The sequence below is a fragment of the Quercus lobata genome, chromosome 4, assembly GCF_001633185.2.
Source record: "Quercus lobata isolate SW786 chromosome 4, ValleyOak3.0 Primary Assembly, whole genome shotgun sequence".
Lineage (NCBI taxonomy): Eukaryota > Viridiplantae > Streptophyta > Magnoliopsida > Fagales > Fagaceae > Quercus > Quercus lobata.
The window spans coordinates 13,751,174-13,806,472 of NC_044907.1; the positions used below are offsets into that span (position 1 = coordinate 13,751,174).

The 55,299-nt window shown below is 35.5% G+C and overlaps 6 protein-coding genes across 9 annotated transcripts; 2 read left to right on the top strand and 4 right to left on the bottom strand.

The window, feature by feature from the left end:
* Nucleotides 1-1,567: 1,567 nt before the first annotated feature.
* On the bottom strand, nt 1,568-9,513 carry LOC115986373. 2 transcript variants are annotated; one of them, XM_031109306.1, is made up of 7 exons: nt 8,977-9,513; nt 8,200-8,537; nt 6,593-6,745; nt 5,402-5,494; nt 3,899-3,957; nt 2,488-2,581; nt 1,568-2,123 (listed from the first exon to the last, which is right to left on the bottom strand). In XM_031109306.1, the coding sequence occupies exons 1-7, from the start codon at nt 9,449-9,451 to the stop codon at nt 1,905-1,907; spliced, it is 1,431 nt and encodes a 476-aa protein (XP_030965166.1). In that variant the 5' UTR covers nt 9,452-9,513; the 3' UTR covers nt 1,568-1,904. The 2 variants fall into 2 exon arrangements, with proteins under 2 accessions (XP_030965166.1, XP_030965167.1); XM_031109307.1 differs by lacking the exon at nt 1,568-2,123 and adding an exon at nt 4,212-4,303 and having other exon boundaries at nt 2,494-2,581.
* A 2,275-nt stretch (nt 9,514-11,788) lies between these two features.
* LOC115984637 lies at nt 11,789-12,991 on the top strand. Its single transcript, XM_031107661.1, has one exon. The coding sequence runs from the start codon at nt 11,789-11,791 to the stop codon at nt 12,989-12,991; it is 1,203 nt and encodes a 400-aa protein (XP_030963521.1).
* A 536-nt stretch (nt 12,992-13,527) lies between these two features.
* On the bottom strand, nt 13,528-17,367 carry LOC115986378 (xanthoxin dehydrogenase-like). The gene is made up of 2 exons (XM_031109314.1): nt 17,218-17,367; nt 13,528-14,749 (listed from the first exon to the last, which is right to left on the bottom strand). The coding sequence occupies exons 1-2, from the start codon at nt 17,259-17,261 to the stop codon at nt 13,951-13,953; spliced, it is 843 nt and encodes a 280-aa protein (XP_030965174.1). The 5' UTR covers nt 17,262-17,367; the 3' UTR covers nt 13,528-13,950.
* A 2,213-nt stretch (nt 17,368-19,580) lies between these two features.
* On the top strand, nt 19,581-26,536 carry LOC115986375 (chitinase domain-containing protein 1). 3 transcript variants are annotated; one of them, XM_031109308.1, is made up of 8 exons: nt 19,581-19,881; nt 20,111-20,184; nt 21,086-21,166; nt 21,531-21,615; nt 22,436-22,533; nt 24,128-24,215; nt 24,809-25,163; nt 26,035-26,536. In XM_031109308.1, the coding sequence occupies exons 1-8, from the start codon at nt 19,630-19,632 to the stop codon at nt 26,286-26,288; spliced, it is 1,287 nt and encodes a 428-aa protein (XP_030965168.1). In that variant the 5' UTR covers nt 19,581-19,629; the 3' UTR covers nt 26,289-26,536. The 3 variants fall into 3 exon arrangements, with proteins under 3 accessions (XP_030965168.1, XP_030965169.1, XP_030965170.1); XM_031109309.1 differs by lacking the exon at nt 21,086-21,166 and having other exon boundaries at nt 19,599-19,881; XM_031109310.1 differs by lacking the exons at nt 22,436-22,533; nt 24,128-24,215 and having other exon boundaries at nt 19,599-19,881.
* A 4,194-nt stretch (nt 26,537-30,730) lies between these two features.
* LOC115986376 (xanthoxin dehydrogenase-like) lies at nt 30,731-34,826 on the bottom strand. Its single transcript, XM_031109312.1, has 2 exons — nt 34,716-34,826; nt 30,731-31,764 (listed from the first exon to the last, which is right to left on the bottom strand). Exons 1-2 carry the CDS (start codon nt 34,757-34,759, stop codon nt 30,966-30,968), a joined length of 843 nt encoding a protein of 280 aa, XP_030965172.1. The 5' UTR covers nt 34,760-34,826; the 3' UTR covers nt 30,731-30,965.
* A 3,043-nt stretch (nt 34,827-37,869) lies between these two features.
* On the bottom strand, nt 37,870-41,141 carry LOC115986377 (xanthoxin dehydrogenase-like). Its single transcript, XM_031109313.1, has 2 exons — nt 41,021-41,141; nt 37,870-38,908 (listed from the first exon to the last, which is right to left on the bottom strand). The coding sequence occupies exons 1-2, from the start codon at nt 41,062-41,064 to the stop codon at nt 38,110-38,112; spliced, it is 843 nt and encodes a 280-aa protein (XP_030965173.1). The 5' UTR covers nt 41,065-41,141; the 3' UTR covers nt 37,870-38,109.
* Nucleotides 41,142-55,299: the final 14,158 nt, after the last annotated feature.

Here is a 55,299-nt window from a genome sequence, read left to right on the forward strand (position 1 = left end):
TATATTTTTTTGGTGAGTGTTATGTGTAGTAGGTATTGTCATTTTGTTTCTTGCATTTGTACCCCAAATCCCAGAAATTATGGATATGCTCTCTTTCTAAGATGAATAATAATATATTGTATCAGTTCCTGCATTCCTTTAGGACAAATTTCATATCCTATATTGGCTTAGTGAACCCATATAATCAGTGGAAAAAAGTAAGCAATTGGTATATACTGTAAGTGACTGGTGGAGGGGCTTAATATTATTCCAGTGCATCTTCTCTCTTAACAAATATCGATTTATTTGCACATTAGACAAAAGATAATGGTGGGGTTGAGTGTGATCAAAAGCATGGCACTGATTGCGCTGTAATGTAAAAAATCTTGGGAATGTTGAAGATCTGTTCAATTGTTACCATCCTTCAAGGCAGATTAGTACAGTTGGTGAGATTAGATGGCTTCCATTTTTATCCAGCATTCCCAAAAAAGTTTTAACTCCATTGATTCATTATTTTATATCATGATTAAGAGAGTAAGTACAAGTGCTTATCAACGCCCAAATGATTGACATAATTTTCCTAACTCATTCATCTACTCCTTGTTTTTAACTAATTACCAAAGGATATAATAATAAAAAATAGGCACAAGGTTCTGATGTTGCTAAAACACAATGACCTGCACCCAAATTAACATCATGATTTTTTTTTTTTTTTTAAATTATGGAAAGACTTTGCTTCTCATTCTTATTCAGAAGAAAAAAGGATTACATCTTAAGGACACGCATACTCAATGAGGCTGGGAGTTTCCTCCAACCAAACTAGAAAATCACCAATATATTTTGCAAATTTGACTAATTTGTATTTTTAAATAACACCTTAAAAATACAAATTAGTCAAATTCCTTGACAATCACTACTAATTTTGTCTATTCACTCTAATTTAACTTGAGAGCATTTTTTTTCTTAAATCATTTGAAATATTTGTTTAGTGGCATATATTGTAGTTTCTACAGGTGTGAACTAATTGGTGAGCAGTGAGCTCCTATTCATGTCAACACATGCGCATGCATGTATCATAATATAAGCTTGGTTAGAACTTAGAATATTGTTAGTACCTTGACAAAACCCACAACTTCTTTGCAATGTGCTCACGTGTCAAATTGTGAGTTCACAACTCTACCACTCACAACTTGCTACGTGGGCAAATTGTGATAAAAATTGGGAGTTTTGTTATAGTACTAGCATTATTCTTTGCTCAATTAAGTAATGATAAAGTAGGTGAATCGCTAATAGTTTTAAATGACATTTATAGAAGTAATTTAAAAATTGTAGCATAGATTAAATAACGGGGGAAAATAATTCACACGTGATTGCACCTAAACATAGGACAGAATAAAACATGAAAGTTGGATCAGTCAAATTGTGCTGCTCTTTGTGTAGACACTAGTCCATATTTTCACAAAAAGAAGACCCCCAAAGATATTTGATAAAGAGGAGCTTTTCAGTTTTCACGACCCATTAGCATTTTCTCTGATTCTAAAATTGGCATTAGATAGCTAACGGCCCAATTGTGTTCAAATGGTGAATGTCATGTTAATGATTCTTGACCCTTTTATTCAACCTGCATATTAGTTTACATAACACCATGCACACACAAATTTCTCATCCTTGTATGATCTAACTATACATGCCTCTTGATTACATGTAAATAGAATTCTTGGAAAAGCTTCTTTTTACTGAACCAGCCACATGACTAGTAATACTATAAACTAACATAATAGTTAGAGATATATACCATTCTTTTTTCCTCTATTTTTTTCGCGTAAAGGTTGGGGGGGGGGGGGGGGGTGTTAAGATATATACAGTTCCAAGAACAACGATTTTTAATCATTTCCTAGTTGTAGTTGTAAACTCTATCTTTGAATTTATATCCTCTTTTGTATGGCAATGAGCAGAATGGCAAAAATGGGAGAAACCAGAAAAATAATATATGGGAGAACTTGCCTCAGAGAACCCTCTTCAATCTCAGCTTCTTTAAGTTGGTAGTTGGATTTATTTTCAACAAACGCTTCAAAAAAATTCTGGTAACCTGTGTTCTTTAGATAAAAAGGACTGCTCGTTGTGACCTTCATCATCTCCATGGCCTGTTAGAGTTGTAATTTTCAGTTGAATTAAAAAAAAAAAAAAAAAAAAAAAAAAAAAAAAAGAGGTACACAAGAAAAGTAGGAAAGAAAAGTGTATTTATTTTAGGAGGAAAAAAAAAGTGATTTTATTTTGTAATGTGAAAGATCAATTCTAAAGAACCTGTAACACATAAGGAACTGGTGTTGGGAAAATAAATTTTGAAAACCATTAATTTGCGATGATTAGGAAAAGAAAATACCCACATAGCAAATAGCTATTTAGGCATTGAAATGCTGTCACTGTTCATGTTTGTTGAGGCTTCCCTGTTAGCTTTCACCCATAAACATAGACACTATATTATTCACACAACGAATTGGTGATTACCTGAAAGCTGAACACGAATTGTCTTGCTTTCTTGTTTACTTGAGCATTTGGGTGGGACTGAAGCTTTTCATACATTAATCGAGCCTCATTCGACCTGTCAACAATTTTTACAACTATTAACATCACTCAGCACTTTCCTTTGCTAGTCAAGAGGTTACAAACACAATCTAACATACATCATTACGTGAAATTTTTTCAACTCAAGCACAGAAAACTATTAGTAATTAGGCATAATAACTTTGATATATCCATTCAGGTATTACAATCAATGGTATGTAGCTTTCAGGAAAAACTATGTTGTAGTGATTTCTGTCAGGCTTGCAAATTAAATCTAACTTTCACAATTCTCAATCCTTTTTTTGTCATTGTAATTTAACAGCCATATGAACTCAAGAAGTATAATCCCATCTACCCTGACTTGGGTGGGACCAAAGTGATCAAAGTTTGACTAGGACTCTCTTAACAATTTAACTTATCCTTTTGTATTAGGCCATATAAATTAAGTCCTCCCATCTACTACACTTCTCTCATCTATATTTGCTTTTAAAAGTTTTGTTGTCTTTTTTTCATTTCTTTCTTCGCTATTCAATCTTAGTAAAAAATATTCACAAAACTAATTAATATAAATCACCATATGATGCTAACTTTTCTACTCTCATAACTGAACCTCCAAAAGTGCAGCAGCTGATTTTCAAAACTAGTAGTTCCTTTTTAACAAAGATACAAAAATAAGCCCCAAACCATCCTATTCAACATTGCAATTTCAAATACCTTATTCAATAAAAAAGTTTACAACAACTAGAGCAAAGCCTTGTCCATTAAACTTTTATTTTTTATTTTTGGATGCACCATTACAAACTTCACACCTAGCAAATATAGTTTAAATATTTTTACAAATCTCAATAACTCAGAATTTATTACAATGTTTGTAAGCTTGCAAATGATTCAAGGACAATGGAGTATAACACACTAGCTGAAACCTGAACCACAACTTATATGTGACAAATGACAATACTTATGTAGTCAAAAATTAACATGTGATGATGTTTGTCCGGTCAAAGATCAACCTAATTATTTTTTTAAAATTGCTTATAAATAAACCTACAAAATTTTGTGATGTACAGATAACAAAGAATTTTAATCAGTGCATTACATGTGTAAGATGGCATTAAATGCACGTCACAGTGAGAGATGAAGAGACCACAGTAATCCCAAAGATGGAAACAAACTTATAAGTTTGATAGAAGTTGCCTTAAAGACAAAATGATGACAAACATGTCTTTATTATGCATCAAAGGAACAACAGACTCATTCGATATTCAACGTAAAGCACAATGAACAAATTCAGTTTTATGGCATGTTAAGGGATGTCATAAGGGGCATCTAGTAAAATCTCAAAAGACATATATACCTACTGAGCGAGTCTTGACAAATAGACCATTGTATCGCAGCTAACCCATGAAGGTCACTCTGCAAGAATAACATGCATGAAACAAAGCACAAAATATTCAGATACTGTCACTCCTAGAGAAACCATTTCAAAAAGAGGGGGAAAAAACCAGATAGATAAAGGTTGTACAATAACCTCCAATAGATTAGTGTACTTGCAAATAAAGCTATATTTGATTTTTAAGTTGACATAAAATCATGCAGTAATTAATGAATCTTCCAAACCTCGAGGCAAAAATAGTTCACGTATATTAGAGATGAGTAAAGAAACCTTCCCTCTGGATGCAGAAGGGAGGATACAACTAGAGCTAGTAAATTGTAACTGGAAGTTCTTGATTCCCAGGAACACTTCTTTTCTTTCCTTTTTCTGGTTTGATATAAAAATGCATAAAGATATAGGAATAAAAAAAGGAGGAGACACCCCTAGAAGAAAAAAGAAACATGTAAAAAGACATAAAAGGAAGAGCAAACAAAAGCAATAGCTACAAATATAGAACTTAGCCACAGACATTTTCAACGTTCTATCACCAACACGACTCCCAAGTCCACCTCTTCATTATCACTATTAAAATCATCAGTGAAGCATAGAATCCTTTCTCAAGAGAAATCATTCATGTCCCCTAATCAAGTCAGACTACTTTCATGTGCAGCAATTGGCTTTCTGCTCAACTTCCCTAAAACAACACATTACAAAAATCCATTTTACAAAGATCCTGTGAAACCACCTAGCTTTGAGTTTCCTCTAATTTTCCCACAACAAGGATGTCTGCCAATCACGTCACCTATTTTACAAATGAAATAGATTCAAATTTGATTATGAGAATCAATTTCCTGATATCCTATCTCAATTCATATTTTGAGCATGTTCAATTATGGATAGTATATTTTTCTGGAGTGATGGTATATATACTAACCAATCATACAAAAAGTTCATGCAAAAATGATGTGACAGCATGCTTCACTCACCAATAGCACAAGAGGTGGATCATGTGTTACACAGATATATCTTGAAAATAGAGCTCCCAAATTATTTAGCACGAAAATTCAGTTAGATTTTTCTTTTAAGAAAAGAATTTCCCTATCTATAATGTCTTCAATATTGCAAAATTGGCTATGTAAACTGCCAATCCTGTTCTCCGCTCTAAATCATGAGCCTGGTAGAGTATACTTTTCATTAATCTTCAACGCCCATGGCACAACAAATCCTAACTCATCCTACCCATAAATGCTTCAACCATCCTAATTTCAGAGTAAATATGGTAGTTAACAACTTAACGTCAGTAATCCACTTTTATAAATAAATAAATACATAATCACAATAGCACTCAAATAGAAAATCTATAAATATGCCCCTTCTTATTTATGGCTTTCCATCTTAGGGAAAGGGATGGGGAGGGGAAAGAGAGAGAGGTGAGATCTCTTTTCAAGTACAAAAGCAGCTCAAACAGTTCAAACAATAAATTACCTTGAATGTTAACTTATCCATAACCTTTTCATAATAGGGCAATGCTTCCTTAAGCCTTCCAATATTCATTAATGAGTCCCCATCCTTCAATGCCTATAAACATGATAATGCATTATGGCTCTCAAAAATGAAAAGTGCAATAGAACATTAATTTACTGGCAGTTAAAGGAAAATAATAACAGAAACACAAGGGTCAAACTGAAAAACTAGTTTCCAGACCCAGTGAAAGTAACTTCTCTCTAACTGAAAGTTTCTATTTTCCAACCATATTGCAAAGCCAAACTTTATTGAAAATTGTAAATTATCCTATCCAAATTCTCTCCTTATTAGTTAAACCTTTTCCATATAAAATATTGGGACTTGACTTTTGTTCGTTTGCCTGCAATTTAAGCTTAAAATTTAAATCTTCAAACCCTCAACCCATCCCCACCCCCAAGAAAAAAAAAGGGAGGAAGGACGCGGGGAGGGGGTGAGGATTTTGGAGCCAATTCAGATCATTGGAAATTACACCCAAATAAGAAATGAACAGAGCATTTGGTAAGAATTATTAAATGCTGCCTCCACTACCATTGAGACCACCACCCGCGGATACCCTATGACAGCCCTTCATAGCCAATGCCATTTTTGCACCAGCTAAGCTACAAAACTTACCATTTAGCAGCAGCATTGCCACTGTTAAATACTAACACCAAGTTGTTAACTCATCTCACAAGCATCCCACTAACCATAACTACTTCAAATTAAATTTTAACAGTTGATCATTGCCAAGCACATCGATCACCATCATCGTGGTATTGTCCAATACCACTGCACACAACCCATTGTAATCACAAACTCCACCACTAACCAGCTTTAGCAAGTTGTAACGACCACGACAACCATTGACACTAACAAGTCATCACTCTCAAGTCTCAATACCCTATCCAAACCACCAAGGCCATCACTAAACCAGTCATCACTAAAATTTTAATTTAAACAACAATCATAATTTTAAATTCAATTCAAATACTGTGAAAATTTATAAATTGAATGATTTTCTTGGACTAAGACCTTAGATCATGACAAAAACATGATAAAGTCTAAGACCAATTTGAATTGCTTGATATAAATGCACTTATAGCATTTATTCAAGAACATATGTACAAGCTCATAAAAACATGTTAAGAAGATGATATTTTGATAGAAACATACCTCTTCACATTCAGATTTTAACTTTGGATCAATGTCTAAGCCCATTTCACTTCTGTAGGCAGCAAGTAACTGTCTTGTACGTGTTTCTTTAGCAGCTTTCTCTTCCGCTGTTTCAAGCACCTCCCCAGGGCGTATAACTCTTCCACCACCAAACTAACAAAGAACAGAAAGAAATCTCTAAGAAAAACACCTTTTGGTGCTCTTGTGACTTACACTAAAAAGCGGCATCCACTATGAAACAAATAACAATCCTCTATAATGAAATACATATTGCTTTAGGGAAAAAGATAATTGATGATTACTTAACAAATATATTTATAATTGTACTAACAAACCAACAGAGTTAAGTACAAGACGGATTGACTCGTTTGATGATACTGTAGAAAAACATCTTCTGAATGTTTCTGTACTCTGGTATTCAATGCCATGGTCAAATAAGATATAAGAGATAGGGTCTTCAATGTTATATGCTTGTAAAACTTTGAAAGTTACTTAGGAAGGAATTTTAAAAGAAAACAGAGAACACGATGCGACAAACATATATGATACACCTTTTCTAAAAATAACCAAGAGACCATTCTATCCTCCATTGTAAGATATAAGCATATGACTAGTGTCATATAATAATGCTTAAAGGGTGAAACTGAAGCTAGCATTTCTTCAATTATTTCAATATTTTAATTTAAAAAGGTGGAACCAAAGAGCTCCAACCTCTTCAACAAAAATGAAAATTCATGCCAGGAATTCGATTGATATATAGGCATGCAGAAGAATCCATCTTTCACTCATTTGTGTTTTTGCCTTGTTCCTGGATTCCTTGATATGTACCTATACACATACACAACATCAGGGGGAGACAAGTTCTTCAACAAAGATCAAAGATTTTTGTGGGCATTTCAATAGTTATAAAATCCTTTACAACAACCCATCTGATTGCTTTTTATGGGTGTAGTCTGTCCACGGACAAGTTTGACATGAATATAGACACAAGAATTTGTGCAGGCATTCTGATAGATATTGTCATCTACATCAATCAAGGATTTGTGCAGGCATTGACTCAGTTAATTGATTTCTTCAATGCTTGAAGAATGAATGCACATCATCTATGTAGCAAAAGTAGTTACCGTAAGGAATGTAATTTATAACTTCAGAGATCTAGCTGGTATCAGCACTCAGAGGCCAGCATTGAGATTAATGAGTAATTATAACATGTGTTAGATTCAAAAATTAAATATTTGATCAACATTGACAAGTTTGAAGCTTCAAAATAGTACAGAGCCCTAGCTGGTTCTCCATGTTGTCCTTTTCTTTCTTTCTTTCTTTCTTTTTTCGCTTGCTTTCTATGATTTCCATCTTGATTATACATGTCAGAAACTTGAATAAGAGATTCTAAACTAAGATAATTTACTATTTATAGCAAACCTTCAGAGTATATAATATGTTTTCTAACATAATATCATCACTTTAACAAATTACTAAACATAAGAGACTAAAATCCTCCAAGCCCACAAATTCAGAACATCAACGAAAAGCATGTACACCAAAACAATTGACAAAAACATATTAACTCACTACTCTATCATCAGTTCTCATAGCAATCACCATACCGTTTTTGAGATATTGTTGGGTCTAGGAAAGACTCCCCACGAAGAAACCTTTGGCTTGTAAAGACTTGAATCATCTTCCTGAGTCAGCTCAGGCTTCAATGAGGTTTTTTCTTCAAACTTTCTGGTATCCCCAACAATAATCTCCACCTCAGGCAAGTCCCCTTCCAGGAAAGGGTCTACAACAGGAGCCAGCCCAGGTGGCAATCCCCTGCTCCTCTTCTTATCCGCAAATTCCAGCCCGATAAAGTCAATGTTCGAAATTGACAGCTCCCCCTTCTTATTAACAGTTTTCTCCACAACCCCATTTCCCAGATTACCCCCATTTCCTCTCTTCAGTCCTAAAAATAAATGCACATAGCTAATTTAGCTCAAATCACTCAACCAAATATGTCATTTTTCATTGAACAACAATTCAAACTTGTAATCAGCCATCAATCATACAGATCATTAACACTCCATATGTTTTTCTTATTCTTTTTTTATTGCTACTCCATATGTTTACAAAGGTAATGAATAAAATATCAAACACATTACAACAACAAAAACCAAGCGTTATTCCCAAAAATTCAGTCTCTACTATGGATCCTCAGGGTCAGCTTTATTCTATCCAAAGTCATACTCTTTTGTTACTTCCTTAATGGACATGTCCTTTATCAAACACATAATATGATAAAAACAAAAACTACATACAACTAAATGTAGCACAGCCAATCAATTAGGAAAAAAAATTCTTGCATTCTATTTCTATCTCAAAACTTCAACTTCCCTAAACAATACCTGAAATTGTGTCACCCTCTCCACCACTCTTGCCACCACTCACAACCCCCTTATTCATTTTGTACTCTTTGGCCTTTTCCATTGCAACTTTAACCGAAACCGGCACTTCCTTAGTGCCACCACCAACACCTTCACCTTCTCCATTCCCAATTACAGTACTTCCACCAGAAACCTCAACTGGGTTCTGCTCAATATTCGAAACTGGTTTGGATTGCAGTGACTTCTTATACGACTTGGCCTTTTCGAATGCGAGCTTCACCGGGTCAACAGAAGCTGGCTCTGGTTCTGGAGTGGTTTCTGGTGAATTTGGTGATATGGGTTCTGAAGATTCGGCGTTGGATTGATTTGTAGAGGATGAGAGCTTGAATGGTTTGAATGAATTGGATTTGTTGAGATTTGTGGATGGAAAGAAAGTGGGTTTTGAAGGAGAGATGGTGTTGAGGGAAGAAAACCAAGAAGGTTGAAGAGAAGCCATGGGTTGGAGTATAGAAACTAATGAGTGTGTGTGTGTGTGTGTGTGTGTGTGTGTGTGTGAGAGGGCGAAAATGGGTAATTACCCATAAAAATCTAACTATTTAGTTAGTTGACGCTGTTTGGAAACATATTGGAATTCTAGCAACTCGAGTTTTAAAGGCTCGATTTTGGGCCTGTAAATCGACTCTTTGAGGCTCGATTTGCATGTTTTACTCGGGTCTGAGTTGGCATAATTTCCACGTGGCACCTACTTGTAAATCGAGTCTTAGAGACTCGATTTACATTTACAGTACAAAAAAAAAATTTTGCCTTTACACCTTCTCACCTCAACAACCACAAAACCACACCTTCTCACCTCAATATCCATTCTTCCTTCTCTGGGTTCTTCTCTCACCAGCACGGCCTGGGGTCGCACCCAGAAACAGGTTGCCTGCGACCCAGGCGCGCGACCCAGGTCGCAGGCGACCCGTCGCGCGACCCAGGTCGCGCGCGACCCAGGGTCGCAGGCGACCCAGGTCGCAGGCGACCCAGGCCGCGCGACCCCAGGCGCGCGACCCAGGCCTGGGGTCGCGCGGCCTGGGTTGCAGGCGACCTGTTTCTGGGTTTTTTTTTTAAACTTCTCTTTCTTCTCTTGGTGGTTTTGTTAGGATTGCTGTTGTTGCTGTGGTTTTGTGGTCGTTGAGGTGAGAAGGTGTAAAGGCAAAATTTTTTTTTTTTACTGTAAATGTAAATCGAGTCTCTAAAACTCGATTTACAAGTAGATGCCACGTGAAAATAATGCCAACTCAGACCCGAGTAAAACATGCAAATCGAGCCTCAAAGAGTCGATTTACAGGCCCAAAATCGAGCCTTTGAAACTCGAGTTGCTAAAATTTCAATATGTTTCCAAACAGCGTCAACTAACTAAATAGTTAGATTTTTATGGGTAATTACCCATTTTCGCCTGTGTGTGAGAGAGAGAGAGAGAGAGAAAGAGAGGAGAGTTGAGTGTTGGAAGTTGGAACCGAATGGGTCTGGTTTTTTAGTTACTGTCGGATAAGGTCCATGTTTTTTTGGTCTAACACATTTTTCTGCATTGGGCGGTTTTTATTTTTTTTTTTTTAGTGCTACTAGTTTAGGGCCTTGCTAAAATTTAGGATGTTTTCTTTTTATTCTTCTAAAAAAAACAAAAAAAAAAGGATGTTTTCTTTTTAATAAAAACAAAACAGATGAAAATTTTTAATCCATAATAAGAACAAAGTATGGGATTTGTATTTGTATTACTATTTTGAAAAAAAGAAAAATGATGTATAATTTCAAAATTAAATATAATCAAAACGTCCCGTCAATATTTAGGGTGATTCCAAATGATTCTTTCATGTAATAAGTTGGTGTGTATAGGATGAGAGACTATTTACATAGGAGAAAATAGTTAGATACTCAAAAAAGCTTAAAATGCCCTTGTTTCTCAACCCAAAAAGAATAAAAGAAGAAGACAAAATAAACAAAAATTAAATAAAAGGTTTACTAGAAAAAAAAAAAAAAATCTGAATTGAACACTTTCTCAAGAGTTGCCTGAATACAAAATTTTAATAAGTATGTTTGAGTTACTAGAGACAGAAACCTTCATTTAGAAATCTTTTGTCGTTGAATAAAAGATTTGAAATATAATTTTCATCTACACCAAAAATTTGATGTTTTAGCATGATAATAACGAGCAATTATGAAATAGGTTAGAACTATCTTTAAAAAAAAAAAAAAACAAAAAGATAGTTCCACGTATAATTAAAATTGGATCCAATTCACCTAATCGCCACAAAAGCAAAACCAACCATAAGAGAAATTCCATTCTCTGGGGTAGATGTGGGCATTGTTGCAGTTTATACTATTTCATAGGATAATATAGGTGGCTCAATGTAGAACTTACGTGCTGACTTTTTATCTGGTAGTTTACTACTGCTTTTTCTTTTGTTTATAGATTTCATAATTAATAATAAAAAAATTGCTCCAACTTGGATTTCATTGCCAAAAGTACTAAACAAAATAGCAATAATATTTATGCATTCAATTTGGCTATGTTGGCAAAGCAGGGATAGAGGATGTTGGAAAATCCCACATCGCTTATGGCGCGCATGTATAAAGCAAGGTATTTTCCCAATGGGGATGTTTTAAATGCAAGCATAGGCAACAACCCATCTTATGCTTGGAGAAGCATTCATAAGAGCATAGAGATTCTGCAAAAAGGAACAAGATGGAGAGTAGGAAATAGGAAGACAATCCATATATGGGATGATAGGTGGTTACCAACCCCAATGACTTATAAAGTCATTTCCCCAAGGAAAGATTTTGGAGATTTCCCATGGTATTGGCCTTGATTGATCGAGATACTAGAAGATGGAGAAAAGACATTCTTGATAGAGTCTTTCTTGGTTTTGAAGTGGAGAAAATCCTAAGCATCCCAATCCCTCACTGCCCACAGGAGGATCAACTAATATGGGTGGGAAATAAAAAAGGAATTTTCACGGTGAAAAGTGCTTATTTTTTGGCTAAGGAAGTTGTAGAAAAGTATGAAAGAGGTGAATCCTCAGTGGGAGATGTATGTGGCCCACTTTGGAAAAAGATGTGGCACTTAAACATTCCGGCCAAAGTGAGAGTTTTTGCTTGGAGACTTTGCATGAAGGCCATCCCATCTATGTTAAATATGAGTAATAGAGGAATTCAAGTGGATCCTACCTACCCTGTTTGTTGTGGGGAACCTGAGTCAACTGAGCATGCAATCATCTACTGTGGAGCTGCTAAAAGAGTGTGGAGCAAATGGGAAGAATGCCCAATCTGTTTGAATGATGCCAACATGGAGATTATGGACTTGGCCTTATGTTTGCTAGAAAAGGGAACACAGAGGGATTTGGAGATCTTTTTTGGTGTTGCTTGGATGATTTGGTATAATAGAAACCAAATTGTTCATGAAGGAAATGGTGTGTCTGAGGATCACATTTGGGAGACAGCAATCCAAATGATAATGGAGTTCAAAGGAATAAAGGGCTTGGAGTTAAATAGTCCTCAGAGAAGTGAGAAAGAATGGACTCCTCCTCCTGTGGGTTTCTTCAAAATAAATGTAGATGGGGTTGTTCCCTCTGTTGATGGCCATTCTGGAGTGGGTGTTGTAATTAGAGATTGGGAAAGAAAGGTGGTAGCAGCAAAAAGCCTTCCTCTATCGGGTCGAACAGCTGTGGAGGAAACAGAAGCAATAGCTATGGAACAAGGAATGATCTTAGCAAAAAACATGGGTTTGGAAAGAACCATTTTTGAAGGGGACTCATTGCAAAAAATTCAAGCTATTGAGGGTAAGGAAGTAAGAATTGTGATTGGCCACATTGTGAAAAGCTGTCTGCAAATTTTTCCAAGCTTCCAGGAGGCAAGAATCAGACATATTAGTAGGGAGGGCAACAAAATAGCCCACGAGCTTGCACAGCTTGCAAAACTTTCTGCTGAGGAACAGGTCTGGATTTCAAATTTACCGGTCTGGATTGAAGATATGGCAAGAGCTGAAGGAATGGTGTAATGTTTGCCTGTGTACCGTGGTCTATGTTGCTTTTTCTTTGTTTTTGTTATGCTCTGTTTCTCTGTAGCCTGTGCTCTGTTTTCTTCAGTGTATAATTCCTATTTGTTTATGAATGAAAGTATTCAGTTTGGTCTCAAAAAATAATATTTATTCCAGTTGAAACTTTGATACCAAATTTTACAATGAGTACAATTAATATTCTCTATTCCTATTAGGAAGTGTTATTAAATCAATACACATTCATATTCCGAAAAAATTATTAGTACCTGATATTATTTATTCTTTTGTAATTTTTTTTTTTTTTTTTTGAGAAGATTCTTTGTTTTATTTAAATTAATTTCATTAATAAATTCGTGTATTATTCATACATAGTGCTAGTTAACTTAAAATTCTTAAATTATGGTAGGAACTTAATTTAGTGATTTGCCTACCATTTTAGCCACCTTAGTTGCCACCAGAAAACTGCAATTTAACAATACTAGCCTCATGACACCAGCACCACAAAACCATTGTTACCCCTACCACCACAGCTGCCAATAATTCTAAGCAATTACAAACCACAGGAATTGCCACAATTTACTCAAATTGATCACCAATAAATAAAATAAATCGCCAATATCTTCAGTATCACCATCTTCTGTTCCTGTGCCAACCACTGCTTTCAAAGTCACTTCTACCGAAGACCCAAGCAACTTTTTCACAAGAACTAGTTTAGTTAGCTCCCAATTCTAAACATAAAATGACAACCAAAATATTTATAAAAATTCGTTGAATCCCATCATGGAATATCCTTTTATTACAATTTGCAGTGTCACAATCCATCTCGAATATTTAGTCTACAACAGATGAGATTCAAATCAAGCCTTTTACTACTTATTGACCTGCCACCAAGATTATCACACTTAACAAGCTTCCAACAGCTACTAAAACAGGGCGGCCAAATTCTTGAATGTTATGCATCATCTAAAGACCCTTAGTAAGTGATTTGAGCAAGTGAAGCCACCATCAACCATGAGATTAGCCCCACTGACATACCTTGCTTCATCACTTGCTAAGAAGAGCACAGAATTAGCAACATCATCAACTGTCAATTCCACCCCCTGCAAGTTAGCAATCTTCCCCATAAAAGCACGAAAACCCGCCATGGCATCCTCAGTTCTCTCCTCCTCAGGAAGGTGAGCTATAGCCAAGCCTGTAGCAACACCATAAGGAGAAACACAGTTGACACGTATCCCGTGTAGCCCCAGCTCAGCTGCAACATTCTTCGTTAGCCCTAACACAGCATGCTTAGACCCTGTATAAGGATGGGGACCTATGCCCCCAATGACACCTGCAACACTGCATATAGAAATTATTGAGCCCTTCTTTAGTGGAATCATAATCCGAGCTGCATGTTTCATTCCAAGAAAGACTCCCTTCACATTTACATCAAAGATCTTCTCAAACTCTGATATGTCTGCATTGCGGATATCAGGACATGGTGAGCCCGATAACCCAGCATTGTTGACCATGATGTCAAGTGTACCAAATTTACTGACTGTGAAGTCAACTGCCCGGCAAACATCATCTTCTTTAGAGACATCACAATGGAAATAACAAGTGTTTGGTTCACCACCAAGGGTATCACTGACATTCTGGCCAAGCTTGTCCTGTACATCAACTATACAAACCTTTGCACCATGTTTATGGAATAGGCGCACAATGCTCTCTCCAATACCAGTGGCTCCACCTGTGACCAATGCCACTTTCCCCAGTAATCTGAGGAGGGGGAAAGGCACAACGAAGATATTATGTTATATATCTTAATCCAATATAATATGTTTGAATCTATGAATTTAACTATAAATAGCACAGATCAAGCTTCTGGTCTGAGTTAAAGACTCAGAATTCTCTCAAAACTAAAAGGTATAAAACAAATCATAGCTATAAAAGGGAATCAATTCTAGGGAATGTACTTCACTGACTCGATTTCTAGAAAAAAAAAAACTTGGATTTTCTAAAAAAATGAGTATTCTGAGATGAGTGGATCCTTCATATTTAGGACATCATTAAGTTGATTTATTAATATGCAAAAAAAAAACACACGCACACACATTTTGAGAACATCATCAAATAAAGATCTAACTTTCCATGATCCTTGTGGTATCTACCCATTTTCTTGACAGCTAAATTCTAGAGCATTATTATTGTCTTGCTATGACAATCTTGATTTTAAATTGATAGGCAGCCTAGGTTTGTCTGAAACTCTCGTCTTTTAAAAAGGTACACATCCTGCTTTACTTCAACTTCATATTTCTAGTCCATTTCTGTGTGAGTTTCACTAGGTTCCAAGATGTGTGATACACCATAGTTGAGACACCTAGAAGCCTTTGATAAGATTCAAACATTTCCTACTATTTCCCACAATTAAACCTAATGTAAGTGTCCTTAATTCCTCTAAAAAGAAGCTTCCCAAAAGAAAAATCCATCAAGTTTCCTTTTTCCTTTGACCATCAAACCTCATTAAAACTTTAAAGCATAGCCAACCAAACCTATCCATGATGCTTAGCTCACCTACATCAACTGCAGCAAACCCTAATCTCTAATTTAATGAGCCATCCTGCAGAAGTGGACTTGGGAGCAGGCTCATAATCTCTCATGTTTGATAAAATAATAAATGACAAGTTCTGGTACTTGGCTACCTTTTATAAAATTATTTATGATCAATGACCTTGAGTATTATGTGGTCAAGACAGAATCACATTACCTTTTTGTTCTTTTATCTTGCAAATGTGTAAGTTTTCTTCTGTCCAACAAGCACAAGATTAATTATGCTTACCCACACATGGTTTGGGATGAGTTTGATTTGCCAAATTGTGGTTTCAAAGGTTACACTTTATCCACCTCAAAAATTTTGCAGCCCAAATTGTTTAAATAAAAGAATGCCATGAAACAAAATAGCAACTATATTATAATCAGAATACAATAAATTTATATATCAAATGCAAATACAAATAAACCTCAGGTGAGTGAAGTGCAATATGTTAATCCTTAGGTTGGTAATTCAAATTCAACCTAATTCATTGGTAGATGAAGTTACACTACTTTCAAAGAACTATTCTGCTAAGTGCTAACCTGGTTGGGTGTTATTTAAACCTTATCTAGAAGAAATCTTAATGAGATATGCGCCACTCGCCCTATTTAGTCTTCAACAAATTCAGTAAAACGCACTGGTCATAAATTTAGTGAATTGTAGTAAAAGATCTTCCAAGATTAGATGCCAAGGAAATTGCTGTATACAATTGGATGCAAATTTGGCAGTAACTGTAACATTTGAGAGCAATGAACAATAAAACTACAACAAAAAGCAAGCCTCACTCCCAAAATTTTGAGTTCAGCTATGAATCCTCAACGAATGTAAATTTTGAATAAGAATAAGAATACCATAACACTTACACATACCAAAACAAAAAAGTTTGGTAAAACTTGGGTCAATCGGACAGAGTATGCATATCTACATACATATATGTTATAAAGGAACTTGATTTTAGTTGTGTCCTTTAATGCAGCTGTGTCCTTCTATTAGCAGTATCAATAGCAATGTACTTAGTTTAGTTGTGTCCTTTACTTCTTGTTCTTTTGTGTGGGTTAGAAGATCCTGTAATGCAGCTGAACATGTTGCAGCAAAATATGCCTTAGGTTCTAGTTTGTCTTTTTGTTTCTATAAGGATGATCCGTACAGATTCAGGCACAAAATTGAGCATTTGGACAAGTCCTATTTTGGCCTAAATCAAGCATTTGGAAAAAAAAAAAAAAAAAAATCAGAAATAAACACAGAGGACAGTATATCACTATATTCTCAGTCTTCCATTTAAAACTACAAATTTCATAAAGCCTAGTTTGAGTTAAACTCAAGGTCTAAGCTACGGATTCAATCAAAACTGTCATGTTAGAGAAAGGGTACTGAACCTACAGAAATGATAGGTATTTCCACCATTGGATTTAGTAAAAACTCAGATCTTAAACCATAACAAAGATAAAAAGCCCATGTTCAGTTTGATAGTTAAAAGCAAAAGATATAGTCAGAAACTGAACAAAACAATAAAGAAAAAGAATTGGCATCTTATTAATTTGTACAATATAGCTCAGAACCACAAAAGCAGAACAGTCAGAGAGAACAGCACAATAAAGTTTGAAGCATGAAGTACAATAGAAAGGTTTGATGTGTTGTGGACTTGTGGGTTTACCTTTGGCTTGGAAGTGAAGACTCACCCGAGTTGGCTGTGGACATGACTCAATTCTGTCTCTCTCTCTCTCAGTTTCTTTTTCCTATTTCCTTCAATACACAGGCATTCTCTAGCCATTTATGGTTAGCTCTCGTCTTAATAATTGAAAGACATACCTTTATGACTTTCTCAAACACATCTAATCTTTCTTTCTTTTTTTTGATAAAAAACACATCTAATCTAATCTAGTCTAATCTAATACTACTATATATACAATTAAAGCTATTCTGCCACGTAGGAAAAAAAACCATCTAAAAATCTGTCACACTTACAATTAAAATGCGAAACGTTATACTGTTTCAGCAACACAAACACTTTAAATACGTTCAGAAGCCTTGATTAGGTGATAATAGAGAAAGAGACAAAGTTTGTAGGAACTAAACACAAACCAGGAAAATAAATTTCACCCCATTGTTTCAATATTCGTTTTAAATGCCCTTCGACCTGACTTTTTGTTTGTTCATGCTGTTTTGCTCATGGCTTAAACGCTGCCCCCATCTCATGTCAGCCAAACCCATCACCTCTTCTCACTTTTCCCTCTCTGTTCATAGTCTCTGCCGCCTCAACTCTTGGCCTCTAAAGCTTGGTACGTTTTTAATCTGTGTTTTTTGTAATAGCTGCTGATAATGAATGTTGCATTAATAGAACCGATAAAATTTAGGTGGTTAGAAAATCTGCAATCAACATTCTGACAAAAGGGTATGTGTATACCTCTGTTTTTCTGCTTTTGGTATCACATGAATGGACAGCTTTTTGGGTTCTTAAGAATCTTTTTTCCCATTGGGTTTTCTCCAACATGCATGTTTATTTTTTCTTGATTACTGATACTATGCAGGGAATATTAGTTCTTGGGGTGTGCCTCTCTTTTGTTTTTCATGAGCATGATACTGTGATCTTTCTCATTGTTGTGCCATTAGCTGAGAAGATCATTTCTTTTCTTTACGAAATGTTTGAGTTGAATTTTATGGACAATTTATTGATTCGCTAAAGATATTGCATTGGGGTCAGGTTCTATCTGCAGATAGCCACTTGAAATTTGAATGATGGGAATATGAGTTGAATGATGGGAATATGAGTTGTTTCTCCTCTTGGAAGCCCATTTAGTAGGTGAGGAGGAAGTTTGGCTAGGATGGTGTATTGTAACAGTAGATGGTGAACAGTTTGTGGGATGTCATGATTAGTGTTGGGCTATTGGGGAAAATCACTTTTGGAACTTCAAAAAGCTTTAAGCAGTGGTTTTTTTTTTAAGTCCCAGCAAGTGGTGGTTATTAATATCATCTTTTCTATAAATAGGATTAAGCTTCACTTTGTTATCCCTTTACCCTTTTTAAACTTACGATTTTCTATCTTAAATGGGGTTATAGGTTTTCTTCTCTATAATCAAACTTGCAGTCTTAGATAGGAAATGAAAGTTTTGAGAATCAGGTCCAACATATGCAAGAACCCAAATTAAGGCTTGTTCTAAACTTTCTTATGCAATTTTCAAATTTAATATGGTCTTTTATTTGAAGATATGAGAGTTGATACTTTTAACCAATATATTAGTTTTCCAAGTGCCACCATATTCATTTGCCATTCACCAATTATCATAATCTTAGTTTGCTTATTGGCTATTGCAGTATGAGGACATAATATCTTCTAGATTCACTCTATTGGGCCTATATTCATTAATTAATTTGAAGAAGTTTTTCGTCCATTTTCCGTATCATTACCATTGTATCCTTGCACATAATGATAATGATTTGAACCTTTTTTACTAATCTCATGTAAAAATGATTGTTCAAAGTGCCTGTGTGTAAATACTTTTGGAGTCACAATTAGTTAGTAGATGTCATAGACTTAATTTTAAGAAGTCACCATACTAAGAGCAGTTATATGTTTATACCATGTAATAATTCTTTTGTCTTCTAAAATTATTAGTACTTATCAGGGCAAATAATAAGGAAACTCTTTTAGTAACGCATTAATGTAACCTAAGTTGTTTGTTATCATTTTCAAGTTATAGTATCTTTAAGTAAACTAAATAGTTCTCATAAAAAAAAAAATAGTTTTAATATTTATTTAAGACTAAAATGCAAAACTGATACTTGAGTTTTTTTAGATTTTATTTCAATTCTCTAACTTTATTTTTATTTATTTCAATCCTTTAACTTTTAAATTTATTTAACAAAGACTTTTTCATCAACTTTTGTTATATATTGTGGTTAATTTTTTAATTTTTTAAATTTTTTTCAAATTTATTAAATTAAAAAAGTTAATTAATAATTAAAAAATATTTTCTAGATTTTTTTTTTCAAAAAATTTTAACATAAGTTTACAGAAAAACCTTAATCGAATAATAAACACGTTTGCTGCCTCGGTGTGGTGAGGCAAATGGGGAAGAAGCGAGACCGCCGAGTCACACCGAGTTCGAATAAAGGAGGAGAGCAGCGAGTCGAACTCGGCGACTCGGCCTCGTCGAATCGCAGGCTCGCCATTATCTTCGTCCTCTTCTTCGTCGTATCTCCCGCCATTTCCGTACTCGTATACCGTATAAAATACGCCGCGACCACGAACCCTCCGGACTCCTACGTATTCCAACGAGGCCTCGTTAAAGCCGACGTCGATTTCCAAGAAATCCTCGCTGTGAGTACTACTGTACTAAGCAATGTTTGGTTCCTCAGAAAATTTTAGAAAGCAAACTCTTTTTTTCCTGGATTTTAGTGATTTAGGTTTTGAGTTCTTCTTTTCCTGGATTTTTTCTCAGCAACCAAACAGAGTCTGCTTCAATTTTTGTTGTGAAAGAGAGAAAATTTTAGATTCTTGTTCATAAAAAGTATGTATCTATTTTTTTAATGTTATATATGAAATTCAGGAGAATTCAAAGGTTTCGGAGAACACGTCGCACTGGCATTATACGTATCCTGTACTGGCCTACATTACTCCATGGTATTACTCATTGCTCTGTTTTGTCATTTTCATAGTTTGGGATGAAAATGATATGTGAAATTTCATGTAATTGTGCCTTTGTTTTCATTTCCCTATGGTGTCATTCATAGCAGGAACTAGGAGTCAAGTGAGTGTTCTAGAGTTTGATTTAGGACACTTCACTTTTTTTTGGATTTAGGGAAAAGAAAAGAAAAAAAAGAAGGCAAATTACAACTTATCCAGTTGTAGTTAAAATTTGAGTTGCCTATTAGTTTGAAATTTGACACTTTGTCCTCCTGAGGTTTGACCGAAATTCAAATTGCCTATTTGTGATTTGAAATCCCATGATGCAAGTATTTCGCTTGATTTTATTTTTTTTAATCTTATTTGATCTTGTATTTTTATGCTTTTTGTGTTTTTGGAGGTGAGAGTCTTAAAAGTGGAATAAAATTACATATTTAGCCACCTTTTTAACAAATGTGGGTTATGGAACTCTAATTGAGCTATCCTTAGGCGGATAAAGTGTCAAATTTCAAACCATATGTAGACAACTTAAATTTCAACCAAACCACAGGTGGGTAAAGAGATTATAGTTTTAGTTTTATATATAGTGCGCGGCTTTGTTTTCAATGCATCACTAGAAATGGGGGGTGGATTTGAGTTGGGGGGAACAAAAAAGAGGTAGATGAGGACCAAAAATAACGTTAGTAGAAGTAGTTAAAAGAACATGTTAAATAAGGAAGTAACGGATACTATGATTTCGGATGGAATTGAATGGAGGAAAAGAATACATGTGGCTGACCTGACTAATCTTGTTGAGGATTTTTTTTTTTTTTTTTTTTTTTGGGTTGAATGTCGTTGTTGTTGTTTGTCTGTTTATTTTTTTTTTTATATTGAAACTTAGTGTTGTGGAGCTGTGCAGGAACTCTAAGGGCTATGAAATAGCAAAAAGGTTTAATTCCAAGTTTACACATTTATCACCTGTCTGGTATGATTTGAAGAGGTAAGCTCCCAAATTTTAAATTTTGGCCAAGTGATGAAAGTGGGTTGTTGGCAATCTTGTTAGAGCCACTCTGTTGGTCATGATAGAATTGTCGGCTAAATACAATTAAAAATGAACCAACTTGTGTGTGTGAGATTATTTTTTGTTTTCTGGGCGGGGGGTGGTTGCTTTGGGTTTGATTGTCCCTGACATCATTATTGTAGGTAAACTTATCCAAAAAGGGGAAAAAGAATCACATATGTAGGTGGAGCAGTATCTTCTAAATCCTCGTGGATATTTAAGATGTTCGTGCTTTATTAAACTTAAGAACTGCTTATTCTATCACATTGTTGTATGAGTTTCTTTTCATTCTTTTTGTTGCCAGCCAAGGGGCGGGATTAATACTTGAGGGGAGACATAATGCTGATGTAGGATGGATCTCAGAGCTTAGAAGGTCAGGAGATGCTTGGGTATGGCAAATAAATTCTTTTTTTTAATTTTTAATTTTATTTTATTTTTGGTTTAGGCCCTTTCTTCCTTCAGGAAATTGACAACTAAATAGGTTTGATAATTTGATGACAACACATTGCACATGTCTTGACAATGAGCTCTATATCAAATGGCATCACCCCCTATGTGAATGGGGTGAAGGGTCAGGTTTTGGGTTAGCATCCATTGGACTTTAGCTTACCAATCCAAGAAAGAAGTCTGCATGTGTCTTTTGTCCAATTTATTTGCTATATAATTCAGTTGAGAGGTTATTCGAATATTGAAGTTGCAATAATTACAAATGATAAATGAATTTGGTGAAGTGTGTTATAAAATGAGAGAGGCTCCTTTACTTATATAAAAAAAAGGGAGAGACTTCTTTGAGAGATTGTTAACCATGCAAAAACGGAGTTGTTGATCAGTTTTAAAATAACATAGTCCATCGTACATATATAAAAAAATTGGTAGAATTTTCCTCCAAACTGTTTCAGAGGTAAATTCCACCAACCTATTACTTGATGATTTAAATGACCATACACATGTACTTTGATCACATAAGTCACTAACTTATCTATATGAGGCTATCAAATAAATCACATGAATAAAATAACACTTGGTTTAATTTTGTCACATAATGGGTTGGAGAAGATTGCTCCAAAACTAATTTGGAGGAATATTTTCTTTTAAAAAAATTGAGCCACACGCACTTATTATAAAAAAATGAGCCACACTTGTTGATAATCTTCTGAAAACCTAGATTAATTGTCTAATCATTATTAATGATATATCCTTGGGATATAGGTTTTACCCAGAGTTGTTCTGGAAGCATTTCCTGTAGAATTGCTCACGAGGAAGAAGCAAAGGGATAAAGCTATTAAACTTATTGTAACAGAGTGCAAGTAAGCCTCTATTTCATACATTTCTGGATACTTTTAAGCATATTAACCCATGTTCTAATGAAAAATGATTCATTTTCTGCATGTGAGAAAGGAATGCTTTGTTTCGTTTTGATTCATCTTAAGTTTGATTCACTCCTTTTTTTTTACTGTTACCTCTGGCTTCCTTCTTTTAAAAAAAAATCAGTTTTAGTTCTCATTTTCAGCTTATTGATTATCAGATGTGAGAACAGGGTACTTGGGTCCTCGAGGACGAGAAGAATTTTGTACTATTGCAAACATACACATTAAAACTAGCATGGTATAGAGTTGGGTTCAGAAGTATTCAATTGAACCCTATTCCAATCTGTGCACATGTTTTGTGTCGTTCCTTTTTTGGCATGACTCAATCAATGCATGCATTTAAGAAAATGAATCATAAGTCTATAAATACCTCAACAACAACAATAAAGCCTCAATCCCAAAATTTTAGGTTTGGCTATGGATCTTTAACAACTAATTGGGATCAGCCATATGCATTCTTCTCTACCTTTCTATCTTATCTAAAATCACACACTCTTAATCTCATATCCTATATTTCCTTGTATTTCCAATTTTCCATCTCAACATTCTCATTTCAGCTAAATTCATCCTAAGTGACAAAAATTAAAAAAGGGTGAGGGCACTGCAAACGGGGTGGTTGAATTGGGGTTAATATCTATTAGTCTTATCTGAAAGTAAGCATATAAAAAACTATATATGGGTATTTAGAATCAGACATGGCTGAACTTAATAAAACAAAAGCTAGAAAATTAACTCTATATGGGTTTCATGTAGCTGGAGAGGTCATTTTTGAAGCTGAAAATATGGTCATTTTGGAGAGTTTCTTCCTCATGCTTACTTTCATTTCTATAAACGGAATAGAATGGTTGCATGTTTGGTTGTTAAAGAGCATTCTTTTAGTGACATTAAGAACTCTTTTCTACTCAAATTGTATGCTTGGATGACAGAGTCATATCCCTCTATAGTTGATCGCTTTCTGGACTTCATCGATAATATATGTGTTAATTTGGCATCTTTTTCTTTAATTTTATTTGCCTTTGCTTCTGTTTTGTTATTTTTTCTCTTTTCTTGTAAATATTGCTTCAGTGTTTTGGGTGACATCCTTATAATGATTTATTTATGTGAAGAAAGGGAGTGGAGAATGTGATTAACTTGTTCATACCTAGGGCAGGGTGTTTAATGAATTATTTATGTGAAGAAAGGGAGATCCATTGTGCAGTTTCAATGATTTAGGTGGCCAATGGCAGTCTACTGAAATTTGAAATGAATATTTTTAGCCTACATTCAAATCCCCATGCACAAGCGCATGTGTGACAAAGTGAACGAGAGAGTTGCGTCTTACTCCTGTACTTTTGATAGGGTTCATTTATATTCGTGGAGAATGTGATTAACTTGTATATACCTAGGGCAGGGTGTTTATTGTAAATAATTTCTGTAGTTTGTGCCTGTGATTGGGTGAAGGATTTTCTTTTTCTTTTTTTAAAATAAAATAAAAAGAACTTTGTTATTTATTTATTTATTTTTATTTTTTTTGTGTGGATTTTCTTATATTTAGGGATATGGGATATGATGGTATTGTGCTAGAAGCTTGGTCAAGGTGGGCAGCTTATGGTATCTTGCATGATCCAGAAATGCGTAATTTGGTACATTTCAAACTTTCTGCTCCTTATGTAATAATTTTTCTTTAAGGTAACATACTTTTATGCTTCTTTGGTTTCAATTTCTAAAATTTTTGGTACTAATCTTCAAAATAGTTTATGGACTCCTTGATTGTTTCAATAATTATTCAAGTTGTTTTTAATCTCTATTTTCAGCAGAAAATTGAAAGCAATAAACAATAAAATATTACTTAAAAAAATTTTCTGTCATTGTGTTGCATTGCCTGTTGATTCCTCTCATCCCTCCCCCCCAATGCAGGAAGAGAAAATTGTTTTTGGGGTGAGTTTCTCTTTTTGTCTTGGACCCAGCATTCAAACCTTTCACCATTTCAAGTATATGAGATTTAATGTTTTTTGGGTCTAAGTATTGGGATTTCTCTGTAACTTAAAGATATGAATACGCCTGCTTCACAGATAGATTTGAAGTCTTTTTGTTGTATGGATCTTTGAGCATATATCTTTTCTCAAATTACCTCTCTCAATTGCAGTGAATCAGTAATGTTGTTTGCTGGACATGGAAATATTTTGTTTAACTTTTTGCTCTTTACTGAGGGATCCTTCTTATTTTGCAAGCCTAGGCACTACAGTTCATAAAACAGCTTGGACATGCACTACATTCTTTGAGCTCAGCAAGGAATGATAAGCAACAGTTGCAGTTGGTCTTTGTTATAGGTCCACCGCATTCAGACAAGCTCCAAAAGCATGATTTTGGCCCAGAAGATCTTCAGAGCTTGAGCAATGCTGTAGATGGATTCTCACTAATGACCTATGACTTTTCAAGTCCTCAAAATCCAGGTCCTAATGCACCTCTGAAGTGGATTCGTTCCACACTACAGCTAATCCTTCGTCCCACTGGCAATAGCGCTCAGGGCCCTGCCCACAAGATATTTCTTGGCATCAATTTCTATGGAAATGATTTTGTCCTAGCAGAAGGTATTTCTTTTGTTCTTGCTTCTTTTCCATTTTTTTTACTTGATGGTTTTAGAGGAGCTACTCATTTTCTGTTGCACTTGTTTCTTTATTACTTTTTAGTCTTTCGTAAGTCAAAATAATTTTATTCATGAGAGAAAATAGTTCAAATCACTCTTAAAGAATTACAATATAAAAATTGAATGATCTTTTGAAAAAAAAAGGGGATTCTGTCCAAGGTAGCCATCTAGTCATACAAAGATCTCAACGAAAACCAAAAAAAAAAAAAGGATGGCATGATGAGGACATTTAACACTGTCAAAGTTCTACTTTTCCTCTTGCCAAATTGTCCAATCTATTTTGATTGGTAAGTTACACATTCTGTGGCTCTTGAACTCATGACCTTGCTTATACAGGAGGAGGAAGTGCTATCTGTGTTAGAGCTCATTGGCCAAATTGTTTACAATACACATAAAAGAATAATCTTCGAGATTTTAACTCCAATTTAGAGAAAATCTTCCTTGCCAACCATCCTACACTCAAAAATCTTCCATCCAGATTTTTGAGTTACATGTTGTGCATTAGATCACTTTTCTATCCAAATTTTTGAGACAAGTTGTGCACATGACCACTCTCAGTCCTCTTAATTAACAAAAATGGGATGGAAGGAGCAATTTCTTTAAAGAGTAAAAGTTCAAATTGAAGCTCCATAGGGTCAGTTTGCAACAGCCCGAAGTTGAAGGGGTGTGTTTGCATTCCTCACCCCCCCCCCCCCCCCCCTCTCTCTCTCTCCTGCAACACACACACATCCCTTTATAGATAAAATTCATTTTTAGTTTCTCATCTTACAAAATAAGATTATCCTCCATATCTTGACATGTTATAAGAACTGCAGGGTTGGGTGGTGGAGCTATTACTGGCAGGGATTACCTCTCATTGTTGGAGAAGCACAGGCCTTTGTTGCAGTGGGAAAAGAACAGTGGGGAGCATTTGTTCTTTTATTCCAATGATGACAATATCAAGCATGCAGTTTTCTATCCATCATTATTGTCAATTTCTATGCGACTCGAGGAAGCTCGTTCATGGGGATGTGGCATATCAATTTGGGAAATTGGACAAGGTCTGGATTACTTTTTTGATCTTCTGTAAATAGTGCACTTTTGCTCTTTACATTGTAGACAACACTGGTAATTTGCTTTCTTCTTGCAAAAACGTCATTTGTGTCTACAATCTACATTTACAAATTTCAACTGTAAGATATTTTTTTTCACTACACAATTAATTCAAAGAGTTCTGATATGCCCTATTGTAGATTTATAGTTGATCTTATTGCAGCTACTATCCGCTTGGACACCACATTTCTATGAATAAGACGGTTGCTTTTGATTTATAGTTAATTTCTTTGTCATATGCTTTAAAGATGGTGATCCAGTCCACTCCAATTGATATTACATGGCTCTGAATCATTTATACAATTGAATGGCTTTGTCTATCTGTCCGTGCAATCATTACGGCAAAATGCTGGCCTTAAGGGTGCTTTACAGCCCTGCAAATGAGATTAGCTCAATTGGCACCTCCTTCTTTTATAAGTTTTGGATGAAGGTGAGGTTGTGGGTTTAAGACAATTGAGAATTCGTCTGTGACTTACCAACTGACAAAAAAGAAAAAAGGAGTACTTTACAGCTCTCAATTGCTACTGCCTTCTTGGCCATCATTTGGATTCCCTCTAGTATTGGAGCGCCTGCATTTTTATAAGCCTGCCTGCACCATGGATTTAGCATTCAAGCAATGATTGTAATCTATCAAATATGTTGACCTTGCATATGAAAATGTTTATATTAACGTTACAAGTTGACTATCAATCAAATGAATGATGCAGCGCTTGCATTTGGATGGGTTTATCTTCATAAGCTTATTTTGTTTATCAAGCAAACATAAAGTTGTATGTACCTTAAAAAATGCCATGCTTTAAAAAGCTGTATGTTTTGTTTTAAGATAGAAATAAGGTCATTAAGCAATCTTTTTTGGCTTACATAATTTCATTATGAATTTGAAATTAGTTGAATGGCTGTTAGTTAAGCTTGTTGTAAGTAACAGACCTACCAATCTAGTAGCCGGTAGGAGTGTGCATGGGTCGGGTTGATTCAAGTTGAGGGGATTTTTTGAACCAACCCACCATGGTGGGTCAAAAAAAATTCAACCCAACCCAACCCAACCCATCACATAAGTCCAACCCAACCCACATGGGTCGGATTGGGTCGGGTTGAACCCATGGGTTTGACAATTTTATTATTATTATTATTAAATTGAGTAGAAAAAAAAATATTAATATTAATATATTAAAAAAACCTAAAGATTAGTATCAATGTAACTCCTTAAAGACTCAACACTAATGACTAAACAACAATAGTAATTTATTAGGATTTGTGTGAACTAATTGGCTTTTATATAGGATATGAAGAATTGGTTATTTAAAAAATTTTATTAATTATATAATATTATATATATATATACATATATATATATTAAATTAGTATTAGTAAGAGAAATTGAGGAAATGTTGTTCTACAGCTAGTTTTTTTTTTTTAGTTATTAAATATAATATATATATATATATAAGTGCCCCACAATTGATTTTAAAAAAAAATTATTAAATATATAATATATTTTAAATATATATTAAATATGGGTGAGTCGGGTCGGGTTTGGCGGGTTTGTAATTTTATGACCCAAACCCAACCTGACCCGCTATAAATTTTTTTTGGTAACCCAACCCAACCCACCAAACTTTAAAAACCGACCCAACCCGGTGGGTCGGGTTTGGCGGGTCGGTGGGTTTTTTGCACACCACTACTAGTAGGTTTTATTTTATTTTATTTTATTTAGGATGAGGATATCTTGTTGTGCTCACTTAAAAAACGTGACTACTCTCCCGGATTTAGACAATTCCATCTACTCTTTTTTTTTTTTTTTTTAAATCATTAATCTAAGTCAATTGGGCTGTGTACTAAAAGCCCAGAACGTAAGCAAATATGGTTCAAATAAGGGCCCAAAGAGAAAGAAATACCCATGAGGGACAAAAGATAGAGCCCATTGGCCCACCTTAGGGTATGGGCAGTGTATGGGAGACAGCCAAGAGATAACCCTCCTGAGGAATTATAATGAGCCTTGAAAAGGCCCAAGAAGTATAGCAAGCCCAAAGAAGCCCACATCATTTCTATACAAGATAAGCACGGATAAGAAAGCTCCAAACTCAACAAAAATAAAATAAAAGAAAAAGAAACGGGACAAGGCCAATCAGAATCGGCAGAAAACGTGTGGGAAAGAAGAGACAGAACACAATTTTCCCATCGTTGTTTGAAAACTAATGGGTTTTTGTGTACGTGAGAGAGAGCTGAGAGTTGAGTGTTAGAACTTAGAAGTTAGAGCTGAATGGGTCTGGCTTTTTAGTTACTGTCAGATAAGGGAACGTTTTTAAAAACAAAAAACCAAATTTTTTTTTTTTTTTTATTTTAAATACAAACTATTTTAAAGAGCTTTCAATGGCACTTTTATCATTAGGCTAAAATATCAAACCATTTTGGGGTAGTTACACTTTTCACCCTTGAGATTTAGAGAAATGACAATCCACCCAAAACTTGAAGAGAAAAAACACTCCCTTGAGATTTGTCATTGAAGTTTATCGATTATTTTTTTTTACTAACCATGATTAAACTTTTAAAGAAATTCTTATAAAAATTTAGAATATTTCATTACTAATATAATCAAAAGGGGATTTTAAAAATATATATTTATAAGCAAATGGGGGGAGTGTTAATTTCTTCACATCTTAAGAAAAAAAAATGTTTTTTCCTTTTAAGTTTTGGGTAGAGTGTCATTCTCTCAAACCTCAAGAGAGGGGAGTGTAATTACTCCATTGATTTTTAACATAACACATGTTAACACATTTTACACTCTTCTCTCTCTCTTAGTTTGGGTTTGATTTAATACTTAATTATTTTGGAAGTAATATCAAAACAGAATTTTGGCTATGCTAATTAAAGATTAGCATTCGGTCAATTTCGGTTCACTTCATCTATTCGGTCCGGTTCGGTCTACTCCAATCCACTTCAGTCTACTTTAGTTCAATTAGGTCCATTCGGTCTACTTCAGTCAATTCAGTAAAATTAGGTCCATTTGGTCTACTTCGGCCAACTTGGTGCAGTTCGGTCCAATTTGGCCCATTCAGTCCACTTAGGTCTATCCGGTCGAACTAGGTCCACTTCAATCTTTGGGTTAAAAGTACTATCAATTATTTGAGTAGTATTAATTGTAATTATATGATTAGTTTTGGGGTTATCATAATAATCTCCTTAAGAGAATGAGAATTTGAATAATAACTTTGAAACATAAAAATTTTAATTGTACCAAAAGAAACTAGGAAATATAATACATAATATCAATAGTTAGAAGAATATGGACCATTTCAAAAAAAGAAAAATATCAATAAAAAAACATCAAAAATGATCAATTATATATTTGTGAAAATAGATTGATGGAAATTACTTTTTGAAATTGTTTAATTTTTAGGGAGAACAAATTATATACAATAAAAAATTTAGAGAATAAATTATACATATTTAGTATGAGTTTTTATTATCATAATAATCTCTTTTAAAACAATGAAGAATTTGAATAATTTATATATATATATATATATATTTGCTTGAAGGTATAATAAGCCACATGCAATTCATTTAAAAGTAATGATTTTAAAACTAATGAGTAACAGCCCTAAATATTAGATTTGTATATTCATAACTTTCATGTTTAGAAAGACTTTTTCTTAAATTTAGTCGAACTGAAATTGACTAAAATGGTACGTTAATATGACTTAACAAAAGTGTAGCAATAATAAATTCTATACGTTAGGATTTTAGATATTACAAGTTTGAGATATATATATATATATATATAAAATAAATTTATATTTAGAATAGGTGCTCTCAAACCAAACATGTTTTTTTTTTTCCCCTATATGTAAATGCACAAAAATAGATTGAAGTGGATCAGAATGGATTAAATTGGACCAAAGTGGACACAAATGGTCCGAATAGGACCAAACGAAATGAAGTGGAGCGAATAGACTGAATAGGACCGACTAGGATGGAGTGAGCCAATGTGGAACAAAGTGGACTGAATAGAAGCGACTAAGAATGAATGTATAGATTAGGACCCCAGTGGACGTAATGGACTGAATAGGACTAATGTCAACTAAATAGGACCAAAGTAGATAGAATGGACTGGATAAGACCAATGTGGATCAAATAGAACCAAAGTGGGCAAAATGGACTGAACAGGACTGAAGCAAACATAATAGAACCAATGTGGACCAGATGGATCGAATATAATCAAAGTGGACTAAAATTTTGTATCACCAATATCTTCAGTATCACAATCTTTTGTTCTTGTGTGGCTTTGCCAACCACCACATTGAGACAGTCATTTCGACCTTGTCCACATGAACTAGTTTATTTTAGAATGACAAAATCTGTGAAAAGTGATCCAGCTCCAACTTCTAAACTTAAAAGACAACCAAAATATTTATTTAAAAAAAATACTATAATTAGTTTAATTCCATGAAATATCCTTTTATTTCAATTAATACCGTCACAATTCATCCCTCATATTTAGAATACAACAGATGAGATCCAAATCAACTTCCTATGGAGGATTCACTAATTTAAACCTGTTACTACTTATTGAACCTGCCCACCATTATTATCACACTTAACAAGCTTCCAACTGATACTAGCACAAGGCAGCCAAGTTCTTGAATGTTATACATCATCTAAAGACCCGTAGCATGTGATTTGAGCAAGTAAAGCCACCATCAATCATAAGATTAGCCCCACTTACATACCGTGCTTCATCACTTGCTAAGAACAGCACAGAATTAGCCACATCGTCAACAGTCAATTCCACCCCCTGCAAGTTAGCATTCTTCCCAACAAAATCACGAAAACCTGCCATGGCATCCTCAGTTCTCTCATCCTCAGGCAAGTGAGCTAAAGCCAAGCCTGTCGCAACTGCATAAGGAGAAACACAGTTGACACGTATCCCATGTAGCCCCAGCTCAGCCGCAACATTCTTGGTTAGTCCTAACACGGCATGCTTAGACCCTGTATAGGGATGAGGGCCTATGCCCCCGATGACACTTGCAACGCTGCATAGAGAAATTATTGAGCCCTTCTTTAATGGGATCATAATACGAGCTGCATGTTTCATCCCGAGAAAGACTCCCTTCACATTTGTATCAAATATCTTCTCAAACTCTGAAATGTCTGCATTGCGGATATCAGAACATGGTGAACCCGACAAGCCAGCATTGTTGACCATGATGTCGAGTGTACCATATTTATTGACTGTGAAGTCAACTGCACGGCAAACATCATCTTCTTTAGAGACATCACAATGGAAATAATAAGTGTTTGGTTCACCACCGAGGGTATCACTGACATGCTGGCCAAGCTTGTCCTGGACATCAACTATACAAACATTTGCACCATGTTCATGGAATAGGCGCACAGTGCTCTCTCCAATACCAGTAGCTCCACCAGTGACCAATGCCACTTTCCCCAGTAATCTGAGGGGGGAAATCACATTGAAGATATTACATTATATAAGAAATTTAATATAATATGTTAGAATTTATGAATTTAATTGTAAATAACACTGATGAAGTTTCTGGTCTGAGTTAAAGACTCAGAATTCTCTCAAAACCAAAAAGGAGCCAAACAAAACATATAGCTATTAAAATGAAGCAATTCTATAGAATATACTTCACTGCCTTGATTATTAGTACAAACTTGGCTTTTCAAAAAAAAAAAAAAAAAGAATTTTCTGACATGAGTAGATCCTTCATATTTAGGATATCATTAAGTTGATTTAATATGCAAGAAAACACTCATTTTGAGATATTATCATATAAAGATTTTAATTTTCTAAGATCGTTGTGGCATCCGCCCATTTTCTTGACAGCTAAATTCTAGAGCATTATTATTGTCTTGCTATGGCAATCATGATTTTAAACTGATAGGCAGCTTAGGTTTGTTCAAAACTCTAGTCTTTTGGAAAGGTACACATCCTATTAAACTTCAACATTATATTTCTGGTCCATTGCTGTGTGAGTATCACCAATGCTATGTTTGGAAGTTTTGAGAGAGAGGAAAGTAGAGGAGAGTAGAGGGAAGGAGAGTAGTGGAGAAGAGAGTAGAGAGGAATGGTTATCCTCCACCTTGTTTTGATGTTTTTAAAATTATGTAAGGGGGAAGGGAATAATTAATCTTTTCATTTGTAATTTTGTTAATATAGCAAGGGCAAATTTGGTAATTCATTTGGTCAAGCATTTTTATGCTCCACTCTCCCTTCAAATCTCTCCAATTTGGGGGAATTAAAAATGAGGGGTTAGAAGTAGTTCAAACCCCTCCAAAGCCCTCCAAATCCCTCCTCCTCCTTCCTTAAAAAATATTCAAACAAGATAATTCAATTACTCTCGCTCCCTCTACTCTACTCCCCATCCTTTTCCCAACATCCAAACATAGCATAAGTTCCAAGATTTGTGATACACCATGGGTGAGACACACCTATAAGGGCCTTGATAAGATTCAAACATTTCTTACTATTTCCAAAATTAAAACCTAATGTAAGTAACCTCAAATCCTCTAAAAAGCACCTGCCTAAAAGAAAAAACAATCAAGTTTCCTTTTTGCTTTGACCATTAAGCCAACCAAACCCTTTTCCTATCCATGATGATGCTTAGCTCACTAATGCAGGATAGCCTAGGCTTCACCACAACAGTCCCACAGTAAACCTTAGGCTTCCGCTTCACCACCTAAGGGTTGTTTGAAATCAACGCCAAATGTAAAAGCATTTTCACAAGGAAATCTTTGATAGATAATAGTAGTCTCCATACAAAATAAATCATGGAGCTTTATAGCTTCAGGGATTAAAGAGACAAGGATAATAACTAATCCTAGCTGAACTCAAATACTAAACTAATCCCTATATAAGAACATGAAATTTAATCCCTATCACAACTTAATTAAATAATTTTTTGATAAGTAACTTAATTAAATAATTAAAAACCTAAAATCTGATATAATCCAATTAAAATAAATTAAATATTGAAACAATTCCTGGGTGGGCTCCCGCATCACTCACCTACATCAATATTAGCCAACCCCAATCTCTAATCTAATGAGCCATCCTGCAGAAGTTGGGCTTGGGAGCAGGTTCATGTTCTCTCGTGTTTGATAAAATAATAAATATAACAAGTGCTGGTACTTTAAAGGCTCCCTTTTAAAAAATGATTTATGATCAATGACCTTGAATGGTCGTGGCAGAATCAACTTATCTTCATTCTTTTATCTAGCAAATGTGTTAGTTTTCTTCTGTCCAACAAGCTCAAGAGTAATTATGTTTACCCATATGTGGGTAAAGTGCAATATTTTAACCAGGTTGGTAATTCATTTTCAACCTAATTCACAGGTAGATGAAGTTACACTTCTCCCAATGAACTTTTCTGCTAAGTGCTAACTTGGTTGTGTGTTATTTAAACCTTATCTAGAAGAAATCTTAACAAAATTTGGGCCAATTGCCCTATCAATTTCTGGTCACATTTACTCTACTCCCCCCCTACTCTCCCTCCCTCTCCCTCCATCCAATTCAACCCTAGTCTTCAATAAATTCAGTAAAACACATTGGTCATAAACTTAGTGAACTGTGGTAAAAAGATCTCCCAAGATTAGATGTCAAGGAAATTGTTGTATGCAACTGGGTGCAAATTTGGCAGTAACTAAAAACTTTGAAAACAACGAGCAATAGAGCAACAACAACAACCAATCTCTAGTCCCAAAATATTGAGGTCAGCTATGAATCCTCAACAAACATATATCTTGAAAAAGAATAAGAAAACCATGACACTTACACATACAAAACAAAAAAGCCCGGCAAAACATGGGTAAATCAGACAGAGTATGCATATGTACACACATATATGTTATCAAGGAACTTGATTTTTTCAACATGTACAGATTCAGGCACAAAATTGAGCATTTGGACAAAATCAAGCATTTGGTTAAAAAAAAAAAATTAACGGAGAGAGAGAGTGTGACTATATCGTAACTGGCACCTCAGTCTTCCATTTTAAAGCTATAAATTTCATAAAGCCTAGTTTGAGTCCAAGTGTCAAACTCAAGGTCTAAAGCTATGGATTCAATCAAAACTGTCATGTTAGAGAAAGGGTACTGAACCTACAGAAATGATAAGTATTTCCACCATTGGATTTAGTAAAAACTCATATCTTAAACCATAACAAAGATAACAAACCCATGTTCAGTTTGATGGTTAAAAGCAAAAGCTACACTCAGAAACTGAACAAAACAAAGCAAGAAAGAATAAGAAATGGCATCTTATTATTTTGTACAACATAGTTCAGACCCACAAAAGCAGAACAGTCAGAGAAAACAACACAATAAAGTTTGAAGCATGAAGTACAATCGAAAGGTTTGGTGTGTTGTGGACTTGTGGGGTTACCTTTGGCTTGGAAGTGAAGACTCACCGGAGTTGGCTGTGGACATGAGTCAATTCTATGTTTCTCTCTCTCTCTCTCTCTCTCTCTCTTTGTGAATGTCTTTTTCCTATTTCCTTCAATACACAGGCATTCTCTAGATTTTTTATATAAAAAGATTAGCCTTAAATGGTTGGCTCTTGTCTTTCACCTTAGAGATTGGTAACGTGTTAGATATTACTGAAAAAGACATTCATTAATTACTTTCTCAATTTGACATGCTTTTTACTACTTTCTAATTTCTATCAAACTTTATTATAAAAAAGAAACCTACATACAATAAAACTTTGTCACTCTCTTAAGCACTCACAACCCCTATATTCATTTTGTACTCTTTGGCCTTTTCCATTGCAACCTTAACCGAAACTGGCACTTCCTATTAGTCCTAGTTTTCCGGAGGATGCGCTGATTTGGGCTTGGACCAAAAAAGGTGACTTCTTGGTGAAAAGTGCATATCAGGTAGCATATAAGTGGCTGACCGAAGACAGTGGAAGAGGGGCAGGGGGTGAGGAGTCAAACCCGGGAAGAAAGGAAAAAATTTGGAAGGCCATTTGGGATTTAAATTGCCCAAGCAAAGTCAAAACTTTTCATGTGGAGGGCCTGTAAAAACATACTCCCTACAAACTATTGCCTTTGGCGTCGAAAGGTGTCCACGGACTTACCTTTGGGAGCGTTGGAAGTGGAAGCAAAGGCTTTTGAGTTTTTGAGGAGGGAATTTTGCTGGCTGGAGACCTCGGTTTGAGGGATATTGTACTGGAGGGAGACGCGAAACTGGTGACAGGTGCACTGGCTGGTGGCTGCTCCCCACCAAGCTCGATTCAAATGATCATTGAAGGCTTCCAGAGGTGGAAGTTCAATGTCCACGCGTGGCAGGTAAATCATGTGTGTAGGACAGGCAATTTTGCTGCCCATCTGATGGCTAGAAATGCCAAACTTGTAAATGACAGTGTTGTTTGGGTGGAGGATACTCCACCCATCATTGAATGTCAACTGATCAAAGATGTAACTGGTTCGGACTTTTGTCCAAATTAAATGAAAGTCTACTGAAAGTTTGAATATCCAAAAAAAAGAAACTGGCACTTCCTTGGTGCCACTGCCACCAACACCTTCACCATTGGCATTTACAGTACTCTCACCAGAAACCTCGGTTCTGCTCAATTTTCGAAACCGGTTTTGATTGCAGTGACTTCTTTTACGACTCCAAAAAGTCGGTTCGGGTTCTGGAGTGGTTTCTGGTGAATTTGGTGAAATGGGTTCTGAAGATTCAGCATTGGATTGGTTTGGAGAGGATGCAGTGGCGGCGCCACTTGTATGTGAGGGTGGTCACAGGACCACCCTCACTTACCAAATTTTATTAAATTTTATATAATTTTAGTTTCTCAATGATCACCCTAAAAAAATTTCCTAGAGCTGCCAGTGAGAGGATGAGAGCTTGAATGGTTTGAATGAATTGGATTTGTTGAGGTTTGTGGAGGGAAAGAAAGTGGGTTTTGAGGGAGAGATGGCGACCAAGAACGTTGAAGAGAAGCCATGGGTTGGCGTTTGAAAACTAATAGGTTTGTGTGTACGTGAGAGAGCTGTGTTGGAACTTGGAACCTAGAAGTTGTTATAGCATGGGTCTGATTTTTTTTGGTTACTGTCAAATAAGGGAATTTTTCATGAAAAATTTGCTAAATTGAGCATGACCAAACTTATTTAGTTGTGTAAAACTTTTTTGAAATATGAGTTTGTCAAACTTTAGTTCCAAGTGAAACTCGAGTTTATCAAACTCAAATTCGAAGTATTATGTTTGATTAGATTGCCAAAAAAAATGTTATATACTTCCTCCGTCTCACTTTGTTTGTCCTGTTTGAAAAGTCAAACTTTTTAAGGGAACATTATTTATTGTTTTGTCTACCTTTTAAAAATGTATAAGTTTTCAAAACTACCCTTAAATAAATTTATCATAAAATTGAACTAATAAATTAATAGGGGTATAATAGAAATATTAGTAAATTAATGACTTTTATTTTTAGAAATAGGATAATATTTTGGGACATCCCAAAATGGAAAAAAAGACAAACAAAATGAGACGGAGGGAGTAATTAAATAACTTTGAACTAGTGCTTTTTCACTAAATTATTCCTAAAATTATGCTATTTGGCAAAAAATGCCATCAAATATGACAATGTTTTTTGTTTTTTATTTTTACAAATACAATAAAAAATCCATTTGTACTTTTTTTTATTCGACAATAAAGACTTTACCAATTTAGCTAACAAAAATTTAAAATAAATTTTTTATCGGTTGAACACCTTTTTATGAATATTTTTTTTTTCTTTGTTGGGTAATGACCATAGATATTTTTAGTCTTTAGAATTTAGGATGTTTGCTTAAACCTTTTTATGAACTTTTTTTTTTTTATAGTTGAAAATGACCATAGAGATTTTTTAGCCTCTAAAATTTAGGAGGAGTACTTGTATTACCATGTTGGAAAAGAATGTATAATGTCCATTAAATATAATAAGGTCGTGGGTGGTAGTTAATTTAAATATCTCGGATCTTTTGTTTCAGAAAAATTTATTAATAGATGATACTGTATTATTTAATTATATTTTTATTTCTAAGTGTACATTAATTTTATTGATAAATTCATGTATTATTCATACTCAGTGCTATTTAACCAGAAATCTCAAATTACTTTTGAAAAAAAAAAAAAATCTCAAATTACGACGGGAATTCAACTGAGTGATTTTCCTAACGTCTTAGCATACAATTTTCAAAAGCTTGGGAAGCTTTCTCCACAATAGCTGCCACCAGAAAACTGCAATCTAACAATACTAACCTCGTGACACCAGCACCACAAAACCATTTTACTCCTGCCAACACAACTGCCAATAATTCTATACAACTACAAACCATAGGAATTGTCACAGCTCACTCAAATTGAATCACCAACATCTTCAGCATCACCATCTTCTGTTCCTGTGCCAACCACCATTCACGTTCACTTCTACCAAAGGCATAAGCACCTCGTTCACAAGAACTAGTTTAGTTTAGAATGAAAAAAAATCTGTGAAAAGTTATCCAGCTCCAATTTTTAAATATAAAATGACAACCAATATATTTGTTTTTGAAAGGAAAAAAAAAAAAAAACTGTTGGAAGTCCATCATGAAATGTACTTTTATTTCAATTTGCACTGTCACAATCCATCTGCAATATTTAGTGTACAACAGATGATATCGAAATCAACTTTCTATGGAGGATTCAGTGAATTAAACCTTTTACCACTTATTGACCCTGCCCACCAGGATTATCGCACTTCAATAAGCTTTCAACAGCTACTAAAACTAGGCAGCCAAATTCTTGAATGTTATGCATCATCTAAAGACCCGTAGTAAGTGATTTGTGCAAGTGAAGCCACCATCAACCATGAGATTAGCCCCACTTACATACCGTGCTTCATCACTTGCTAAGAACAGCACAGAATTAGCCACATCGTCAACAGTCAATTCCACCCCCTGCAAGTTAGCATTCTTCCCAACAAAATCACGAAAACCTGCCATGGCATCCTCAGTTCTCTCATCCTCAGGCAAGTGAGCTAAAGCCAAGCCTGTCGCAACTGCATAAGGAGAAACACAGTTGACACGTATCCCATGTAGCCCCAGCTCAGCTGCAACATTCTTGGTTAGCCCTAACACAGCATGCTTAGACCCTGTATAGGGATGGGGGCCTATGCCCCCTATGACACTTGAAACACTACATAGAGAAATTATTGAGCCCTTCTTTAATGGAATCATAATCCGAGCTGCATGTTTCATTCCGAGGAAGACTCCCTTCACATTTATATCAAATATCTTCTCAAACTCTGATATGTCTACATTACGGATATCTGGACATGGTGAGCCCGACAACCCAGCATTGTTGACCATGATGTCGAGTGTACTGAATTTACTGACTGTGAAGTCAACTGCCCGGCAAACATCATCTTCTTTAGAGACATCACAATGGAAATAACAAGTGTTTGGTTCACCACCAAGGTTATCACTGACAGCCTGGCCAAGCTTGTCCTGCACATCAACTATACAAACCTTTGCACCATGTTTATGGAATAGGCGCACAATGCTCTCTCCAATACCAGTAGCTCCACCTGTGACCAATGCCACTTTCCCCAATAATCTGAGGAGGGAAAAGCACAGTGGAGGTATTATCTTATATAAGAAATCTAATATAGTATAGTAGTATCTAGGAAGTTAACTATAATTAGCACTGATGAAGCTACTGGTCTGAGTTAAAGACTTAGACTTCTGCTTTACTGACTTCATTTCTAGTAATTTGGCTTTTCTTAAGAAATGAGCTTTCTGGGATGAGTATATCACTCATATTTAGGATCAAGTTGATATAACATGCAAGAAAACAATTATTTTGAGTATGTCATAAGATAAAGATTTAAATTTCCATGATCATTGTGGAATCTGCCCATTTTTTTGACAGATAAATTCTAGATCAGTATTACTGTCTTGCTAATGATCACCTCTCTAGAAAAAATTTGGGGTAAGGCTGCCTACCATTCACCTCTCCCAAACCCTGCAAAAGTGGGAACCTTTTTTTATTTAATCACTGTCTTGCTATGGCAATCAAGATTTGAAATGTATAGGCAGCTTAGGTTTGGTCAAAACTGTAGTCTTTTAGAAAGCTACAAATCCTGTGAAAGTAAAATATTATATTTCTGGTCCATTTCTGTGTGAGTTTCACTAGGTTCCACGATGTTGGAATGCCATAGGTGAGACTTGTTAAAATTTTCTAGGTGAGATACCTATAGGCCTTCTAAGATTCAATTCAAACCTAATGAAATTATCCTCAATTCCTCTAAAAAACAGCTTCCTAAAAGAAAAATCCATCAAGTATTCTTATTTCTTTGACCATTGAATCTCATCAACAGTTTAAAACATAACCACCTCATCAACAGTTTAAAACATAGCCAACCAAACCCTTTTCCTATCCATGATACTTAGCTCGCCTACATCAATTGTAGAAAACACATATCTCTAATTTAATGAGCCATCCTACAGAATTGGGGATTGGGAGCAGGTTCATATTCTTTAATGTGTAATAAAATAATGAATGAAACAATTGCTAGAAGTTTAAAGGATCCTTTTTATAAGATTAGATGATTTATGATCAATGACCTTGACCATTATGCAGTCAAGGCAGAATCACCTTATCTTCTTTCGTTTATCTTGCAAATTTGTTACTTTTCTCTTCTGTCCAACAAGCACGAAAGTAATTATGCTTAACTACCTATGATTTGGGATAAGTTTGATTTGCCAAGCCCAAATCGTTAAAATAAAAGAAAGCCAAGAAATAAAATAGCAACTTCATTATAATCTGAATACAATAAAATAATATATCAGATGCAAATACAATTAAACCTCATGTGGGTAAATTGCAATGTTTTAAACCCCAGGTTGGTAATGCAAACTCAACCAAATTCATGGGTAGATGAAATTAAACTTCCCCCAAAGAACAATTTAAGTGCTAACTTGGCTGTGTGTTATCATAAACCTTATCTGGAAGAAAAAGATCTCCCAAGATTAGATGCCAAGGAAACTTCTGTATACAATTGGGTGCAAATTTGGCAGTAACTGTGTAACATTTGAAGGTAATGAGCTATACAACAACAACAATTACCACCAATCCTTAGTCTGAAAATTTTGTGTCAACTATGAATCCTCAACAAACATAAATTTTGAATAAGAAAAATAAAAACATAACACTTACTCATACCAAAACAAAAGAAGCTTGGTAAAACATGGGAAACTGGACAGAATATACATATGTACATACATGTATTTATAAAGGAACTTGATTTTATTTTTCAACCTGTACAGATTTAGGCACAAAATTGAGCATTTGGGCAAGTCCTAATTTGGTCTAAACCAAGCATTTGGAACATTTGGAAATAAAACAGAGAGAGAGAGAGTCACTATTTTGTAACTGGCACCTCAGTCAGTCTTCCAAATTAATAAAACTATAAACTTCACAAAGCCTAGTTTGACTCAAACTCAAGGTCTAAAGCTACGGATTCAATCAAATTTGCCATGTTAGAGAAAAGGAAGTAAAAACCCAGATCTTAAACCATTGAAAGATGAGAAACCCATGTTCAGTTTGATAGTTGAAAGCAAAAAAAAAAAAAAAGCTACAGTCAGAAACTGTGAACAAAACAAAACAAGAAAGAGTGAGAAATGGCATCTTATTAATTTGTAGAATATAGGAAAACTGTTGGGTTACCTTTGGGTTGGAAGTGAAGATTCAACAGTGTTGACTGTGGACATGACTCAGTTCTATGTTTTTCTCTCTCTATCTCTCTCCCGTGAATTGTGTCTTTTTCGGTTTTTCCCCCATTTCCTTCGAGACACTCTATTTAAGAAGTCAACCTTTCAGGTGGACAAGTTGACTACATCTGGACTCTCTAGATTTTTATTTTTTATTTTTAATAACTTTTAGCCTTTGGTGACAACAATATTTAAATAAAAATAAAAATTAATTAGAGTATACTCTATTCCTATTAACTCGTTAGATAAAGTTCAAATCATACTTAAAAATAAAAATAAAAATAAAAACGAATAATTCAATAATAATAACTACAGGAGACCTATCAAAAAAAAAAAAACTACAGGGGAGGAGAATTCAAATTTCAATTTGGTGCAACCAATCTATGACATACATTATAAAAATTAGATCTCATAATTAGTGAATGCATACAACAATGATAAGTGGTGTAATCTTCTATCCATTTGGAATGACGTGGACAAATAGTGCCACAAGCCAATCAACACATTTAACCCTAAATTAATAGTAGTACATTATAAATATTTTAAATTTAATAGTACTATTAAAGGTGATGGGGCATGTATATATTATTTATTTACTATACATTATATATTATTTACTATTCACATTTGATTAGTTGATAAATGCACAATGTAATTATAAATAGAATAACTATTATATCTAAAAAATAATTACTTACATTTTTTTTTTTTTGAGATAAACGGTAGAAATAATTACTTACATTTGAAGCCCCATAAATGTTGCATAAAATCTTTAAAAAATTATTTTGAAAAAATATACCTTTTATATTTATCTAATTATATATGCTTTTTTTTTTTTTTTGAGCAAAAATTATATACGTTTTTCGTATTGAAGAAACATCTAATTATTATACAAATTAAAAGAAAGAGACTACTTTCTAAAATGATGGGCCAGCCAAAAAAAGAAATGTCAGGATTAATTTTTATATCTAATTATTTTTTTAAAAAAAATAGCATTTGTCAACGCACCTATTTATTATTGTTTTCATTTGAGTTTTAGGAAGGAAAAAAACTAAATAATTACTGTAGGGGCACGATTCTTTTGCGGCCTTATGATGATGTTGGGCTCGCACATGAAAGATCCCTCACAATATGATTTGTAGAGAGTGGGCTCGAAAAACTAGCCGTTGGTCATGGGGCGATGTTCCGGTCTTGATTTTAGAGGATTCATGCAGAAAAAGAAGTTGGGTTTGATCATTTAAGCCCTACAGCATCGCATCCGGCGGGGTTGGAATCCTCGGACTTGATCCGAGGATCGTTAAGGTCTTACCCCGATTACCCAACGGTGGGTTTTTTTCTGTGTTGAGTATGTGTTGTTAAGGTGTTTTCACCAATGGAGTCTTTTTTCTGGAAGTCGAATGGAGAGCCCCTTTCAGATTCACTTACTTTTTCTTTTATACTAGCCTGGGTTCGCTGTCCTTCGTCCACGTGTAGGGTCAACCTTTACAAGACTGATATTTGTCCCATCAGTCTAATCCCGGAATTGTTAGGGATGATTGATAAAGCTGAAGAATACGGCTCTGCTAGGCGCAGAGTCTTATCTGGGAAGGGTCATAAGGGTAACTTTCCCAAGATATTTTAGGTCTCTTTTCAAGTTTAGTCCTATACCAGTTGTACCCCTTTTTTCCGGTGGGATTTTGGATCTGCCGAGAATTGAACTGTCCTCGGCTGTATTCCAAAACTGTCTTGTGCTCTATGTTATCAGGCTTGGGCCATAACTCTCCTCGGCTTGGGCCTTCGGATTCTCCACGGGCAAATGGGCCTGGCCCATAAATTATTGGGCCCCACAATAGCCCCTCAAAACCCTGCTATCCGACCTCTTGGTTGGAAAGGAGGATTTTGGTAAACCTGAGCCTTCAATATGGCTTATTCAATTCAGCCCGGCATTAATGTGGGCGGTTTTCCACCTGTCCAGGAAATGTACCGGTTTACAAGGTGTTCCTTTTAATTCGCTCGTGACCCACTCCTGCCGTTTGGCCGACCAAGACGCGCCTTTAATGATTTTCCTTTACGAGACTCATTTACGTCCGGCGGCTCATCTGATAAGGTGGGGAAGTGGAACGGACACATCTTTGTTCTTCAGATTCTTTTGGAAACCTGAACGAATTTAATGCCTTCTGTTTTGCCCTTCCTATAAGAAGGCGAGTAGGAGGCCATCACTTTCGTGCAGAGACCCTTCCATCTTTCTGAGATCTGAAGCCCTCAGCCTCCCTTAGTGTTTACTTAACCCAATCGTTATACACCACATCAGAATACGCTTACCATAACGAGTGATGAAGGAACCATACCCCTCCTCAAAGCACCATGTTCTAATAAAACTCGAAATGGCTCGATCAGGGCAAGGGTGGCGGAGACTTAAGATTTGTCTCACCTTCCCTTCAGCCAAAATCCGAAGCAGGGGCTCATCACGTCCAACTTTCGGCGTGACTGAGTCGAGAACTCCCATCATCATAACCAACCGCTCTCTTATGAGCTCATCTAATATGGCCCCAGCGTGTTAGGAGTCAGGATCGAGGCAGGGACTAAGTGTCTCTGCTTCTTCCTCTCTTCGTTCACTGGTGGCCTCCTCCGCCTCCCTTTCTTAGTCTTCCCAGCACCAGATCCATCCTGGTGCTTTCACTTCTCCCTCTTTTGCTCATTTTTCTTTCTTTTCATCTCTTCTCTCTTCTTCTCCTCCTTCTTTACTCATGTCTTCCATCTTCCTCATTCATCTCTCCCATCTTCTTCTTCCTTCTCCTTCAAATTCTTCTTCCTTCTCCTTCATCTTTTTCCAAAGAAGGTTCTTCTTTCGATATGAGCAATACTGAGGCAGAGATTGGAGAGACTTTGAAGACGAGTTTAAAAGACACCTGGCTGTTTACTTATCTGTACTGCGAATGTTAGTGTTGCTTCGGCAGCTCACCTTTTGTATAGGCTTGTTTGAGCCCCTCTTTGTACGTTGTAATAATTTTTCATATTAATAAAAATTGTTGTTATTTTACTTCGCATGTTCTGTCTCTATGTTTTTACAAATTTGCAAACGCTGCTCGGCACAATAATATAGCATTTGAATCGATGACAACTAAGGCCAAAATACTTGCTAATAAAAAGAAGTCACCACAACTTTAACAGAATTGCTTGACCTAGCAATGCGTACCTGTGAATAACGATACTTGCCCGAAACAATGCCGAGATTAGAACTGGATGCTCTATGCGGTGTAGGAAGTAATCGTTCGAAGACATATCACCCGCAAAAATGAACAGCCCCCTTAGGCTACCGAATAGTGGAGTGCCCCACCATCATCCTAACACTTTTATTGGCCTTAACATTTTACAGTATCTGAGCCGGGGACTTTTCCCATCCGAGCAGTTATAAAACTTGTAATTTTTCTTTCTTTCTTTTTTTACTTGGTTTCCCCATAGGCTTGAGTCCGAGGACCATGCAAGGCCTTGGTTCTGTCCAAAACTTGTAATTTTTCTTTTTTGTACTTGGTTTCCCCATAGGCTTGAGTCCGAGGACCATGCAAGGCCTTGGTTCTGTCCAAAACTTGTAATTTTTCTTTTTTGTACTTGGTTTCCCCATAGGCTTGAGTCCGAGGACCATGCAAGGCCTTGGTTCTGTCCAAAACTTGTAATTTTTCTCCAACTTGGTTTTCCCATAGGCTTGAGTCCGAGGACCATGCAAGGCCTTGGTTCTGTCCCTGGGCCCCCATGCAGAACGGGCCTGGGCCGCGAGTTTACTGGGCCCACAAATTAAGAGGTATTTCCGTAGTCTTTGGTCACGCGGTACTTTTTGGCGTCCCAGTGTTCGAGGTGCGCCTTCACGAGACTCCTTTAATCTCATGGTTGCAGATGGCGTGGGAAATCGAGCCGGAGACATTTTGTCTGTAGCGTTCCTTGGGACGCTGCGTGAATTAAATGCCACCACCTTATCTTTTTAAATAAATAGGAGAGAAAGTTGCCTTACCTGCGCGCAAATCCTTCAGTTTCCTCCCTTAGTATATCATGTTTGAGGCGAGGGTTGGGGAAAAGGAACTCTCTCCGCCACGGAGGCGCCGTGTCCTCCTGAGACTCAAAGTAGTGAGGTACGGGCAAAGGAGGCGTAAATTCAAGGGAACATTCCGTTTCGACAGAGGGGAAAGGGTGTTTCTCCCTCTTTTAGTCAAAATCCGAAGCAGGTTCTGTTCATGCCAGAATTTTGGTGTGTCAGAAGAAAGATTCTCCGCCATCAGCGCCTCTGCCTTGTTGCAGGCAAATTTTTGGTGAAGGCTCCTCAACTTCCGGCTCCCTGCACCTTTCCTTCAGCGGTGTGAGGCTCAAGTTGGGTTCTTTTGCTGCCTGAGTTATGGGCGTGCAAAAGCATTGAGGAGGAATAAGGTCTCGAAGCAGTAGCCAACCTCTCCTCTGTGCTACCTCCTCGGCTTTATCTTCACTCTCTTGTATTTTTCTTTACTTACGTAGTTAGCTTCAATGTAAGCTTGTTTCAGCTTTTCATTGTACACTGTACTGTTCCTTTGTCTTAATAAAAGATGTGTCTATTTCTTTATACATACTTTTCTTCTCCGCAACAACTACTTTGTGCATGAATATTAAATGTAAGCTTGCCCTTAATGATATTCCGGGCAGAAAAATGCCTTAACACAGATTCCTACTGGTTTAAACTCACAAATATTATCAAGTATAACAATGGTAATCCTCAATAAATTAAACTCTTGGAACTAACCAGGATAACCGCTGAGTGCTGCGCGATGCATGCTAGACCAATGTCCGAGAACGATAAACTCTAAATAATTCGTCCGAGAGGGTAGCCGAGTAGCGAGGGACTTTGATTGTGCTTTTGGGTAATATATTGCACCGTATCGCATCAGCCCCTTTGGTACTGGGGATCCGAGGGTAGACCGGGGAATCCGTGCAATTAAGGGATTAACCCAACTGTTAACGAGGAGTTCTCTTCGGATGAATTTTGAGGTTTATGTGCCATAGTTTTTTTTTTTTTTTTTTTTTTTTTTTTTTTTTTTTCTTTTTTTGTACTTGGTTTCCCCATAGGCTTGAGTCCGAGGACCATGCAAGGCCTTGGTTCTGTCCAAAACTTATGAGATTTCTTTTTTGTACTTGGTTTCCCCATAGGATTGAGTCCGAGGACCATGCAAGGCCTTGGTTCTGTCCAAAACTTGTGAGATTTCTTTTTTGTACTTGGTTTCCCCATAGGCTTGAGTCCGAGGACCATGCAAGGCCTTGGTTCTGTCCAAAACTTGTGAGATTTCTTTTTCTGTACTTGGTTTCCCCATAGGCTTGAGTCCGAGGACCATGCAAGGCCTTGGTTCTGTCCAAAACTTGTGAGATTTCTTTTCTGTACTTGGTTTCCCCATAGGCTTGAGTCCGAGGACCATGCAAGGCCTTGGTTCTGTCCAAAACTTGTGAGATTTCTTTTTTTGTACTTGGTTTCCCCTAGGCTTGAGTCCGAGGACCATGCAAGGCCTTGGTTCTGTCCAAAACTTGTGAGATTTCTTTTTTGTACTTGGTTTCCCCATAGGCTTGAGTCCGAGGACCATGCAAGGCCTTGGTTCTGTCCAAAACTTGTGAGATTTCTTTTTTGTACTTGGTTTTCCCATAGGCTTGAGTCCGAGGACCATGCAAGGCCTTGGTCCTGTCCAAAACTTGTGAGATTTCTTTTTTGTACTTGGTTTCCCCATAGGCTTGAGTCCGAGGACCATGCAAGGTCTTGGTTCTGTCCAAAACTTGTGAGATTTCTTTTTTGTACTTGGTTTCCCCATAGGCTTGAGTCCGAGGACCATGCAAGGCCTTGGTTCTGTCCAAAGCTTGTGAGATTTCTTTTTTGTACTTGGTTTCCCCATAGGCTTAGTCCGAGGACCATGCAAGGCCTTGGTTCTGTCCAAAACTTGTGAGATTTCTTTTTTATACTTGGTTTTCCCATAAGCTTGAGTCCGAGGACCATGCAAGGCCTTGGTTCTATCCAAAACTTGTGAGATTTCTTTTTTGTACTTGGTTTCCCCATAGGCTTGAGTCCGAGGACCATGCAAGGCTTTGGTTCTGTCCAAAACTTATGAGATTTCTTTTTTTTATTTGGTTTATTTTTCGACCATAAGCCCCTATACCAGGGCGGGGAAAGTTGGCTTGAGGCCGGAAGCCCCTAGAGATGCCCACGCTCTTAGCACTGCAAGGCGTAGCCCCTAGCAGAAGTTTATGCCGGAGCAGCAACTATATGTCGCCGGAGACGGAGGAAACCCCAGGAATTTCTGCTTGCTAGAGAGTTGACTCCAACGCCACCTGCGCCAACGCGCAAGCCTTCCCATAGACGGTGCCAATTGTAGGGGCACGATTCTTTTGCGGCCCAATGATGATGTTGGGCTCGCACATGAAAGATCCCTCACGATATGATTTGTAGAGAGTGGGCTCGAAAAACTAGCCGTTGGTCACGGGGCGATATTTCGGTCTTGATTTTAGAGGATTCGTGCAGAAAAAGAAGTTGGGTTTGATCATTTAAGCCCTACAGCATCGCATCCGGCGGGGTTGGAATCCTCGGACTTGATCCGAGGATCGTTAAGGTCTTACCCCGGTTACCCAATGGTAGGTTTTTTTCTATGATGAGCATGTGTTGTTAAGGTGTTTTCACCCATGGAGTCTTTTTTCTGGAGGTCGAATGGAGAGCCCCTTCCAGATTCACTTACTTTTTCTTTTATACTAGCCTGCGTTCGCTGTCCTTCGTCCACGTGTAGGGTCAACCTTTACAAGACTGATATTTGTTCCATCAGTCTAATCCCGGAATTGTTGGGGATGATTGATAAAGCTGAAAAATACGGCTCTGCTAGGCGCAGAGTCTTATCTGGGAAGGGTCATAAAGGTAACTTTCCCAAGATATTTTAGGTCTCTTTTCAAGTTTAGTCCTATACCAGTTGTACCCCTTTTTTCCGGTGGGATTTTGGATCTGTCGAGGACTGAACTGTCCTCGGCTGTATTCCAAAACTGTCTTGTGCTCTATGTTATCGGGCTTGGGCCATAGCTCTCCTCGGCTTGGGCCTTCGGATTCTCCACGGGCAAATGGGCCTGGCCCATAAATTATTGGGCCCCACAATTACCATTCTCTTTAAATGAGTATTAATTCATTATCTTTGTCATTTAAGTTTTAGGGGAAAGAGATGAATACATAATTAATACAATAAAGTGATTTACATCATTTTATCATCATGTGAAAATTTAAAAAATAAAAAATATAAATAAATAAATAAATAAATAAAAACCCACCAACATGCGAATTAAACATAGATACATGTCCTTTTGTGTTGCAGACTTTTTTTCAATGACCTTTTATATTACACATGTAAACATAAAAAGAAGAGTATGACTTAGGTATAGTACTTAGGTGTTGTTTCTTAGATTCCTCTCTTAAGATTCTGTCATGTGACTTTTTTCTCATGAATAGAAGTGTATTTTTTAAGTTAAATAGCCACATGACAGAATCTTAAGAGGAGAACCTAAGAAGCAGTACCTAAAGTACTGTATATAAGTTTTGTCCTAAAAAGAAATACAACTTAATGGGTTTTATTTTCTAATAATAATAATGATAATAATCTATTTTCTAATAATAATGATAATAATCTATATTGTGGGAGGGTGAAGCCCGTAGAGAGGGAATCAACAAGTGGAGTCCACCCGAGGGCAACTAAGCCCAACTATTCATTAGTTCAGGCCCCATCCAGTTAAAATTGGCCAATCAAGGAAATTGAGGGAGGATAGCATGCCCGAAGAGTAGACGATTCTTGAGAGACCGGAGATAAACCACTAAGGCCATAATGTTGAAGGCTGAGGAAGGCAGTAGTGACATGCAAGCAAGGGAAGGAGGAAGTTTCCAGATAAAACATACATCACCTCCACATTTAATGCACCATACTAGTTTAGCCAACTGCATTAATAGCAGAATGACCCATGAACAGTGTTCCTACAACCTGCAGCCTACTCCATCGCCACCAACAAGGCAGTGATGGGACAAGTATCTAAGAAAGGATCAACATCCATCCAAGTGGAAGGCTACGATGCAATCCAAATAGCTATATATTGGAAGGAATATCCTCCTTGATGGAGATCGGAAAAAAGTTCAAAGAGTGAGAGAAATAGGGAAATGTAGGAAGAAAGTGATCATTGTAAAATTGAGAAGTATATATACATATAAAGAACCATTGCTCCTCTACCAACTCAAGGAAGAACTTTAAATAATAATTTATCTTTCCTTGTTATAGTTCTTATTAAAATTGTTATCCTTGCAAATCTTCTTTCTCTAATTACTAAACCATGGCTACCAAGGCTTAAAAGTTTGACATTGACCATCCACCTCTACAAATTAGTTGTATTGGGCCTCCACCCTAACCCAATCTCATCCAAGTTGGGTCGGGCCATTTTTTGCCCCCTACAATAATAACACTAACATCTTTTCTCTCAAATAATTTTTTTTTTTTTTTCATAACATGTTTACTTGTAATATTTATAAATTATAATAAGTTGAATAAAAAAAAATTATAATTTGCAACCATCCAAGAGAGTTTTGCTATAAGAGTTCTGTTGTGCATTTTATTCTTCTTAAAGCCTAGAACTCTCTCCTTCGTAGAGAGACACAAGCTGTCATCAGATTTTCAAGCCAGGAAATTCTAATTTGCATGTTTTGGCTTCCACCAAAACCTTCTTGATAATGCATCCATTTTGTCGCAGATTTTAGAAGGTACCTCAAAAGATGACATGGTGTAAGTTAGTAAGGGTTATGTTGCTGACTTGATCATGGTGCCTTTCCTAACCCAGGACATAATTTGCTTTTTCACCACTAAATCTTGACTATATAATTGATCTCGTAAGAATTTGAAGTCTTTTATAGAAGATCTTATGAAGAACATAGGTGGACATAGGTACAAGGCAATCTTATTGTTGTGATTTAGGGTTAGCGGAAGCATTTCACATAAACAAGAAAATAAAGCAATCCACACAAGACAACAATATTTAATGTCGTTCATCTAACTCCACGCCTATGTCCATGAGCAACACAACCAAAATTCACTTTCCACGATAAGATTTATAACCAAAATGATTCACAAACCTCACACATGCAAACACACAATCCTAGAACACCAATGCACCCATTAACTCTCTCACTCTCCCAAAACAATCTTTCAACACACAACTATGAGTAACTTTCAACCAAATCTACCAAACTATTATTCAAATAAACTTCCTCATATTCTTTTAGGAGTTCTCTCCTCTCCCCATGTGAGAGGATCCTTAGGCAAAAACCATCAAACCTTTTGCAACAATCCTATTTGCAATTCTCCAATTATGTCTCTTAATAGTCAAAGAATACTTAATTGCTTCTTCAAAAAGAAAACATCTTTTATCCCCCATCAAGGAGAATTCTAGTTTTCCACACCAAAGAAAAATCTTTCTTCCGCACAAAGTAAGCCAAAAAACCAAATCAAATTAGGAATTTGAGGCGATTTCTAACACTGTTGAAGTTTCTTCATTTACAATACTAGTTTAATTTCCCTAGCTGTGGTTTCAAGCAAAAATTGTAGTGGCCCCTTAAATTTGTTATGTACTGCATGGAACTTTGGGAATTCAAGGAGTGATTGCACCAATAAAGATTGGGAGACCAGCGGTGCGCCTACGAAATCGAAAATCCACAACCATTAGGCATGCAATGGATCGCTTCAAATAATTCATGTAGGAGGAAATATTTTAGAGAAAAATCCACCCTAAAAATAAAATATAATGTAAAAAAATTAAAATGATTTAATTTCTATTATATAAATCAACATACAAAAATAGTATGAAGAAAATTTATAGCACTAAAAAGCATATAAAAATAACAAAATAGTGTTGAAAAGGTATTCCACACCCAACATTAATACTAATAAGAGAGTTGTCTTGGTCTCTGGCTTCCTAAACAACATTCTATACAGTATTGTCCTAAATCACAATATAACATGTCTTGAAACTATCAAAATATACATAATGATTATTATGTTTATTTTATATTTTTTTCCCAGTGATTAATTTCTTCATTATTTGTAACTGTGGGGCCCAATAATTTATGGGCCAGGCCCATTTGCCCGTGGAGAGTCCAAAGGCCCAAACCGAAGAAGGTTAAGGCCCGAGCTCAAAGATATAAGGCAAAAAATGACCTGGAGATGCAGCCGAGGACAGTCTAGTCCTCGGCAGGCCCAAAGCTCCATTGAGAAGAGGGGTAAAAGAGAGATATAGGAACAAATTTGGAAGGAGATCTAAAATATCTTGGGGAAGTTATTCTTACTACCCTTCCCAGATAAGACTCTGCACCTGACAGAGCCGTATTCATCAGCTTTATCAACCATCCCCAACAATTCTGGGACTGGACTGATGGGACAAATGTCAGTCTCGTAAAGTTTGACCCTACACGTGGACGAAGGACAGCGAACGCAGGCTAGTATAAAAGAAGAAGTAAGTGAATCTGGTGGGGGGCTCTGATCCTACCTCCAGAAAGAAAGACTCCATGGGTGGAAACACCCTAACAACACATGCAGATCGCAAAAAAGACCCACCGTCGGGTAACCAGGGGAAGACCTCAATGGTCCTCGGATCAAGTCCGAGGAGCCCAATCCCATAGGATGCGACGCCATAGGGTTTAAATATTCAAACCCAACTCCTTTTTCTACAGAAATTCCTCTAAAATCAGGATCGGGACATCGCCCCGTGACCAAAACCAAGCTTTTCAAGCCCACTCTCTACAAATCATATTGTGAGGGATCTTTCATGTGTGAGCCCAACAACATTATTGGGCCGCAAAAGAATCGTGTCTCTACAGTAACAATTTTGTACTTGGGTAGTTCTAATATCTCTATTCCATACATATTTGTTGTTGAGCTTTTTGAAATAAATAAAGCACATGAGGTCTTTGGAACGACAATTGGTATCCTATTACATTAGCCAAAACTTATTTGTTCTTGTTCATTCCTATCACAATGAGATGGACTTTACATAGGCTAAGAATTGACCAACTATTAGATATGGAATGGAAATTTCTTTTACCTATTTTTCTCGGCAATTTATTATTAAAAACTTGTTTCCAACTCAATTCGATGTAACTCTATAAGGGAATACTTTATATATTTATGGCTTGCCTCAAACAAGAGAAAGAAACAAACATAAAGATTTTCATAGATATTTATGATATGTTTCCTATGGTAACCAAGGTGATGGATTATGGTCAACAAACAATACGAGTTGCAAGATATATTAGTCAAGGTTTCATGATTACCCTATTCCATGCAAATCTTTTACCTGTAACTATTCAATATCCTTATGAAAAATTAATCACATCAGAATGTTTTTGCAGTCAAATACACTTTGAGTTTGACAAATGCATTGCTTGTGAAGTATGTGTTCATGTACGCCCTATAGATCTACTTCTTGTTGATTGGGAACTGGAAACTAATATTCAAAAGAAACATTTGCTTAATTGCAGTATTGATTTCGGAATCTGTATATTTATTTGTTGTGCAAATATTAAAAACTAATATTCCTATACTAATATTATATATTACAATTAATAATCAAAATTAGAAATAATACAAAAATTTGTTGTGTAACTTCATTCAAAAAATGAAATTGAATCGTTTTAAAAGTAGAAAATTATTTCTATTTTTTTTTTATCGTATCAAATACATTGTGTATTTTTGAACAAAGATAGATTAATTTAAATCTAATTTTTTTTTCTATATCATTTGGATTAATGATAGATTAAAAATACCAATAATTTTTTCACAACAAAATTACTTTTAAAGAATTTGTCCTATGTGGATGCTTAGAGTAAAACCAGGAGTTTATAATATGCATTTTCAAAATAAATGTGTATAATCATATCTCTACCAAAACAAATTGAATAGTCATTGCAGTTGGAGTAAAGAAGATGAAAGCAACCTTATATGTTACTCCAGCAAAACCACCAAACAAAAATACTGCTCACAAATTGTCATCCCATACATATATATAGGGATAAGAGTGTAATTACATTCCTATTAATTTTTTAAAATATAGAAGTAATTAAAAAAAAAAAAAAAAACACTTACACTTCTTTAACCTATACAATATGCCTTTAGGGGTGACAATGTAATTTTTTCTCATTACCCTCAAATAAACTCCCACTTTTTTATATATAATATAGATAATTATTATTTTAATTCTCACAAAGTTTCTTTAAAAAAAAAAAAACATATTATAAACTCAAGTTTATCCTTATTTTTTAAAATAAATTATTGTTGTTGGTTTTATTTTATACACCTAAATTCTGAAATTTTAGGTGTAAAATCCAAAAACCTAAACTTTAAGGGTGTATTTTTTTTTTTAAATGTGTGACAAAAAGTTCAAAACTAGTTTTTTTTTTTTTTAAAGAGTTAAAAGTTAGTTTATTTTAAAAAAAAAATAATTTAAAGTTAGTTTTCAAAACACGATTTCAACTTAATTAGTTGAATTTGAAGTAAAATCAGTTTTGAAAGTATAAAAAAATTAGTATATATATATATTATAATTACTTCTTCGTTTTTGTTAACATAGCACAAATACCTAGAATTGTCTACAAAACAAGTACAAATGCCTAATTGTACGTACCACAATTTTTTTTTCTGTGATTACTGTAAAGTCAACTATAATCTTATGGTATGTTACAACAATCACCTATGTACCTCTTATGCTCCAATTCCTTGGCATATTACTAATATTTTGTTAGAAACTAAGCCCTTTGTGATGTGCCTTCATTTTTCTTTTAGTTGGGTTCCTAAGGGGGCCAACAAAATAGCTCATGAACTTGTACGCACTATAAAAAAAAGCTAGCTATAGCTGCGTATTTTTTTGGATAGGGCCTATAGCCGCGTTTAAAAAATGCAGCTATAGGTCCAGCCAAATAATATATATATATAGATATATACATATATACATATATATATTTTTTAAGGGCGACTTATAGCCACGTTTACAAAATGCGGCTGTAGCTTTTGATAAGCAAGGCTATAGCCACGTACGATAGTCTCTTTGTAATAGGATATTTGGATTCTTTGGTTCTAATTGTGCTCTTCCTGTTGTTGTGAATGTTTGTTGGATGATGTTCTCTTTGTATCCTAGTTTATTCTTTCAATAAAAGTCTTTGATAGGCAAAAAACAATCTCCAATCACGTGTGGGCGTTAATGCTTGATTTTAATTATAATTTTGTATATTTATAGACCCTAAATCAATAAAAAAAATATTAAAAAAAAAAAAACCATTTAAGAGATTCAATTTTTATTAATATAAATAAGCAACTAAGAACAGTGCAAATAAAGTTTATAGCATCAAAACGGATAAAAATGACAACAAAATGTATAAGAGGTATTCCACACCTAATATTAATACTAAAAATGAATTATTTCGATCCCTAATTTTGGACAAAAGGTATCAACACCCTATACAATATTTTCTTAAATCACAATATGACATATCCTACAAATATTAAAACATAAAGAATTATTATTATTTTTTCATTCTTTTCTTTTCTTGTTCTAGTAATCATTATGATTTTTTTTTTTTTTTCAAAATACACTAAGTTCAAATAGATTATGTTTGTTATGTTTATACATAATAATTATTAATTTTTTATTCTTTTAATAATTATGCAAAACGCAAAACTCACCGTCTAAATTTCACCATAAGTCATTTTAGGGCTCTAATTTTGCTTTTATTAAATTGAATGCTCTAAATTTTAAAATTTTCCAATCAAGATCTTTTATTAGCCTCCGTTGGGAATTGTTGTTAAGTGTCAATTTCTTTGAATTTTTAAATTAAAAGCACCAACTAATTAATATAATTTTTTTAAAAAAAAAGGATAAATTATTATATTTTTAAACAAAAGAATTAGAACACAAACACCAACAACATAAACAAATTTGTATTAACAAAATCATCCAAATTGTGTGAATTGGATTTTTGGATGCATTTTATCAACAAAAACGTTTAGAAATGCAGCACCCAAGGTGATGGTAAATTCATTATTTTTCACAAATGTTCATAATTTGAGATAGTCATTGCTATTGTGGGTTCAACAGGCCAAAGGATTTGGGGCTTCAAGACTTTCAATTTCAAAACAGATGGTCAGTATGTTCACAGCCTCTATTAAGAAGGATTTTTTCAATCATCACACTATTGTTTGAACT

Coding starts and splice junctions, on each gene's coding strand:
- LOC115986377 (XM_031109313.1), bottom strand. CDS start 41,064: ATGTCCACAGTCAACACTGTTGAATCTTCACTTCCAACCCAAAG. Junction 38,909..41,020: donor TCTTCACTTCCAACCCAAAG/GTAACCCAACAG, acceptor TTCCCTCCTCAG/ATTATTGGGGAAAGTGGCAT.
- LOC115986378 (XM_031109314.1), bottom strand. CDS start 17,261: ATGTCCACAGCCAACTCGGGTGAGTCTTCACTTCCAAGCCAAAG. Junction 14,750..17,217: donor TCTTCACTTCCAAGCCAAAG/GTAAACCCACAA, acceptor CCCCCTCCTCAG/ATTACTGGGGAAAGTGGCAT.
- LOC115984637 (XM_031107661.1), top strand. CDS start 11,789: ATGGTATTGGCCTTGATTGATCGAGATACTAGAAGATGGAGAAAAGAC.
- LOC115986376 (XM_031109312.1), bottom strand. CDS start 34,759: ATGTCCACAGCCAACTCCGGTGAGTCTTCACTTCCAAGCCAAAG. Junction 31,765..34,715: donor TCTTCACTTCCAAGCCAAAG/GTAACCCCACAA, acceptor TTCCCCCCTCAG/ATTACTGGGGAAAGTGGCAT.
- LOC115986373 (XM_031109306.1), bottom strand. CDS start 9,451: ATGGCTTCTCTTCAACCTTCTTGGTTTTCTTCCCTCAACACCATCTCT. Junction 3,958..5,401: donor TGGATAAGTTAACATTCAAG/GTAATTTATTGT, acceptor TTATTCTTGCAG/AGTGACCTTCATGGGTTAGC. Junction 2,582..3,898: donor TGTCAAGACTCGCTCAGTAG/GTATATATGTCT, acceptor AATTGTTGACAG/GTCGAATGAGGCTCGATTAA.
- LOC115986375 (XM_031109308.1), top strand. CDS start 19,630: ATGGGGAAGAAGCGAGACCGCCGAGTCACACCGAGTTCGAATAAAGGA. Junction 21,616..22,435: donor GAAGGTCAGGAGATGCTTGG/GTATGGCAAATA, acceptor CTTGGGATATAG/GTTTTACCCAGAGTTGTTCT. Junction 25,164..26,034: donor TGATTTTGTCCTAGCAGAAG/GTATTTCTTTTG, acceptor TAAGAACTGCAG/GGTTGGGTGGTGGAGCTATT.